This window comes from Ranitomeya imitator, chromosome 2, assembly GCF_032444005.1.
Source record: "Ranitomeya imitator isolate aRanImi1 chromosome 2, aRanImi1.pri, whole genome shotgun sequence".
Lineage (NCBI taxonomy): Eukaryota > Metazoa > Chordata > Amphibia > Anura > Dendrobatidae > Ranitomeya > Ranitomeya imitator.
In genome coordinates this window covers 420,251,137-420,323,225 of record NC_091283.1, presented here as the reverse complement: position 1 = coordinate 420,323,225, position 72,089 = coordinate 420,251,137, and the positions used below count along the sequence as shown (strand labels likewise).

General features: G+C 43.7%; 3 non-coding genes and 7 pseudogenes across 3 annotated transcripts; all 10 read right to left on the bottom strand.

Moving 5' to 3' along the window:
* Positions 1–1,224: 1,224 nt before the first annotated feature.
* LOC138668125 (U2 spliceosomal RNA) lies at positions 1,225–1,441 on the bottom strand (annotated as a pseudogene).
* A 6,327-nt stretch (positions 1,442–7,768) lies between these two features.
* LOC138668038 (U2 spliceosomal RNA) lies at positions 7,769–7,969 on the bottom strand (annotated as a pseudogene).
* Positions 7,970–20,496: 12,527 nt separating this feature from the next.
* On the bottom strand, positions 20,497–20,669 carry LOC138668075 (U2 spliceosomal RNA; annotated as a pseudogene).
* A 6,706-nt stretch (positions 20,670–27,375) lies between these two features.
* LOC138668128 (U2 spliceosomal RNA) lies at positions 27,376–27,556 on the bottom strand (annotated as a pseudogene).
* Positions 27,557–38,357: 10,801 nt separating this feature from the next.
* LOC138668058 (U2 spliceosomal RNA) lies at positions 38,358–38,547 on the bottom strand. The gene has a single exon (XR_011319059.1). It is a non-coding gene; the product is annotated as a U2 spliceosomal RNA (small nuclear RNA).
* Positions 38,548–45,149: 6,602 nt separating this feature from the next.
* On the bottom strand, positions 45,150–45,346 carry LOC138668146 (U2 spliceosomal RNA). The gene has a single exon (XR_011319101.1). It is a non-coding gene; the product is annotated as a U2 spliceosomal RNA (small nuclear RNA).
* Positions 45,347–51,922: 6,576 nt separating this feature from the next.
* LOC138668083 (U2 spliceosomal RNA) lies at positions 51,923–52,131 on the bottom strand (annotated as a pseudogene).
* A 6,271-nt stretch (positions 52,132–58,402) lies between these two features.
* LOC138668057 (U2 spliceosomal RNA) lies at positions 58,403–58,592 on the bottom strand. Its single transcript, XR_011319058.1, has one exon. It is a non-coding gene; the product is annotated as a U2 spliceosomal RNA (small nuclear RNA).
* A 6,617-nt stretch (positions 58,593–65,209) lies between these two features.
* Positions 65,210–65,422, bottom strand: LOC138668122 (U2 spliceosomal RNA; annotated as a pseudogene).
* A 6,129-nt stretch (positions 65,423–71,551) lies between these two features.
* Positions 71,552–71,752, bottom strand: LOC138668037 (U2 spliceosomal RNA; annotated as a pseudogene).
* Between the last annotated feature and the right edge of the window lie 337 nt (positions 71,753–72,089).

Genomic DNA, 72,089 nt, shown 5'->3' with positions numbered 1-72,089 from the left:
ACCCTGGGCACCTTAGGCCAGACCAAGTACAGCAACAATTAAGCCACTGCACTTGATCTTAGCCAAAAGGCCGAGAAGCGATAGCCTGAAATGGTTTGCCACTCCGGACGCCCCATGGCCTACAACCAGGACCCACTGTGGAGAGAGCCCAAAAGATGATTGCCCAGGGGAAGACATTTTTTTTCTAAACTCTGGATGCCTTCTCAAATGGCAGTTCTGGTGTGTGTGGGGGTGTGTGGGGGTGTGTGGGGGTGTGTTCAAGTTGGACCCAACGCGTTTTAAAAAAATCTGCCTAACTCCGCCTAATCTGCATAACTCCGCCTGATCTGCATAACTCCGCCCATCTGAACACACCCTCCATCCCTTTGGCGCTCCAGAGTGCAACTATTAGTGCAAGTCTGCAAATTGCCCCTTTAAAAAAAAAAAGACAATCCCCCTACCATGTGGTCTGCTACTGTTCCAGCAGCAGACTGAAGACGGCGCCATTTTTCTCTGCCTTAGATAAGTCCAGAGCCCATTGTGACACGTGAGAGTTCCGGAGTCAATGGCTGAAGGCCCCATTGTGACAGCAGCAGGTGAAGGTTCCGTGCACAGATTCTATCTACTGCAGGCAGGCAGCAGCAGCGCACCCAGTTGGTCAAAAGCATTAGAATACTACTCACACAGTACAAGACAAAATAGACAAGACTAGCACATTCAAGATCATCACAGACACCATTTTTCCTTCTTTATTGAAATACATATCATACACCACATAATTAAAAGTCAGTGGTCCACAAGAGGGAGCCAATGTTTTACAAAGGAATTTGTGCATGCGGTCACAAATGTAGTATGTATGGCCGAACTACTCGTAGGATACTTCAATTTAAACACTTCATGCTGACAGACAGCAGGCAGGGGCCTAATTTTGTAGATGGCACAATATATTAGCAACACTGTTACAAAGGCCTCATTCGGGCCTACATCTTAACACACCTGTTGCAACCAGCAAAGATTGCTTGATTGATTGATTGATTGCATATTGGATGCAATCCAATGCTGAACATGCACAGGTGAAAGCAAGGCACAGGAAATGTTGCAAACGGTCCAGTGAAATTGAGCAAATTGCTACATTTGCCACCTGAAACGTGCTTCTTTGACCCTGAAAAGAATTCTCACAAAGTGTTAAATGACAACTTGCTGGGCTGATTTCAATTCAATCTGTTTTTGGAAACCGGATCAGAGAAGGGGTGCACTGTTCCCGGAGATACTGCAATAACGGGTCAATGCGTGGAGTGGACAGAGCAAGCTCCATTTCCAGCTCCCTGTTCTAAAAATCCATTTAATATATGGTCCCCAAATAGGGGACGTATCAGATATTAAACTGATAAGAACAGATTTTTTTTTTTTTTTTTTTCTCCCTCAGATGGGGAATTTCACGGTCTAGAAATCCAAAACCGAAGAAACATACCCAAACAGCTGTGTCAAAATTGAAACACAAAAAGCCGTTCCCATCATCATCGGAAAAATCTTTCTTTTTTCAAAATACATATTTACATAACAAAAGAACAAATCAAGAAGTATTAACAAAATATCTCCACTTTTTAACCTTCCAAATTCCTTCCGCATCCACCTCCCCCTTCCTTTTCTTATCCCACAAAAAACAAACATATATCTTCCCCAAAATCACCTTCACGGTATTTCTAACCTCAATATTCTTCCTCTTGAACACATGCACATTTCTCACATCCCATAACACTTCCTTTATACATGCAAGCATTAACCACAACACTCTCTCCTTCACTCCATCACACAACCCTAAACCAAACATGAACAACTCAAAGGATAAAAAATTCACACCACACAGTTCTTTGCACAAAGGACCCATTCTTCCAATCACATCTCTAGCGTACTGACAATTCCAAAACACATGTATTACACTTTCACACCCACCACAACCTTCTCTCGGACACCTCTCACTCCTCACTAAACCCCTATTTCTCTGAAACTCTCTTACTGGTAACACTCCATGCAATGACTGCCACACAATCTCACTCTGTCTGTTTGTCATACCATCCATCCGTACTTTCTTCCACACCTTTTGTACATCAGCTCCTCTAACCATATTGATATCACACTCTATCTCTCTACACTCAATCATTCTATACACAGCCTTCTTCTTTTCCACTAGTCTTACATCCACATCACACAACTCATACTTCACCAAAAACTTATAAACCCACACATACCATACAGGAACCTCAAAAGCAACCGGACACCTCAAATCCCTTTCTCTCCATTTCAACTTAAACAGATACGCTCCAAATAAATACCTACACATAGATGAAAATTTCCCATCCGCCCTTATCACTTTCAGCACATACACAACAATATTCACACCAAAAAAAACTTCCAAATTTGGAAAACCCAACCCACCTTTCTCCAATCTCTTCACCAAAATTTCTCTCCTAGCCCTCTCCATCTTTGAATTCCATAAAAACACAAACAGAATCCTATTCAAACTCCTCACACACATATACCCTGGTGGAAACACTACTGCTACATACAAAAAAATCGGCAACACCACACTCTTTATAACTAAGATCTTTCCAAAAAACGTAAGGTTTCTCAACCTCCAAAAACACAGCTTCCGCTCAACCTTCTCTTTCGCATCATTCCAACTTTCCTTCCCATCCAACTTCTCTGAAAACTTCACACCCAATATTTTAATAGGCCCATTAACCACATTCACTCCAACATCCCTACTTAAAACACCATTTCCAAATACCTTACACTCACTCTTTTCCCAATTAACCTTAAATGCAGACGCACCACAAAAAAAGGACACTAATAACTTCACCCGCCTCACCGAACATTCTGAATCGCACAATACACACACATCATCCATATAACCACTAACTTTCCACTCTCTACCCCCTCCTCCTGGCACTTGCACGCCCCTAACCACCTTATCTTTCCTCAGCATACACAACAAAGGCTCAATTGCACAAATAAAGGCCACAGGTGACAAAGGACACCCTTGACGAACCCCTGAAAAGACATTCACTCTCCTTCCCACATAACCATTCATCAAAACACAACTGTAAATATCCTTATATAAACTCCTCACTCTCCCAACAAAATCAGCTGGAAAACCCATTCTTAGCAACACACTAAACAAAAACCCATGCGATAATCTATCATACGCCTTCTCAAAATCTAAACTCAACAAAAACGCACTCTTCTTTCGCCCCATACAGTCCCATAGACAATCTCTTAGCATACACACACAATCATGTATACGCCTCCCAGGTACCGCACAACACTGTTCATCCCCAATCACACTCTCTATCACATCACGCATCCTATTCGCCATTAATTTTGCATAGATTTTATAATCACAGTTTAATAACGTTATCGGCCTCCAATTCCTCAAACTCTTCAAATCCCCCTTTTTAGGTATCAACACAACCATTCCCGCACGCATACTCTCAGCCACCTCCATATTTAACCACATATACTTACACACCTCCACAAAGTCATTACCAATCACATCCCACATCACTCGATAAAACTCTACTGGGAGACCATCCTCCCCTGGCGTCTTATTTAGCGCCATACTATTCATCACCTTCCACACCTCATCACTAGTCACCTCACACATCACACTCTCCCTTTCCGTCTCAGACAACTTACTTTCTAACATATTTAACACATCACTCTCCAAACCCTCATCCCTCCACTTCACTGCATACAACTCCTCATAGAACTTAGCCACCTCTTCACACATATCCTCACCACTCACTTCTCTTCCATCCTCCCCATTCAGCACACTCATACTCTGTTTCTTCCCAAACACCTTTTTAAAGAAAAAACGTGAACATTTCTCATCATGTTCCATTTTGTCAATTTTTGCTCTAAAAACTATACTCCTCCCTTTCTCTAACAAAAAGTCATTAATTTCCTTTTTCACCTGTAATATCTCTTCTTCCACTTCCATTCCTCCTTCCCTCAACTTATACAATACACTCAAACGTGCATTCAATTTAACAAAATTCTCTCTTTTAATAGCTGCACACTTATACCCTAAACTTTTAAAGAATATTTTTGTTTGTCTCTTCACCCAATCCCACCAAACACAAACATTCCCAAAACCATTTTTACGCTTACACCACCCTTCATACCGTCTTGCATACTCCTTTCTCACATCTTCACTCTCTAACAACTTCACATTTAACTTCCACAACCCTTTCCCAAACACTCCACCAACCTTTATATCCACCTCACACTTCATACACACATGATCAGAAAACAAAACATTTTCTTGCTTATAATCAACAGCAGTTATATTTTTTGAAATAAAGCAATAATCCAACCTAGATTGCACCCTTCCACTCTCAGAAAAAAAAGTATTCAACACAGGACTCACACTACACACACGCTGCATATCACCCAGATCAAAATCACTCACTAACTCCAACAAAGCCTTCCCTGACACATCCACATTCACTTTCCCCACATCACAATTCATATCCCCCACAACCACTACAGGCATCCTCCCTGGAACAAAAAGCTTAACTTTTTCAAATAAAGCTTTACGCTCATTCTTATCAACCGGCGCATAAATATTAATAACACAAAACTTTACATTCCTATACTCAAAATTAGCCAAAATACACCTCCCTACCTCAATCACCAGATAATCATTCAAAACCACCTCTCTCCCTTTAACCAATATTCCCACCCCATCATTCTTATTACATGCACTCCCTGACCACACAGACGCACCATAAGACCATTCATCCCCTTTCACACCATCCACTACCCCACACTCTTGTAAACAAAAAATAGATGCATTTTGCATAGCTAAAAACTCAAAAATTGCAGCTCTCCTAACTTTACTTTTAAAGACTCTAACATTTTGTGAAATTATGGTAAACCCCATATTTACAAAATCCACACTTCAACTAACTACACAGAAAATAAAAGCCTTTGGCCTAAGCCAAAGCTCACAAGAGAAAAAAAACAACACATTTAGTGCAGTATATGGTAACACTATCCAGCATCACCACTATCCTCCTCCACCATCTGAATTGAACAACAAGTGTCTGACCCACTGATCTCACCACCCTCAGTCCTCCTTCTTGCAGGGCCAATCTTTCTCTGAGGAGTACTACTCTCCACCTCCTCATCATCTCCATCATCCTCCCGCCGGCTCTTTTTTGCAGCTCTATCGTCATCTGACTCAAACTCCTCAATATGTTCAGGATTAGACAAATGCTCAGGGCTATCCACCTCCGAAATTTGCGCATCGCTCTCCGCGGCGTCCATTGCCTCACTAAAGGTCATTATTTCAGGCAACTGCCCCTGCACTTCCATTTCAGGAAGATGCGTCTCCACCTCTGCAGCTGCCCTCCAAAACTCCTTCTCTTCCCTCCTCCACTCTTTTTCCTTCTTTTTCTTCTTCTTTTCCTCCTTTTTCTCCTCTTTCTCTGCCCTAGAACATGGCCTCAGACTCACACTCTCTGAATCTGGAGGGGGCATGGCTCTACTCGCACTCCGCCTCCTTCTCTCTTCCTCCTCCCTCTCAAACCTTGCAACTTCTTTTACAACTTTTGCCCTTTCCCTCCTGGCCAACTCTTCCTCCATTTGCTCCTTGTCGGACCGTCTGGGTGCACTCATGGGACAGTCCTTGTACATATGCGTACTACTCCCACAGACATCACAGGTCTTAGGCAAAGGACATTGGTTAGCGGTATGCCCCTCTTTCCTGCAGTTTCGACAGCACTGTCCTTTAGTACACTCTGCCTGTACATGTCCAAAACAAAAGCATCTCCTACAAAAACGAGGCTGTCCTGGGTAGGTCAAAAAACCTCTGTGACCTGCCACAGAGAAATTTGCAGGGGGGTGCCTGAAACCACCCACACAGTCAGGGTCCCTCTTCAACTTCACACGATAAACATATTTACAGTTAAAGATTCCTAAAATGTTCACCTGCCGTTCTCCTACTTTCACATAGTCACAATACTGTGAGAGAAAACTCTGCAACAAAGCAGGATCTGTGAAGGGGTTATACACAGTTACAGTCACCTCTTTTTCCTGCAGACCAAACAACGGTATCCAGCCAACTCCTTCCAGAAGAGGATCCTCAGCATTGCCTCGAAGCCACTCGAACACATTCAGGCAAACATTTTGGTCCACAAAAGTCACATCGTAGTTACCTTGTCGAGGAAACTCGTTACAGCTGAAAATCTCCTCACGCTTTGCTCCAGCCTTTTCCTCAATAAGATCCCGGATCATGAAAACGACGTTGTTCTTGGTTCCATTGCTCGGGTCCATGGTCAACCGGATGGTGTTCTTCACGAAATTCATGATGCAGAACTGTCGGTATATCCTACCACAGGAAATAGAAGAAGTACTCCCACAAGGGAAGTCACAGGGAAACGGCCTATAGCCGGGGGATCGCAACCGGATGCAAGAGGACTAAGCCGACTCCCCAATAGCAGCAGGGGGGTGAAGTCCCACCAGAGGTGAGACGATCCCCCCAGGCCAAGGAGCCGGGTACCCCAAGCACCTCTCAGCCAAGACCAGGGCAATAAACCCTGATCTTAGCCAAAAGGCCGAGAAGCGATAGCCTGAAATGGTTTGCCACTCCGGACGCCCCATGGCCTACAACCAGGACCCACTGTGGAGAGAGCCCAAAAGATGATTGCCCAGGGGAAGACATTTTTTTTCTAAACTCTGGATGCCTTCTCAAATGGCAGTTCTGGTGTGTGTGGGGGTGTGTGGGGGGTGTGTGGGGGTGTGTGGGGGTGTGTTCAAGTTGGGCCCAACGCGTTTTTAAAAAATCTGCCTAACTCCGCCTAATCTGCATAACTCCGCCTGATCTGCATAACTCCGCCCATCTGAACACACCCTCCATCCCTTTGGCGCTCCAGAGTGCAACTATTAGTGCAAGTCTGCAAATTGCCCCTTTAAAAAAAAGACAATCCCCCTACCATGTGGTCTGCTGCTGTTCCAGCAGCAGACTGAAGACGGCGCCATTTTTCTCTGCCTTAGATAGGTCCAGAGCCCATTGTGACACGTGAGAGTTCCGGAGTCAATGGCTGAAGGCCCCATTGTGACAGCAGCAGCAGGTGAAGGTTCCGTGCACAGATTCTATCTACTGCAGGCAGGCAGCAGCAGCGCACCCAGTTGGTCAAAAGCATTAGAATACTACTCACACAGTACAAGACAAAATAGACAAGACTAGCACATTCAAGATCATCACAGACACCATTTTTCCTTCTTTATTGAAATACATATCATACACCACATAATTAAAAGTCAGTGGTCCACAAGAGGGAGCCAATGTTTTACAAAGGAATTTGTGCATGCGGTCACAAATGTAGTATGTATGGCCGAACTACTCGTAGGATACTTCAATTTAAACACTTCATGCTGACAGACAGCAGGCAGGGGCCTAATTTTGTAGATGGCACAATATATTAGCAACACTGTTACAAAGGCCTCATTCGGGCCTACATCTTAACACACCTGTTGCAACCAGCAAAGATTGCTTGATTGATTGATTGATTGATTGCATATTGGATGCAATCCAATGCTGAACATGCACAGGTGAAAGCAAGGCACAGGAAATGTTGCAAACGGTCCAGTGAAATTGAGCAAATTGCTACATTTGCCACCTGAAACGTGCTTCTTTGACCCTGAAAAGAATTCTCAGAAAGTGTTAAATGACAACTTGCTGGGCTGATTTCAATTCAATCTGTTTTTGGAAACCGGATCAGAGAAGGGGTGCACTGTTCCCGGAGATACTGCAATAACGGGTCAATGCGTGGAGTGGACAGAGCAAGCTCCATTTCCAGCTCCCTGTTCTAAAAATCCATTTAATATATGGTCCCCAAATAGGGGACGTATCAGATATTAAACTGATAAGAACAGATAAGGTTTCAACAAAATTTTATTTAGTCATAAGACATAGAACAACAAGAAAAAAATGAAACCTTTTGTGCAAAAGAAACATAAACAATTACAATAATAAAATACAACAATATGAAACAACTTAATATAAAACAGTATTCCACATATAAAAACACCATCTACGATTCGCTTCCTTCTTCCCCACATCTTTAACATCCTTTAAGAAATAAATAAACATTTCACTAAAAGCCAATTTAATACAATCATTTACAGAGATAAAATCACGGTTAAAAAGTAAAATGTTTCTCGCTTTCCAGATTGCATTTTTGGCACAGTTTATTATACACCAGCATACTTTGAACTGGTGTGTAGTGGGGCAATTAAAAAGTCCATATAAAACATACTCATAGCTTAAATCTTTAAGACCACAAACCCATTTTAAAAGTATCCCCAATCTCCCCCAAAGTTCTTGTGCAAAACAGCAGTTCCAGAAAAGGTGCAAAACAGTCTCATCCTCTCGGCAAGAGTCTCTTGGGCACTTTGCCCGCGCCACCAGGCCTCTCCTGTGCTGGAAGTCTCTGGTTGGGAGGCACTGGTGGGCAGCCATCCATGCGATGTCTTTGTGAATGTTGGCCAAGAATTTCCCAAAAACGTTCCTCCACACACGCTTGGATCTACTCCAGGAGAAGTTGCTCACAGGGGACACTCCTTCTTCTCTTCTCAGATAAACCATCAATTTTTTTCTGTCCAGAAGGAGATCGGCATCCAAGTCCTTTAATTTATGAGTCCTTATCACCTTTTCTAAAACAATAAAATGCTTGGGCGGGCATAATAAAATGGGTGCTGATAAACATGGCCTGAACCATTTTTTAAAGATAAAACCACAAGTATATTTTAAAAACAGACTAAAAGTAGAATTAGTATTAAAAACTTTAAAACAAAAACAAAAGAAATTTACATACAAATACAAATGCAAGTCAGGGACATCTTTTCCTCCATTTTGTTGTTTTTTGTACATTTCCGTTCGCCTCAGCTTTTCCATTTTTGATCCCCAAATGAACATAAAAATACATCGAGTTAGTTTTTTTAGTATCAACTCAGAAGGAGGATATACCATGGCAACATAAAGCATCATAGGCAATAAAACAGATTTAATAATTAAAATTTTCCCTTCAATCGACAAGCATCTCAAATTCCAGAAGGAGAGCTTTTTCACCATTTTATGCTGTACCTCCTCCCAGCTCACGTGTCCATCATTTTTAGCATCAAATACTATACCCAAAATTTTTACCTCGTCGTGCCTCAATTTTACTGCTGGTAGGTCATTTGTATCCCAGGAACCCAAAATCAAACATTCAGTTTTATTAAAATTCATTTTAAAACCTGAAGCCTGACTAAAAAAATTGGTGCACATTACCACTCTCCGGAGTGAAGCAGGATCTGTACAGATGGCAGTAACATCATCCATGTAGGCAAATACTTTGACTTGGGCCCCTCCTCCACCCGGAATAGGAACCCCTCGGACCACTTTATCTCTCCGGATCATACACAGCAGGGGTTCCATAGCACAAATAAAAAGAATTGGGGATAATGGACACCCCTGCTTCACTCCGGATTCCAACGGGATAAAATCTGTTAAAAAACCATTGACAGAAATTTGAGAAAACACATTATTATATAAAATCATAATACGAGATAAAAACATGTCGGGGATCGCCATTTGTTTTAAAACTTTAAAAAGATACTCATGCGAGACCCTGTCAAACGCCTTTTCAAAGTCCAGCGCCAACAGGGCCAGGCTCTGACTTCTATCCCTAGAGTACCATATTGCATCTCTAATAACATTTAAAATCTCAGCAATATTCCTCCCTGGTACTCCACATACTTGTTCGGGTTGTATCAATTTATTAATCACAGTTTTAAAACGACAAGCAATAATTTTAGCTAAAACTTTATAGTCCATGTTGAGGAGGGTGATAGGCCTCCAATTCCTGAGGTCATCACGAGCGCCCTTTTTCTTATAAATTAAGGACACTATCCCCCTCCTCCATGACTTAGGCAGCTCTGAACTCATAAAAACCTCTTTAAAAAGTGCTAAAAGATCCTCCTTTAAAACATCCCAAAAAGTCAAATAAAATTCAACAGGTAGACCATCTGCTCCTGGGGCTTTCCCTTTTGATAAACTTTTAAAAACACTAAAAAGTTCTTCCATGCTAAGATCTTCTATTAAAAACCCCTGGTCTACAGAACTTAACTTAAAATCCAGGATATTAAGAGCATCTTGTAAAAAAACATTATTTACACTTTTTTTACTAAAAAGGTCTCTATAAAAATTAAAAGCCACCTTCTTCATACCTTCCACAGTTGTTTCTCCATCAAGACAGGTGATCGTCTCCTTTTTCTCCATCACTTTTTTAAAAAAGAAACGTGTACACTTCTCACCTTCTTCTAAATGTTTCACTTTGGAATTAAAAATTATTTCTTTACCTTTTTGATCAAGGCACAATTGTATTTCAGTTTTTAGGCTTGCAATATCATCTTCCACCTCTAGTCCTATCTCTTTAAATTTATGGAGAGTTTGCAGTCTCATATTTAAATTTACATAAATCTGCTTTTTCCGCCGCGCCTTCCTCTTTCCAGCCCTGATAAAAAAAAACCTTATTTTATCTTTGATCACTTTCCACCAGGATAGTATTTTAATATATGGAGGCCTTAACTGTCTCCATTCCTGGTAGGCATTACAGAAGTCTGACCTCACCTGAGGGTCTTCCAGCAAATGGACCCCCAGACGCCACAAACCTCTATTTATCCTCAGCTCTCCTTGATACTCTATCTTTACGCTTAACATTTTATGATCAGAGAATAAATTAGGCATTAAAACAAATTGTACAGGGCTAAAATCCTCAGATAAAAACATAAAATCGATCCTGGAAGCCACTCCCCGACCGGACCATGTAAATCCTGGGTCCGTCGGCGAAAGCGACCTCCAGGCATCGCATAACTTAAAATCAGTCTGCAAGCTATTTAGTAAAAAACACGACTTATCTAACTTACGGATTGGGTCACCCCCTCCTCGGCGCTCATTCACATTCAGGCAATTAAAGTCCCCAGCTACCAAGAGAGGAGATGACCCTACACAGAATACCGGTAGAATTTCAAACAAACGTATACGCTCCTGTTTATCTGGTGGAGCGTACACATTAATGACACGGAAATTAAAATTATTAAAACACAAATGCACTAGGATAGCTCTGCCGGGTACAATCTCAGTAACAGAGGAGATGATGATGTTATTACCTCGGCAGAGCAGACCCACACCAGCAGACTTGTTTTCGTTCGAGCCCGACCATACAGAGGGCCCTAGTTTCCAGTCCTTTTTTATCTCGTTATACCGGATTCCATGCTGCAGACCACACTCCTGTAAAAAACATATATCAAAGTCTAATGTTTCAAAAAAATCAAAAAGAGCAGCCCTGCGGACAGGGCTCTTTAGAGATCTCACATTAAGTGAGAGACACCTCATGGATGGCATTTATGTCATGAGGGAGGAGAGATATCCTCAATGACTTCCATAAACTCCTCAATCACATCTGGCAGTGTGGAAAAAGAGTCAATGTTCTGGGGATCCGAGGAACCCGGTAATGGATACCCAGAAGAGTCCGTGTTCAGCCACATGTCTCCGCTGGGAAAACACACATCCGGAGACTCTGGATTGGCCTCCAGAAGAGTATCCCCTCGCAGCTTCTTTCCAGAAGGCTCAGGCAGCTCACTCGTACAGTCGTCCTCTGTGATAGCTACATGGCCTCTTACTTCCTGGGGGGCCTCCGGATCTGGCACAATGACCTCATCCACACCATCACCTGTAGGAGAAAAAACTGCGGTCTGCTGGCTCGAGTCCCTGGGAATGACTGGGGTCTTCGCCACAGTGCCCCCCACCGCCAACATAGTGGGGGCGCTCTGCTCCAACACACCAGCCTCATTCGAGACCTTCGACACAAGGGTTACCCCCCCAACGGGAGAGTCCCCCTGCTCCAGTCTCTGGGTGGTCCGCCCTCCGCCCTTTTTCCGGGACTTCGACACAGGAGGGCCTCCCTGAGGGCCACCACACTCCTGCTCCGTCCCCACCTTCTCCTCTGCGCCCTTGGCCTTCTCAGCCGCCTCCCCTGCTGTAGGAACAGTGGGACTTGGCTCAGGCCTTACTCCGGTCTCCGGGATACTCAGCTCAGCATGGACCGGGACAATAGCTGGTTCCTGCCTTGGCACGGGTCTCTCAGCCGCCTCTGCATACGTACGGACTTTAGTCCTATGTGGGCATCCTCGGAACATATGTCCAACCTCCCCGCATAGGTTACAAGCCTTCTTTTGAGGGCAATCCTTCATGAAGTGTCCGAATTGACCACAATTGCTGCAGCGGAATGCCCTTCTTTCCACACAATTCCCTTGGGTATGCCCCATCTTGCCACAGTTCCTGCAATACATAGGCATACCTGTGTAGAATAAGTAGCCACGGCTCTTCCCAATGGTGATGGTAGAGGGGGGATGTTCTGTTCCTCCAAAGCCCTCCGGATTTTTCTTCAGCCGCACCAGGAATTTCCGCTTGCCACACCAGAAACCAACGGCGTTTTTAACATTCCCTTGAAAGGTTACTTCATCGCAATAGCGACGCAAACAGGTTAAAATGTCCAGTACTTCCACAAAAGGATTTGGAAAGAAAACAATCATTTGTACCTCCTCTTGGACGAAAAGCAGGGAGAAGACCAGGCCCTCCAGTTCATCAGCAAAGATGTTGTCATTCACCTTTTGGACCAACTGCTGACAACAACCATGGCTCCTAAAGGTAATAGTATAAGTACCTTTCTGCTCATTGTCCTGAAAACGGAAGATGTCCTCTCTGCCGAACTCCAGGATCCCAAGAAGGACGGTGTTGCAAACGTAGCGGATTTCTTTCTCCTTCCGGAATCTCTCCAAGACCTCGATACGGACCGTGTTCCTCATCCGGGGTTCACCCGATGCAAAGGTAAGTGCAGCCGGCATCCTTCCGAGAAAGAACTCCAGCTGTAAACACAAAAAAAGGCTAGCGCCCTTTTAAGGCGATCGCAACTCGTTGCTCCGGACTAATCCTCTCTCCCTATAGCAGCAGGGGGTGAAGCCCCTCCGAAGAGGAGCGATCCCCCCAGGCCGAGAGAGAGGGTACCGAAAGCACCCGACCTGACTACAATCTCACAGTTAAACTGATCGATCACAGCCAAAAGGCCGAGAAGCGATAGCCTGAAATGGTTTGCCACTCCGGACGCCCCATGGCCTACAACCAGGACCCACTGTGGAGAGAGCCCAAAAGATGATTGCCCAGGGGAAGACATTTTTTTTCTAAACTCTGGATGCCTTCTCAAATGGCAGTTCTGGTGTGTGTGGGGGTGTGTGGGGGGTGTGTGGGGGTGTGTGGGGGTGTGTTCAAGTTGGGCCCAACGCGTTTTTTAAAAATCTGCCTAACTCCGCCTAATCTGCATAACTCCGCCTGATCTGCATAACTCCGCCCATCTGAACACACCCTCCATCCCTTTGGCGCTCCAGAGTGCAACTATTAGTGCAAGTCTGCAAATTGCCCCTTTAAAAAAAAGACAATCCCCCTACCATGTGGTCTGCTGCTGTTCCAGCAGCAGACTGAAGACGGCGCCATTTTTCTCTGCCTTAGATAGGTCCAGAGCCCATTGTGACACGTGAGAGTTCCGGAGTCAATGGCTGAAGGCCCCATTGTGACAGCAGCAGCAGGTGAAGGTTCCGTGCACAGATTCTATCTACTGCAGGCAGGCAGGCAGGCAGGCAGGCAGCAGCGCACCTAGTTGGTCAAAAGCATTAGAATACTACTCACACAGTACAAGACAAAATAGACAAGACTAGCTGTTAGGGGTCGAGTTCCCGCTTCTGCACTGGGGGAATCTCGAGCCACTTCCGCTGCGGTCTCCCATTCTTGTCCAGCCGCAGTGGAGCCTGCTCAGCAAGGACGTCGGTCCCAGCGTCTTGCTCATTCTCACTCTGTTCAGAGAGTTAGTGCTGCTTCTCCAGTCTCTGCCATTAAAGTCAGTACTGGTCAGCAGCGAGCGGACTTCTCTGGGACTAAGTCCTTGTCTGCATGTACTGAGCATGCCCAGCGTAAGGTCTCCCGTTGGAGATCGAGGGTCATGTGCTCAGGCTCTGCAGCACATTCCATTGGTCCTCTTGGCAGGTCCTAGAAGGGCAAAAGTGCTGTGGCCACTTCCTGTGCTGCTCCTATATAAACTGCGCATGACCGCACGGCCATGCGCTAGTATTGTCTAACAATTGTTGATGTGTGTATGTTGTGAGTGCAAGTCGTCCTTTGAAATCCCTTCCCTATTGAATGTCTGTTCGCGGAAGGTGTATGGCTGCTACCTAGCGCCCGACTTAGCCTACAGCACTAGACACACATCTCAGCGTCCTGTAGCTGTGCCTGCCAGTACGGCGCCGTGCGCCTGCCTTGCGCTTTCCATACCCGAGTCTGGGTGGTTAGTGGCGTCCGTTAGTGCGGCATCGCTCGCACTCTTGTGCACTTATACTTCTTAAAGTTCTCTACACACCCAGTTGCGGTGTTACGCCAGCAAGGGTCTAATCGGGCTCCAATCCCTTCTGGGGTTAAGTCCGCTGACCACTTGCTCGCGCACTAGTGCGGTACTGCGGTCCTGTGGATTAACAGGATCGCTTTCTTCACGCTGGGTGAGGTTTAACCCACGCGTGTATCCTTTAGTGTACCGCCATATTGTCCGTCTTGCTAGCTGCAGGGTCTTTTACCTGCACGGTGGACCTCGGACTGCGAACGCACCTAGTTTCGTACCATCTATACATGGTGCGTTCCGCCAGTCCTTAACATAATACTAGCGCCAAGGTCTGGCTAGTATGGCGGACATTCAGCAATCTTTGCGGTATATCCAGCACTTGGAGGGTAGGTTGAAGGTTCTCGAGAACTCAACCTCAGCTGTGGATGTTACCGCAGTTGCTGTAAAGGCTGCTGGCGTGGCGGCAGCAACCTTGTCCACTGCCACCCCTGTTCCGACATTATCCCGCCTCCCGTTGCCAGAAAAATTTTCTGGAGATTGCAAAACTTGTAGGGGATTCGTGAGTCAGTGCTCTATCCACCTCGAGCTCCTGGCTGCACGTTTTCCTACAGAGCGGGCTAAGGTGGGATTTATTGTCTCGCTGTTGTCGGACAGGGCGTTGGAGTGGGCTACGCCGCTGTGGGAGCGTGATGATCATGTGGTGCAGAGTGCTCCGTTGTTTCTGGGCACGCTGAAAAAGGTCTTTCTAGGACCTCAACTCACCCATGATACAGCGCTCCAACTACTGGCATTAACTCAGGGTGAGTCCTTGGTCAGCCATTTTTCCGTCCGATTCCGTACGTTAGCTTCCGAGCTGGAGTGGTCGGATAAAGCCCTTATCCCCATATTCTGGAGGGGCCTGGCTGACCATGTTAAGGACGCTCTGGCCACTAGGGAGATTCCTGCCACACTGGAGGAGTTAATTTCTATTTCTACTCGTATAGACCTCCGTTTTAACGAGCGGAGGTTGGAACGAGCCCAGTGTAGGCAGAGGTTTCGGCTGGCTCCTACCTTCGCCAAACCTTTGAAATCTCCAGTCCAGACATCTGAGTCACATGAGACCTTGGAGGTGACACGAGCGGGATCCAAGTCTCAGTCCGCTCGTGCACATAAGGTTCGTCATGTTCGCCAGCAGTCAGGACGTCTTGCCTCCAAGAGTCCTCAGCGGTCGGGGAAACGTCAGCGTCTAGTGGCAGTTGGAGGAGGTACACTAGACACGGCGACGTTTGCCTCAAAGTTGTCCTTCAAGGGGACAATTACCATAGGCCCATCCACTCTCACGGTCGAGCTATGCTTGGACTCTGGGGCAGAGGGTAACTTTATGTCCTCCGCCTTTGCCCAGCGTCACGCAATACCCTTGGTGATGCTCGCCCAGCCAGTGACCGTTCGAGTGGTAAATGGGTCAACACTACCTTCACAGATTACTCACCAAACCATTCCTTTCACCCTATCTGTGTCTCCATCACATCAGGAGATAATCTCCCTATTAGTCATTCCTGAGGGAATTGATGAGGTCCTGTTGGGGATGCCATGGCTTCGCTACCATTCTCCTCATATTGAGTGGTCCTCTGGGAGAATTTTGGGATGGAGTAAATCCTGTGAGGGTAGATGTCAGAGGGAGTGCGTTCAGGTTGCTTCTACACAGGTACCCGCAGATCTTTCCTCTCTCCCCAAGCACTATTGGTCCCATGCAGACGTGTTCTCCAAAAGAGCTGCGGAGACCCTTCCGCCTCACCGCCCCTATGACTGTCCTATTGACCTCTTGCCTGGTGCTGAGCCTCCCCGGGGTCGAGTCTACCCGTTATCTCTCCCGGAGACGGAGGCAATGTCCCAGTATATTCAGGAGAATCTGGCAAGAGGATTCATTAGGAAGTCAGTGTCACCGGCAGGGGCTGGGTTCTTCTTCGTACAGAAGAAGACTGGAGACTTACGTCCATGCATAGACTACAGGGGTCTTAACGCAATTACCGTTAAGAACAAGTACCCATTACCCCTGATATCTGAGCTCTTTGATAGGCTACGGGGAGCAAAGGTATTTACAAAGTTAGATCTGCGGGGTGCTTACAACCTGATTCGCATCCGTGAGGGGGATGAATGGAAGACGGCTTTTAACACCAGGGATGGGCACTATGAATATCTAGTGATGCCCTTTGGGCTCTGTAATGCCCCAGCCGTTTTCCAAGACTTTGTGAACGACATCTTTCGGGATATGCTCACCACCTCGGTCGTAGTCTATCTGGATGACATTCTCATCTACTCTCCAGATATAGACTCCCATCGGAGAGATGTTCGCAAAGTCTTCGACCTCTTACGGGCAAACTCCCTCTACGCTAAGTTGGAGAAGTGTGTGTTTGAGCAGGAGTCCTTGCCTTTCCTTGGATATATCATTTCTGCCCAGGGTTTGGCTATGGATCCTGCCAAGCTACAGGCTGTAATGGACTGGCAGGAACCCCATTCTCTTAAAGCGGTGCAGCGCTTTATGGGGTTCATTAATTATTATCGCCAGTTCATTCCACACTTCTCAACTTTGGTAGCTCCCTTGGTCGCCCTCACCAAGAAGGGAGCAAATCCCAAGTTGTGGTCAGAGGAGGTCTCCAAGGCCTTTCTCTCGATTAAGTCACACTTCGCTAGCGCTCCCATCCTACATCGCCCCGATGTAGATAAACCATTCATCTTGGAGGTGGATGCCTCATCCGTTGGTGCTGGAGCAGTCCTTTTCCAAAAGGATGCTCAAGGTCGGAAGCATCCTTGCTTCTTCTTCTCCAAGACCTTCACACCAGCGGAGAGGAATTATTCCATCGGGGACAGGGAGTTGCTAGCTATGAAGTTGGCTTTTTCAGAGTGGAGACACCTCTTGGAGGGAGCTCGCTTTCCCTTCCAAGTCTTCACTGACCACAAGAACTTGGTGTATATACAGACGGCCCAGCGGCTGAATTCTCGCCAGGCTAGATGGTCCCTGTTCTTCTCCCGGTTCCATTTTACTCTCCATTTTCTCTCCGGGGAGAAGAACGTTCGTGCCGACGCTCTCTCCCGCTCCGTAGTGTCATCTGAGGAGGAGGAGGAGGAGCCTCGGCTTATTGTCCCTTCTGAGAGCCTGAGAACTGTAGCTCCGGTTTCGCTAGAGTCTGTGCCCCCGGGCAAGACTTTCGTGCCAGCTAACTTGCGACCGGAGGTTCTCTCTTGGGCTCACTCCTCCAGAGTGGGGGGGCATTTTGGGACAAAGAGGACATCAGAGCTTTTGGCGAGAACATACTGGTGGCCGCATATGGCCCGAGATGTCAGGGACTACATTCAGGCGTGCGTTTCTTGCGCCCAGAATCGGTCTCCTCGGCAACGGCCTGCTGGGTTGCTTTACCCTCTACCGGTGGCAGACAGGCCCTGGGAGATGGTCGGAATGGACTTTGTGGTGGGTCTACCCAAGTCGCGTGGCTGCTCCATTATTTGGGTTGTCACTGACCATTTCTCTAAGATGGTGCATTTGGTGCCGCTTCCTCGGTTACCCTCAGCACGGGCCTTGGCGGTGTTGTTCGTTAAACACATTTTCCGTTTGCATGGTATGCCTGATAAGATTGTCAGCGATCGGGGTCCCCAGTTCGCATCTCGGTTTTGGAGAGAGCTCTGCCGTTTACTCAGCATAGAGTTAAACCTCTCCTCTGCTTACCATCCCGAGACGAATGGGTTGGTGGAGAGAACCAACCAGACTCTGGTGACATATTTGCGACATTTCGTCTCTGCTAGGCAGGATGACTGGGCATCTTTGCTACCTTGGGCGGAATTTGCCCTGAACAACGCCGTAGCCGATTCCACTGGTCAAACTCCTTTTCTCCTTAATTACGGCCAGCATCCGCGTGTCCCTGTGCCCATGCCCGTGTCCTCCACCGATTCTAGGGTGGCAGACTGGGCGGTGGAGGCACGTGACATCTGGGACCGCACACAGGATGCTATCCGGGCCTCCAAGGAGAGAATGAGGGTTTCGGCTGATACACACCGGCGCCCCGCTCCGGTCTTTGCTCCCGGCGACTTAGTGTGGCTCTCCGCCCGTAACATCAGGCTGCGAGTTGAGTCCACTAAGTTTGCTCCTCGCTACATTGGCCCGTTTAAAGTTCTGGAACAGGTCAACCCTGTGGTTTACCGTTTGGCCATTCCTCCACGCCTTGGTATCACCGATACCTTTCACGTTTCCCTCTTAAAGCCCGTTCGCTTGTCTCGGTTTTCTGAGTCTTCTGCTGGGACATCGGGTTCATCCACGGATGAATTTGAGGTGAATGCTATTGTGGGAAGCAAGGTGGTACGTGGCAAAAAATTTTATTTGGTGGATTGGAAGGGTCATGGTCCAGAGGATAGAACCTGGGAGCCTGTGGAGCACATTCGGGCTCCGCAGCTCATTGCTGCCTTTGAACGTAGCGAGGCCCAAGGAGGGGGGGGCCCTAGGAGGGGGGGTAATGTTAGGGGTCGAGTTCCCGCTTCTGCACTGGGGGAATCTCGAGCCACTTCCGCTGCGGTCTCCCATTCTTGTCCAGCCGCAGTGGAGCCTGCTCAGCAAGGACGTCGGTCCCAGCGTCTTGCTCATTCTCACTCTGTTCAGAGAGTTAGTGCTGCTTCTCCAGTCTCTGCCATTAAAGTCAGTACTGGTCAGCAGCGAGCGGACTTCTCTGGGACTAAGTCCTTGTCTGCATGTACTGAGCATGCCCAGCGTAAGGTCTCCCGTTGGAGATCGAGGGTCATGTGCTCAGGCTCTGCAGCACATTCCATTGGTCCTCTTGGCAGGTCCTAGAAGGGCAAAAGTGCTGTGGCCACTTCCTGTGCTGCTCCTATATAAACTGCGCATGACCGCACGGCCATGCGCTAGTATTGTCTAACAATTGTTGATGTGTGTATGTTGTGAGTGCAAGTCGTCCTTTGAAATCCCTTCCCTATTGAATGTCTGTTCGCGGAAGGTGTATGGCTGCTACCTAGCGCCCGACTTAGCCTACAGCACTAGACACACATCTCAGCGTCCTGTAGCTGTGCCTGCCAGTACGGCGCCGTGCGCCTGCCTTGCGCTTTCCATACCCGAGTCTGGGTGGTTAGTGGCGTCCGTTAGTGCGGCATCGCTCGCACTCTTGTGCACTTATACTTCTTAAAGTTCTCTACACACCCAGTTGCGGTGTTACGCCAGCAAGGGTCTAATCGGGCTCCAATCCCTTCTGGGGTTAAGTCCGCTGACCACTTGCTCGCGCACTAGTGCGGTACTGCGGTCCTGTGGATTAACAGGATCGCTTTCTTCACGCTGGGTGAGGTTTAACCCACGCGTGTATCCTTTAGTGTACCGCCATATTGTCCGTCTTGCTAGCTGCAGGGTCTTTTACCTGCACGGTGGACCTCGGACTGCGAACGCACCTAGTTTCGTACCATCTATACATGGTGCGTTCCGCCAGTCCTTAACACTAGCACATTCAAGATCATCCATCACAGACACCATTTTTCCTTCTTTATTGAAATACATATCATACACCACAGAATTAAAAGTCAGTAATGGTCCACAAGAGGGAGCCAATGTTTTACAAAGGAATTTGTGCATGCGGTCACAAATGTAGTATGTATGGCCGAACTACTCGTAGGATACTTCAATTTAAACACTTCATGCTGACAGACAGCAGGCAGGGGCCTAATTTTGTAGATGGCACAATATATTAGCAACACTGTTACAAAGGCCTCATTCGGGCCTACATCTTAACACACCTGTTGCAACCAGCAAAGATTGCTTGATTGCTTGATTGATTGCTTGATTGATTGATTGATTGCATATTGGATGCAATCCAATGCTGAACATGCACAGGTGAAAGCAAGGCACAGGAAATGTTGCAAACGGTCCAGTGAAATGAGCAAATTGCTACATTTGCCACCTGAAACGTGCTTCTTTGACCCTGAAAAGAATTCTCACAAAGTGTTAAATGACAACTTGCTGGGCTGATTTCAATTCAATCTGTTTTTGGAAACCGGATCAGAGAAGGGGTGCACTGTTCCCGGAGATACTGCAATAACGGGTCAATGCGTGGAGTGGACAGAGCAAGCTCCATTTCCAGCTCCCTGTTCTAAAAATCCATTTAATATATGGTCCCCAAATAGGGGACGTATCAGATATTAAACTGATAAGAACAGATCACTTTTCAAATTAGCTTTATTTAAATCAGACATACATCATAAATTTCAAACAAATCAAAGACTTGAATAAAATATGACATAAAAACAAATACAAATCTGATTTTAAAACGGTAAAAAAACATATAAAACAGTACAATACATATGCATATAAAACTGTGTTCTTTTCTTTTGCTGAGACACATTTACAATTCTTTCAGATTTTTAAAACCATTGTTGTTAAAATAATCCAAGTACAATAAAAATTCACACTTGAATAAAACATGGCTTAAAACAAAATCTGATTAAAAATACAATTAAGAACACGAATTAAAACAATTAATATGCATATAATTTACATATGTAAATACATGTTCCAAATTTGTAAACACCATAACTTTTTTGCTTCTTTAACTCCCATTTTTTTACAATCTCGCAGGTAGTATGTATACATCTCACATAGTGCCAACCCAATGCAGTCATTTACAGAAATAAAATCACGCTTAAACAGGAATATATTTCGTACTTTCCATAGGGATTCTTTAAAACAATTGATCATTAGCCATGCCACTCGTGCTTGTTTCATGGTAGGGCAGTTAATGATACCATAAATAACTGTGTCGCAGGTTAGGGATTGTATCCCACATATCCATTTTAATAGGGTGCCCACTGTTTGCCAGAGCTCCTGAGCATAGGAACATTCCCAAAATAAGTGGAAGACTGACTCGTCTGGCGCACACCTGTCTCTAGGGCATCTGGCACTGGCAACCAAACCCCTATGGTGCTGGAAGGCCCTTGTTGGGAGGCATTGATGGACTACCTGCCAAGCCAGATCCTTTTGGGAATTACTAAGGGCTGGACAGGCAACATTATTCCATACTATCCTGCTTTTGGAAATGGAAAAATTGGACACGTCCTGCATCTCTTCATGACCCTTGCAAATAATTGTCAGTTTCCGCTGGTCAAGAAGAAACTGACGGTCAACGTTAACTAAATCATACTCAGAAATTGTGCTTTCCAGGACTCTGTATTGTTCGGGAGGTGATAGGAGAAAAGGAGAGTTAGCGTTCATGCTGAAATCTAGCTTCCTGAAAGTGAATCCTGTTGCATACCTCAGGAAACACGAGAAAGCCCCAACATTGTACAAATTTTTATAACAAAATACAAAAAACTTTATAAAAATGAACAGTTTTAGGTTGGGAAACGCCTTACCACCATTCTTTTTATTTTTACAAACCACCTCCCTCCTTAATTTTTCCATATTGGACCCCCAAAGAAAGTAAAACATGGGTTTCATAAGCTTTTTTAGGTAAAAGGAGTTTGGAGGGAAGACCATGGCGGCATACAAAATGATGGGAAGCAATATCATCTTGATCACCAGGATCTTACCCTCCATTGACATTTTGCGGATTTGCCACAGGGAAATCTTTTGGTGCAATTTATTAAGTACCAGGTCCCAGTTTTCCTTACCATCATTTGCCTGATTGAACAAGATGCCTAGAATCTTAATTCCAACTGATTGTGTTGGGACCCGGGGGAGGTCTGATTCCCATTGGCCCATTATAAAACAGTCACATTTATTTATGTTTAGCTTAAAACCAGAACCCGCACTAAAAATTCCCGTGATTAAAATTGCTCTATTAATGGATGCAGAGCTGGTGCCATACACTGATACATCATCCATATAACCCAGAGCCTTAACTTGCTGCCCACCCCCACCTGGAATAAAAATCCCTCTGATCACTTTGTCCTGACGCAGCAGGCACAACAGTGGCTCAATAGAACAGACGAATAAAAGTGGGGACATGGGACAGCCTTGTTTTACTCCAGAATGGAGTGCCACCTCTTTAGTTAAAAACCCATTAATTAAAACCTGTGCAAATGACTGTTTGTATAAAAGCGATATTTTCTGGATAAAAGACATAGGGAACCCCATCCTTTCTAAAACTTTAAAAAGATAAAAGTGGGAGACCCTATCAAAGGCCTTCATAAAATCCAAGGATAAAATCGCTAATGGTTGTATTCTCTCCTTCTGGTACCAGATCAGATCCCGAATTAAATTAAGGTGCTCCCAGATTGATCTCCCGGGGACCCCACATACCTGATCAGGATGGATCACATTTTTTATAACAACCTTTAGACGACCAGAAATAATTTTTGCAAGGATTTTATAATCAGTATTTAATAGTGAAATGGGCCTCCAATTTTCCAGTTTTGTTCTATCGCCTTTTTTAAAAATGAGGGTGATCATGCTTTTACGCCATGAGTACGGTAAAGAGTCGGCCATAAAAGCTTCACTAACCACTTGTAAAAAATCAGTTTTAATAGTATCCCAAAAACAAATATAAAATTCAATAGGGAGGCCGTCTGATCCAGGAGCCTTGCCATTAGCAAAACTCTTTAGGGCCGCTTCAACTTCAGTTGTTAAAACATTGTTTTCTAAAAACTCCTGGTCCTCCTTATTTAAAAACTGGGATAAAACATTAAGATTTCCTAAAAGCATGGTCTCATCAATATTTTTAATGCTAAAAAGATCATTATAAAAATTAAAAGTTTTCTCTAAAATGCACCCAATGGAGGTCTCTCCTTCCAATTCCACAATCATTTGTTTTTTGTCATTCACTTTTTTAAAGAAAAACCTCGAGCATGACTCACCCTCTTCCAAGTATTTTACACGGGCACTAAAGATGACCTCTTTACCTTTTTGGTCCAGGAATTTGTGGATTTCAGTCTGGATTTTGGCCATCTCGCCATCCACACCAGGCACTCCCCATTCCTTAAGCCTATGGAGAGTTTGCAACCTGACATTAAAATCTCTAAAACATTTTCTTTTTTCCCGTGCCTTTCTTTTGCCAACTTTGATAAAAAACTCTTTAATACGGGTTTTAACACACTCCCACCATCCCAGCATACTCTGTTTTGGGTGTTTCCGCCCCCTCCAAGATTTATATTTGGCTATAAAGTCTGCCCTTACCAACTCGTCTTCTAAAAGGAGAGTATTAAGTTTCCACATACCTTTCCCTACATTTGCATCCCCAGGAACCTGCAGGTTGGTATGTAGCAATGCATGATCAGAAAAGATGTTTTCCATTAGCCCTGCGTTACTGGATTTAAAAACATCATTAGAACAAAAAATAAAATCAATGCGAGAAGACAGCCCTCTACCCTTCCACGTATATCCTGGGTCAGAAGGGTGGGACTTCCTCCATGTATCTAGTAATTTAAGATCTGTCACTAGGTGTTTTAACAGACTAGATGTTTTGTCTGTTCTACCAGCCCCATCACCACCACTCCGCCCCTCTCCCAGCATGACACAATTAAAATCCCCTCCCACTATTATTGGAGATGGACCTGTTAAAAACAAAGATATGTCATTAAAAAGGGAGGCACGTTCATTTTTCTCGGGGGATGCATAAATATTCATAAGACGACAGGTAAAACCATTTAAAACAACGTGGGCTAATAAGGCACGGCCTGGAATAATTTCAGTGACAGATAAGATATTTACATTTTGGCCTTTGAATAAAATCCCAACCCCAGCAGCTTTATTTTCATTTGACCCTGACCAGACAGAGGGTCCTGCTGTCCAGTCTTTAATTAGGTTGGAATATGAAAGTCCATGATCAATACCGCATTCCTGCAGGAAAAAGACCTCAAAACTCAAAGTCATTATCCATGTAAACAAAGCAGCCCTCCTAGTGGGGCTCTTTAAACTTCTCACATTCAGTGAGGCAATGTGGATGTCTGCCATGTTAAGTCTTTTTATGATGATTCTTGGCTCTCAGCATCAGACTCGATAATCTGTGATACGGCAGGTGATAAAGATGCCACAGTCACTAAACTGGCAGTATCCTCGGAGTCCGTGTATTCCTCTATTACATTAGTCCTTTCTGGGCTGAGGAGAGGTGGAGCAACAGCCAGAAAGATTTTACGAGATGACTCAGGTGGGCCTCCCTCCTCCCGAGTCTCCTCACGGCTCCTCTTACCACAGATGCTGAGATCCATCTGGTCCGCAGGGTTCTTTCCAGGCTCTGGAGCTGGTGGAATGTCCATAACCCCGTCAGGGCCTCCGACAGATGTATCCCCAAGAACAGGGTGACGAGCAGGTCCGGCACCAGGATCACCAGTTGACTCATGGCCTCCATCCTTTGGACAAACATCAGGACATCCCTCTGGATTGGCATCTGGTTGGGCCTCTGGACAGGTTTCAGGACAGACATCCGATCCACCGTCAGCATGGTCATCAGCAGGGACCTCCGGATGGACATCAGGAATGGCACCAACCGCTCTGGATACACGCCTCTTTTTTTGATCTTTCTCAGATCTCCTCTGAGGAAGTGCCCCCTCTCCGCCAGGCGGAACCTGGACACCTGCAGAAGTAGGCACGGGTACCGCTACGGCTGTGAGAGCCGAGTCATTAGACTTGGGTACCGTCCGAGCTTCAACTGAGTCAGACCGCTTTAGACCCGCAGTGATGTCCGCAAAGCTCACACCGGTGACCACTGAGCCTGCCCTGCTTGCATCAGCTGGGGCCCCTGTGGAACTAGCCGCAGACGCCCCATAGCCACCACGAGACCTTGTCCGCATAGGACAATTGCTGAACAGGTGATCAGCCCGTCCGCAACTACTGCAGGTCTTTTCGTTTGTGCAGTCCTTTGAGGCATGACCCCATTTACCACAGTTGTGGCACTGACTCATCCGCTCATTTTTACAGTCACTTTGCAAGTGACCAAGGTCGCCACACTTTCGGCATCTGAGCGGCTGTCCGTTGTAAAACAGATAGACGTGGTCTCTCCCCAGCACCACTGTGGAGGGGGGGTGCATAAGGCCTTCTACACCCCCAGGGTCAGCTCTAAAGCGTACCATAAAGCGCCGTTTCCCGTTCCAGAAACCGCTTCTCCCTTTGACGTTCCCCGTGTACCTTACAGACGTGCAGTATCTGTTCAGGTAGAGCTCAATATCCTCTCGGGACACATGAGGGTTGAACATATGTACTACGAGGGGTACGTCAAGCTCGCCATACAGAGCCATGAAGACCACTCCATCCAACAGCTTGCTGAAACGCTCGCCCTTAACTCGCTCATAGAAGTTTTGGCAAACAATCTTAGTTGCCAGCGTTAGGACATACGAGTTCTGCCCCTTCTCCTGCAGGCAGTAAACGTCACTCTCCTTCACGCCCAGTAGATTCCTTAGAACCTGTAAGTAGAACTCTCGGGGGTTGTCGTACCCGACATGGTTTTCTGGAACCTCGATTTTAATCGAGTTCCTTATCTGGCCGGCGCCAGACAAGAATTGCCATTCGCATGGCATCGCAGCAGTTTTGGCTAAGGCTTGCCGTGAAGACGGGCTCGGCCTTTCGCCGGGGGATCGCAACTCGTTGCCTGGGGACTAATCCAGCTCCCTAATAGCAGCAGGGGGGTGAAGTCCCACCATAAGTGAGACAATCCCCCCAGGCCAAGGAGCCGGGTACCCCAGGCACCTTCCAGTCAAGACCAAGGCAGCAACTATATGGTCACTACACTTGATCTTAGCCAAAAGGCCGAGAAGCGATAGCCTGAAATGGTTTGCCACTCCGGACGCCCCATGGCCTACAACCAGGACCCACTGTGGAGAGAGCCCAAAAGATGATTGCCCAGGGGAAGACATTTTTTTTCTAAACTCTGGATGCCTTCTCAAATGGCAGTTCTGGTGTGTGTGGGGGTGTGTGGGGGGTGAGTGGGGGTGTGTGGGGGTGTGTTCAAGTTGGGCCCAACGCGTTTTTAAAAAATCTGCCTAACTCCGCCTAATCTGCATAACTCCGCCTGATCTGCATAACTCCGCCCATCTGAACACACCCTCCATCCCTTTGGCGCTCCAGAGTGCAACTATTAGTGCAAGTCTGCAAATTGCCCCTTTAAAAAAAAGACAATCCCCCTACCATGTGGTCTGCTGCTGTTCCAGCAGCAGACTGAAGACGGCGCCATTTTTCTCTGCCTTAGATAGGTCCAGAGCCCATTGTGACACGTGAGAGTTCCGGAGTCAATGGCTGAAGGCCCCATTGTGACAGCAGCAGCAGGTGAAGGTTCCGTGCACAGATTCTATCTACTGCAGGCAGGCAGGCAGGCAGGCAGGCAGGCAGGCAGCAGCGCACCTAGTTGGTCAAAAGCATTAGAATACTACTCACACAGTACAAGACAAAATAGACAAGACTAGCACATTCAAGATCATCCATCACAGACACCATTTTTCCTTCTTTATTGAAATACATATCATACACCACAGAATTAAAAGTCAGTAGTGGTCCACAAGAGGGAGCCAATGTTTTACAAAGGAATTTGTGCATGCGGTCACAAATGTAGTATGTATGGCCGAACTACTCGTAGGATACTTCAATTTAAACACTTCATGCTGACAGACAGCAGGCAGGGGCCTAATTTTGTAGATGGCACAATATATTAGCAACACTGTTACAAAGGCCTCATTCGGGCCTACATCTTAACACACCTGTTGCAACCAGCAAAGATTGCTTGATTGCTTGATTGATTGCTTGATTGATTGATTGCATATTGGATGCAATCCAATGCTGAACATGCACAGGTGAAAGCAAGGCACAGGAAATGTTGCAAACGGTCCAGTGAAATTGAGCAAATTGCTACATTTGCCACCTGAAACGTGCTTCTTTGACCCTGAAAAGAATTCTCAGAAAGTGTTAAATGACAACTTGCTGGGCTGATTTCAATTCAATCTGTTTTTGGAAACCGGATCAGAGAAGGGGTGCACTGTTCCCGGAGATACTGCAATAACGGGTCAATGCGTGGAGTGGACAGAGCAAGCTCCATTTCCAGCTCCCTGTTCTAAAAATCCATTTAATATATGGTCCCCAAATAGGGGACGTATCAGATATTAAACTGATAAGAACAGATTTTTTTCTTTTTCATTTGTTCTATTATTTCAGTTTTTATTCTTTCTTATATTTCTCTTGCTTATCATCTGTTCATGTTACAAGGTTCCACAAATGAAAGTTCCATAGACTCTTTGCCCTCTTTTTTCCAATTCTCTTCAGGTCTAACAGGTAATAAATATATATCTCACTTAGTGCTAATTTTATACACTCATTTTCACTTATATGATCTTTTTTGAAAAGCAATATATTTCGGACTTTCCATAGCGCCATTTTTATTCCATTTATCATTATCCAGATGACTCTTTCTTTTTCTTTGGACTGACATGTAAAATTTCCATATAAAACTACTTCATGATTTAAAAACTTAAGACCAGTAACAAACTTTAAAAGACTTCCAACTTCTCTCCATACAATTTGGGCATAAAAACAGTTCCAAAAGGTGTGTAAAACAGTCTCTTCATGAGCACAGCTTGCCCTAGGACATTTTGCAGTATTGCACAATCCCCTTCTGTGTTGAAAAAACCTAACAGGAACACATTCTTGCACTATTGCCCAAGCCAAGTCTTTGAATTCATTTGTTAAATAAGGTGCATAAGTCATTCTCCAAATTCTTCCACTTTTATTGTAAGTAAAATTTGCCACTGCAGTCATTGTTTCTCTTCTCCTTGTTTCTAGAGCCAGTCTTCTTGAATTTGACAGCATCTCTATGTCAATTTCAGGTAAGTTGAAAAGTCTAATTATTTTCTCTAACAGAACATATTGTTTAGGTGGTGTAATTAAGACTGGAGAATTTTGTGACAAAGTTATCCACTTTCTCTTCCTGAAGATATCTCCAGCTGCATATTTTAAATAAAAAGACCAATGAGTCCTTATGTTGATCATTTTAAAGCAAAAACTGAAGAATTTTAAGTATAAAAATTTTTTAATATTTGGGATATTCTTTCCACCATACTTGTGTTGTTTGTACATTATTTCTCTTCGGACTTTCTCCATTTTAGACCCCCACAGAAAAAGAAAAATTTGTCTCTGCAAAAACTTCACTGTATTCTCATTCGGGGGGTACACCATATTTAAAAACAACATTATCGGTAACAATAAAGACTTAATTATTAAATTTTTACCTTCCATAGATAATTTTCTTAGTTTCCATAAACTTATCTTCTTCTGTTCACCGACTGCCAACTTTCTTCTCCATCATTTTTTTTAGTAAACACTACGCCAAGGATTTTAATTTGGTCATTTCTGATTTTCAGTTGAGGAATCTGCGCATCTGACCAGTCACCAAAGCCCAGACATTCACTCTTCTCTAGGTTCAGTTTGAAGGCCGATGCTAAACAAAAGAAGTCAGTCATTCTTACCGCTCTTCTAAGTGACTGTTCTGAGTCACACAGGATTGTGATATCATCCATGTAGCCTAAAGATTTTGTACTCAGGCCATCTCCTCCTGGTATAGGTACTCCTTTCACCATTTTCTCCTTCCTCAGCATCGCCAATAAGGGCTCAATTGCGCAGATAAAAAGCAAAGGTGAGAGAGGGCATCCTTGTTTAACGCCAGACTGTAAAAAAACTTCTGCAGATAAAAAGCCATTAATTAAAATCTTGCTAAAACTTCCTTCATACAAAAGTGCAATGTGCTTAATAAAAACAGCTGGGAATTTCATTTTCTTTAAAACAGAACACAAGTACTTATGGGAGACTCTGTCATATGCTTTTTGAAAGTCTAAGGACAGAAGCGCCAGTTTTTGCTTCCGTTCTTGCTGGTACCATATTGCGTCCCGTATTATATTTAAATTTTCAGCAATTGTACGACCAGGCACACCACATACCTGGTCTGGATGCACGACCTTTCCGATGACGTTCTTCATTCTATTAACAATAATTTTTGCCATAATTTTGTAGTCCACATTGAGCAATGTAATTGGTCTCCAGTTTTCAAGATTCGTCTTGTCACCTTTTTTAAAAAGTAAAGTGACCACACCACTTCTCCAAGACTCTGGCAATTTATCACATCGAAAAGCAGCTTTAAAAATTTCAAACAGGTCATCCTTTAAAATCTCCCAAAAAGTTAAGTAAAATTCAATTTGTAAACCGTCAGCACCCGGCGTCTTTCCTCTAGAAAAGCTTTTAATTGCACTTACTATTTCAGCTTCACAGATATCTTCAACTAACAAGACTTGATCTTCCTTCTCAAGATGACTCTGCAAAGAATTTAAAACATCAGGTAAAAAGTCATTATCAATTTTCTTTTCACTAAAAAGGTTATGATAAAATTGTTGCGCTTTGTCTAACAGTCCATCCTTTGTTGTTTCACCATCAAGTTCCTTAATCAATTCTCTATGTTCAAAAGATTTTCTAAAAAAGAACCTGGAACATGTTTCGTTTTTTTCCATATGTTCTACCTTGGCATTAAAAATTATTTCTTTGCCTTTCCGTTCTATTGCTTTTCTGATATCTTCTTTAACTTGTAAAATAACATCATCCATATCTATTCCAGCATTCCTGAGTTTGTAACCTGTTTGCAGTTTTGTGTTCAGGTCTTTAAACCATTTTTGATTCTGTCTGGCTTTTTTCCTACCAGCCAAGAGAAAAAAAAATTTAATTCGAGTCTTCACAAACTCCCACCATTCTAAAATTGTTTTGTAGTTATATTTTTTTCCTTGCAATTTTTTGTAAAATCTCAAAAATTCCACTTTTATGCTTTCATCTTCTAGCAGCAGGGTGTTCAACTTCCAGACTCCTCGCCCTTTCTCCAGAGTGGGCAATTGCAGATGAGTTATGAAAGTTTTGTGGTCAGAAAAGATGTTACCTGCTAGACCCACATTATTAACTTTGAGACTCCGTGATGTCAGCACAAAGTCAATTCTTGATTTTATAAGATTGTTCTCCCAAGTGTATCCTGGATCTGAAGTATTCTTCTCTCTCCAAACATCTTTCAGGTGAGTATCCTCAATAAGGTTTTTTAACTGCATCTCTGTTTTATCTTTTCTTTTAGTACCTGATGTCCTATTTTCATTGGCCAGAATACAATTGAAGTCACCGCCAACCACAGTTGGTGTAGGCCCAGGTATAAAAAGTTTTATAGTGTCAAACAGACAAGATCTTTCTTCCTTCATCGGAGATGCATAAACATTAAGAAGTTTAAATTCAGACCCGCAGTAGTTCACATTCACCACTAGTGCACGTCCAGGTTCAACTTCAGTAAACGACACAACTTTAAAGTCATTGTTTTTAAACAGGATTCCAACTCCAGTAGCACGTGATCCATTTTCACCGGACCAGATGGAAGGTCCGTTCGCCCAATCATTCCTTAGCTTGTTATAATTGGGGTCATGGTCAATACCGCATTCTTGTAGCAGAAAAATGTCAGCATCTAAAGTTCTCAAGTAAGAAAATAAAGCAGCTCTCTTGACAGAGCCCTTCAAGCTCCTCACATTCAGTGAGGCAATTTTAAGCAATGCCATAGATCATTTAGGCAGAGCTTGAGTCCGTATCTGACATGAATCCAACCGGGGTAGGAGGACCCTCAGAGACTTCAGAATCCGAGAACCCCTTGATATTTACTGGATCAGAAGGATTAACAGGTTGAGGAACAGGATCCAACGGTCTTGGTGAGTACTTAGGGAGGGTTATTTTAGGGCGCCCCATAGGTTTTTTTTTTGGCGCTCTCCCCTTTTTGCACACTTGATTCTTGCTCTTTTTTCCTTTTCCTCAGAGCCTCCATGTCCATATCCTCCTCTTTATCCTCATCACCAGCCTCCTTGGACTCCATTTCAAACACAGTCTCAGCTGGCTTCTCCTCCACCACCTGACCAACTGGACTGCCTGACAAATCACTGGGAACCTTACTCTCCACAGGGGGATCCCCTGGAGGGTTCCCGGGAGGATCCTTAGAAGAGTCTTTGGGCTTGTCCTTTTGCTCATCAGAGTTAGTCCGCTTCGTAAAGAATTCCCCCCGAGCGGCATCTGCGTAACTGAAGGTCTTCCTTAACGGACAATCCCTGAAAGAATGTCCAGAAACACGACACATATTGCAGATCATCTGATTTGGACAGTTTAGAGTGGCATGTCCCTTCTGATAGCATTTCTTGCAAAGAGCATTTTCCTCCTTGCAGCTCTCGAAAGAGTGCCCAAAGTCCATACACTTCCTGCAGAAGATAGGCATCCCAGGATAGAAGAGTCTTCCTCTCTCTCTGCCGATTAGGAAGTTCTGAGGTGGATGACTCAGTCCACCAATTCCCAGACCTTCTCTTAATTTCACAGTGAACTTATATTTTCCAGTCCACAATTTCTCAGCATTCATGATCTTGTGAGAGAAACGAACCTCAGAGCAATAGATCCACAGAAAGGCTGCCACATCTCCTTGAGAGACATGGGGATTGTTCATATGAACCACGACAGATTTCTCTTCTGCCAGGCAGAGGGTCACAACAGATAAGGTTTCAACAAAATTTTATTTAGTCATAAGACATAGAACAACAAGAAAAAATGAAACCTTTTGTGCAAAAGAAACATAAACAATTACAATAATAAAATACAACAACATGAAACAACTTAATATAAAACAGTATTCCACATATAAAAACACCATCTACGATTCGCTTCCTTCTTCCCCACATCTTTAACATCCTTTAAGAAATAAATAAACATTTCACTAAAAGCCAATTTAATACAATCATTTACAGAGATAAAATCACGGTTAAAAAGTAAAATGTTTCTCGCTTTCCAGATTGCATTTTTGGCACAGTTTATTATACACCAGCATACTTTGAACTGGTGTGTAGTGGGGCAATTAAAAAGTCCATATAAAACATACTCATAGCTAAAATCTTTAAGACCACAAACCCATTTTAAAAGTATCCCCAATCTCCCCCAAAGTTCTTGTGCAAAACAGCAGTTCCAGAAAAGGTGCAAAACAGTCTCATCCTCTCGGCAAGAGTCTCTTGGGCACTTTGCCCGCGCCACCAGGCCTCTCCTGTGCTGGAAGTCTCTGGTTGGGAGGCACTGGTGGGCAGCCATCCATGCGATGTCTTTGTGAATGTTGGCCAAGAATTTCCCAAAAACGTTCCTCCACACACGCTTGGATCTACTCCAGGAGAAGTTGCTCACAGGGGACACTCCTTCTTCTCTTCTCAGATGAACCATCAATTTTTTTCTGTCCAGAAGGAGATCGGCATCCAAGTCCTTTAATTTATGAGTCCTTATCACCTTTTCTAAAACAATAAAATGCTTGGGCGGGCATAATAAAATGGGTGCTGATAAACATGGCCTGAACCATTTTTTAAAGATAAAACCGCAAGTATATTTTAAAAACAGACTAAAAGTAGAATTAGTGTTAAAAACTTTAAAACAAAAACAAAAGAAATTTACATATAAATACAAATGCAAGTCAGGGACATCTTTTCCTCCATTTTGTTGTTTCTTGTACATTTCCGTTCGCCTCAGCTTTTCCATTTTTGATCCCCAAATGAACATAAAAATACATCGAGTTAGTTTTTTTAGTATCAACTCAGAAGGAGGATATACCATGGCAACATAAAGCATCATAGGCAATAAAACAGATTTAATAATTAAAATTTTCCCTTCAATCGACAAGCATCTCAAATTCCAGAAGGAGAGCTTTTTCACCATTTTATGCTGTACCTCCTCCCAGCTCACGTGTCCATCATTTTTAGCATCAAATACTATACCCAAAATTTTTACCTCGTCGTGCCTCAATTTTACTGCTGGTAGGTCATTTGTATCCCAGGAACCCAAAATCAAACATTCAGTTTTATTAAAATTCATTTTAAAACCTGAAGCCTGACTAAAAAAATTGGTGCACATTACCACTCTCCGGAGTGAAGCAGGATCTGTACAGATGGCAGTAACATCATCCATGTAGGCAAATACTTTGACTTGGGCCCCTCCTCCACCCGGAATAGGAACCCCTCGGACCACTTTATCTCTCCGGATCATACACAGCAGGGGTTCCATAGCACAAATAAAAAGAATTGGGGATAATGGACACCCCTGCTTCACTCCGGATTCCAACGGGATAAAATCTGTTAAAAAACCATTGACAGAAATTTGAGAAAACACATTATTATATAAAATCATAATACGAGATAAAAACATGTCGGGGATCGCCATTTGTTTTAAAACTTTAAAAAGATACTCATGCGAGACCCTGTCAAACGCCTTTTCAAAGTCCAGCGCCAACAGGGCCAGGCTCTGACTTCTATCCCTAGAGTACCATATTGCATCTCTAATAACATTTAAAATCTCAGCAATATTCCTCCCTGGTACTCCACATACTTGTTCGGGTTGTATCAATTTATTAATCACAGTTTTAAAACGACAAGCAATAATTTTAGCTAAAACTTTATAGTCCATGTTGAGGAGGGTGATAGGCCTCCAATTCCTGAGGTCATCACGAGCGCCCTTTTTCTTATAAATTAAGGACACTATCCCCCTCCTCCATGACTTAGGCAGCTCTGAACACATAAAAACCTCTTTAAAAAGTGCTAAAAGATCCTCCTTTAAAACATCCCAAAAAGTCAAATAAAATTCAACAGGTAGACCATCTGCTCCTGGGGCTTTCCCTTTTGAAAAACTTTTAAAAACACTAAAAAGTTCTTCCATGCTAAGATCTTCTATTAAAAACCCCTGGTCTACAGAACTTAACTTAAAATCCAGGATATTAAGAGCATCTTGTAAAAAAACATTATTTACACTTTTTTTACTAAAAAGGTCTCTATAAAAATTAAAAGCCACCTTCTTCATACCTTCCACAGTTGTTTCTCCATCAAGACAGGTGATCGTCTCCTTTTTCTCCATCACTTTTTTAAAAAAGAAACGTGTACACTTCTCACCTTCTTCTAAATGTTTCACTTTGGAATTAAAAATTATTTCTTTACCTTTTTGATCAAGGCACAATTGTATTTCAGTTTTTAGGCTTGCAATATCATCTTCCACCTCTAGTCCTATCTCTTTAAATTTATGGAGAGTTTGCAGTCTCATATTTAAATTTACATAAATCTGCTTTTTCCGCCGCGCCTTCCTCTTTCCAGCCCTGATAAAAAAAAACCTTATTTTATCTTTGATCACTTCCCACCAGGATAGGATTTTAATATATGGAGGCCTTAACTGTCTCCATTCCTGGTAGGCATTACAGAAGTCTGACCTCACCTGAGGGTCTTCCAGCAAATGGACCCCCAGACGCCACAAACCTCTATTTATCCTCAGCTCTCCTTGATACTCTATCTTTACGCTTAACATTTTATGATCAGAGAATAAATTAGGCATTAAAACAAATTGTACAGGGCTAAAATCCTCAGATAAAAACATAAAATCGATCCTGGAAGCCACTCCCCGACCGGACCATGTAAATCCTGGGTCCGTCGGCGAAAGCGACCTCCAGGCATCGCATAACTTAAAATCAGTCTGCAAGCTATTTAGTAAAAAACACGACTTATCTAACTTACGGATTGGGTCACCCCCTCCTCGGCGCTCATTCACATTCAGGCAATTAAAGTCCCCAGCTACCAAGAGAGGAGATGACCCTACACAGAATACCGGTAGAATTTCAAACAAACGTATACGCTCCTGTTTATCTGGTGGAGCGTACACATTAATGACACGGAAATTAAAATTATTAAAACACAAATGCACTAGGATAGCTCTGCCGGGTACAATCTCAGTAACAGAGGAGATGATGATGTTATTACCTCGGCAGAGCAGACCCACACCAGCAGACTTGTTTTCGTTCGAGCCCGACCATACAGAGGGCCCTAGTTTCCAGTCCTTTTTTATCTCGTTATACCGGATTCCATGCTGCAGACCACACTCCTGTAAAAAACATATATCAAAGTCTAATGTTTCAAAAAAATCAAAAAGAGCAGCCCTGCGGACAGGGCTCTTTAGAGATCTCACATTAAGTGAGAGACACCTCATGGATGGCATTTATGTCATGAGGGAGGAGAGATATCCTCAATGACTTCCATAAACTCCTCAATCACATCTGGCAGTGTGGAAAAAGAGTCAATGTTCTGGGGATCCGAGGAACCCGGTAATGGATACCCAGAAGAGTCCGTGTTCAGCCACATGTCTCCGCTGGGAAAACACACATCCGGAGACTCTGGATTGGCCTCCAGAAGAGTATCCCCTCGCAGCTTCTTTCCAGAAGGCTCAGGCAGCTCACTCGTACAGTCGTCCTCTGTGATAGCTACATGGCCTCTTACTTCCTGGGGGGCCTCCGGATCTGGCACAATGACCTCATCCACACCATCACCTGTAGGAGAAAAAACTGCGGTCTGCTGGCTCGAGTCCCTGGGAATGACTGGGGTCTTCGTCACAGTGCCCCCCACCGCCAACATAGTGGGGGCGCTCTGCTCCAACACACCAGCCTCATTCGAGACCTTCGACACAAGGGTTACCCCCCCAACGGGAGAGTCCCCCTGCTCCAGTCTCTGGGTGGTCCGCCCTCCGCCCTTTTTCCGGGACTTCGACACAGGAGGGCCTCCCTGAGGGCCACCACACTCCTGCTCCGTCCCCACCTTCTCCTCTGCGCCCTTGGCCTTCTCAGCCGCCTCCCCTGCTGTAGGAACAGTGGGACTTGGCTCAGGCCTTACTCCGGTCTCCGGGATACTCAGCTCAGCATGGACCGGGACAATAGCTGGTTCCTGCCTTGGCACGGGTCTCTCAGCCGCCTCTGCATACGTACGGACTTTAGTCCTATGTGGGCATCCTCGGAACATATGTCCAACCTCCCCGCATAGGTTACAAGCCTTCTTTTGAGGGCAATCCTTCATGAAGTGTCCGAATTGACCACAATTGCTGCAGCGGAATGCCCTTCTTTCCACACAATTCCCTTGGGTATGCCCCATCTTGCCACAGTTCCTGCAATACATAGGCATACCTGTGTAGAATAAGTAGCCACGGCTCTTCCCAATGGTGATGGTAGAGGGGGGATGTTCTGTTCCTCCAAAGCCCTCCGGATTTTCCTTCAGCCGCACCAGGAATTTCCGCTTGCCACACCAGAAACCAACGGCGTTTTTAACATTCCCTTGAAAGGTTACTTCATCGCAACAGCGACGCAAACAGGTTAAAATGTCCAGTACTTCCACAAAAGGATTTGGAAAGAAAACAATCATTTGTACCTCCTCTTGGACGAAAAGCAGGGAGAAGACCAGGCCCTCCAGTTCATCAGCAAAGATGTTGTCATTCACCTTTTGGACCAACTGCTGACAACAACCATGGCTCCTAAAGGTAATAGTATAAGTACCTTTCTGCTCATTGTCCTGAAAACAGAAGATGTACTCTCTGCCGAACTCCAGGATCCCAAGAAGGACGGTGTTGCAAACGTAGCGGATTTCTTTCTCCTTCCGGAATCTCTCCAAGACCTCGATACGGACCGTGTTCCTCATCCGGGGTTCACCCGATGCAAAGGTAAGTGCAGCCGGCATCCTTCCGAGAAAGAACTCCAGCTGTAAACACAAAAAAAGGCTAGCGCCCTTTTAAGGCGATCGCAACTCGTTGCTCCGGACTAATCCTCTCTCCCTATAGCAGCAGGGGGGTGAAGCCCCTCCGAAGAGGAGCGATCCCCCCAGGCCGAGAGAGAGGGTACAGAAAGCACCCGACCTGACTACAATCTCACAGTTAAACTGATCGATCGCAGCCAAAAGGCCGAGAAGCGATAGCCTGAAATGGTTTGCCACTCCGGACGCCCCATGGCCTACAACCAGGACCCACTGTGGAGAGAGCCCAAAAGATGATTGCCCAGGGGAAGACATTTTTTTTCTAAACTCTGGATGCCTTCTCAAATGGCAGTTCTGGTGTGTGGGGGGGTGTGTGGGGGGTGTGTGGGGGTGTGTGGGGGTGTGTTCAAGTTGGGCCCAACGCGTTTTTAAAAAATCTGCCTAACTCCGCCTAATCTGCATAACTCCGCCTGATCTGCATAACTCCGCCCATCTGAACACACCCTCCATCCCTTTGGCGCTCCAGAGTGCAACTATTAGTGCAAGTCTGCAAATTGCCCCTTTAAAAAAAGACAATCCCCCAACCATGTGGTCTGCTGCTGTTCCAGCAGCAGACTGAAGACGGCGCCATTTTTCTCTGCCTTAGATAAGTCCAGAGCCCATTGTGACACGTGAGAGTTCCGGAGTCAATGGCTGAAGGCCCCATTGTGACAGCAGCAGGTGAAGGTTCCGTGCACAGATTCTATCTACTGCAGGCAGGCGGCAGCAGCGCACCCAGTTGGTCAAAAGCATTAGAATACTACTCACACAGTACAAGACAAAATAGACAAGACTAGCACATTCAAGATCATCACAGACACCATTTTTCCTTCTTTATTGAAATACATATCATACGCCACAGAATTAAAAGTCAGTAGTGGTCCACAAGAGGGAGCCAATGTTTTACAAAGGAATTTGTGCATGCGGTCACAAATGTAGTATGTATGGCCGAACTACTCGTAGGATACTTCAATTTAAACACTTCATGCTGACAGACAGCAGGCAGGGGCCTAATTTTGTAGATGGCACAATATATTAGCAACACTGTTACAAAGGCCTCATTCGGGCCTACATCTTAACACACCAGTTGCAACCAGCAAAGATTGCTTGATTGCTTGATTGATTGCTTGATTGATTGATTGATTGCATATTGGATGCAATCCAATGCTGAACATGCACAGGTGAAAGCAAGGCACAGGAAATGTTGCAAACGGTCCAGTGAAATTGAGCAAATTGCTACATTTGCCACCTGAAACGTGCTTCTTTGACCCTGAAAAGAATTCTCAGAAAGTGTTAAATGACAACTTGCTGGGCTGATTTCAATTCAATCTGTTTTTGGAAACCGGATCAGAGAAGGGGTGCACTGTTCCCGGAGATACTGCAATAACGGGTCAATGCGTGGAGTGGACAGAGCAAGCTCCATTTCCAGCTCCCTGTTCTAAAAATCCATTTAATATATGGTCCCCAAATAGGGGACGTATCAGATATTAAACTGATAAGAACAGATAAGGTTTCAACATAATTTTATTGTTCAGAAAAATAACACATTACAAAAATAAAAAGGAACATTTGAAACATTATAATGGATAATACACCTAAAATACAGCAAAAAACAAAACAAAACACAAATATAAAAACACAAATATAAAAACAATCAAACAATTGTGTTCCATAATTGTATACACCACATTGAAGCAGCTTCTTTTGCACCATACAGTTTTTTATCTCTAAGATAATAGATATACATTTCACTTAGAGCAATTTTTATACAATTAGCTGAATCAATAAAATCACGTTTAAAAAGTAAAATATTTCTGACTTTCCACATGGCATTTTTAAAACAATTAATAATTATCCAGGCCACTCTGAATTGTTTAAGATTTGGGCACTTAAAAAGACCGTACAAGACATAAATATGGTTAAAATCTCTCAGGCCACATGCCCATTTTAATAGTGGCCCTACCTTTCTCCATACCTCCTGTGCAAATGGACAGTTCCACATGAGATGCAGTACAGACTCGTTCTCGCAGCATGTTACTCTTGGACATTTGGCCCTTGCCACCAGCCCTCGCCTATGTTGGAACTCACGAGTAGGGAGGCACTGGTGGACAATTGCCCAGGCAAGGTCCTTGTGCACATTTGCTAGGAATTTCCCGTACACATTTCGCCACACCGTCTTGGACCTTGCCTGTGAAAAATTGGAGACAGGAATTGTATCCTCCGAATGCCTACAAGCCATTGATACTTTCCTCTGATCTCCCAATATGTCAGGTTCCAACTCCTGGAGACCTAACTGCCTGACCGTTTTCTCAAGTATCACATACTGTTTAGGAGGACATAGGAGCACAGGAGAATCCAAAGGTAAACGGAACCATCTTTTAAAAATCATTCCTGCTGCATATTTTAAAAAATAACTAAAAATGCCATCAGATTTAAAAACTTTAAAACAGAAACAGAAATATTTTATATAAAAGAAAGTAAAAAAATTGGGAACATCTTTACCCCCATTAATTTTGTCTTTATACATCAAAACTCTTTTTAATTTTTCCATTTTGGAACCCCATAAAAACATAAAAACAATTCTAGTTACTTTTTTAATCTGTAGATTGGAAGGGGGAAAAACCATTGCAACATACAACATAATGGGAATTAAAACAGCCTTGATAATTAAAATTTTCCCTTCCATACTGAGGTTCCTTAATTTCCAGAGAGAGATCTTTTTTTCTAATTTGTCTATAGCAGAGTCCCAATTAGGGGTACCTTCATTGGCATGGTTAAAAACAATACCTAAAATTTTTATCTGATTCGTTTGAATCACTATCCCAGGGGTCAAAGAAGAGTCCCATCTACCCACATTAAAACAATCACTTTTGTCTACATTTAGTTTAAAACCAGAGGCTTCACAGAAGAATTGAGTATTTCTCAATACCCTTCTGAGGAATGTGGAATCTGGGCATAATATGGTGACATCATCCATGTAACTTAGGACTTTAACCTGCATACCCCTTCCTCCAGGAATAGGTACCCCTTTAATTACTTTATCTTTTCTTAATAAAGTTAGCAGTGGTTCCATCGCACAGATAAAGAGTAGTGGAGACAGAGGACACCCCTGTTTTACCCCAGACAGCAGAGGAACTCCCTTTGTTAAAAACCCATTTATAGAGATTTGACTAAAACAGGAATTGTATAAAAGCATGATGCGGGTTAAAATTTTCTCTGGAAACGCCATTTTTTTAAGAACCATAAAAAGGAAATCGTGTGATACCCTGTCAAAGGCTTTTTCGAAGTCCAAAGATAAAATGGCAAGACCTTGACCTCTCTCTTTAAAATACCATATAGTATCTCTAATTATATTAAGTGGCTCAGCTATCGTTCTACCGGGGACTCCACACACTTGGTTAGGGTGAATTAATTTTGAAATAAAAGGTTTTAAACGGAGTGCAATGAGTTTGGCTAAAATTTTATAATCAATATTTAAAAGTGTAATAGGCCGCCAATTTTTAAGTTGGCTCCTGTCTCCTTTTTTGTATATTAGAGACACCAAACCTCTCCTCCAAGAAGGGGGTAATTCCTTGGTATTAAAAGCTTCTTTGAACAATAAAAACAAATCCTCCTTTAAAATCCCCCAAAAAATCAGATAAAACTCAATTGGTAAACCATCCTCACCGGGAGCTTTCCCATTGGAGAAGCTTTTGAAGCCCCGTAAAAGTTCCTCCCTGGTGAGATCACTGGATAAAATACTTTGGTCTAAAAAATCCAACTTAAAATCAAGGGAATTAATAGCATAATCTAAAAAGGAAGGATCTATCACTTTGGTATTAAAAAGATGTTGATAAAAATAAAAAGCTTTATCTAACATTCTCACAGTATTAGTTTCACCCTCCAGATTTAAAATTGCGTCCCTCCTCCCCATTACCTTTTTGAAGAAGAAACGGGAACATTTTTCTCCTTCCTCCAGATGCTGTACATGGGAGTTAAAAATTATTTGTTTTCCTTTCTCATCCAGGGTACTTTTTATTTCAGACTTCAAATTTGCAATATCATCATCTACATCAACTCCAACATCTTTTAGTTTAAAAAGTACCTGTAATCTCATATTTAAAACATAGAACCACTGCTTTTTCTGTTTAGCTTTATTTTTTCCTTCCTTAATAAAGAAAAATTTAATATAAGGTTTTATCCTCTCCCACCACCCTAGCATAGAGGCTCTGGGGTCTCTTTTGGATTGCCAGTGTTGGTACACGTGTACAAACCTTTCCTGAATCTCAGGGTCTTCTAGGAGAGTTGTATTTAATCTCCATGATCCCTTTGAGATTTTTTGTTCCCCCTCCAGCTCCAGCTCCACAGATAAAACCTTATGATCTGAAAATAAATTAGATAAAAGAGAGCATTTATGGGCCTTAAAACCAATTGAAGCAAATATAAAATCAATCCTAGAAGAAACTCTACCATTGGACCATGTAACCCCCGGGTCCGCCGGCATGAGCACCTTCCAACAATCTTGCAACTTAAAATCATCAATCAGACTTTTTAATAGATAGGTGGTACGGTCCTTACGGTTCACATCACCACCCTGTCGACATTCCCCCTCCCGCGTGCAATTGAAGTCTCCTCCAACCAACAGGGGGGTTGACCCAACACAAAATAAAGGCAAGATATCAAATAATTCAGCTCTCTCTTGCTTTCCAGGAGGGGCATATACATTCAATATACGCAAAGGAAGTCCTTTGAAATTAAGATGGACTAAGATAGCTCTACCCGGCATAATCTCAGTCACGGACTGAATGATGATAGAATGTCCACGGCAGAGGAGTCCAATTCCGGCAGCTCGGCAGTCATTGGCACCAGACCACACAGAAGTGCCCAGTGTCCAATCTTCTTTTATGTCCTTGTAATTTAGACTGCACTGTATGCCACATTCTTGTAAGAAAAATAGATCAAAGTCAAGTGTCTCTAAATAAGAGAATAAAGCAGCCCTGCGTATAGGGCTCTTTAGGGACCTCACATTTAGTGAGGCAATCTTTATAGGAGCAGACATTTAAGAGGAATCAGAGCTTAGTGTAGGAAAAAAACCGATTTCCGGCCTCTCCTCCATCTCTCCAGGGGTCAGGATTTGTTGAATGTTACTTGGATCTGAGGCAGGAAGAAAGGCGACATCCTCTCTTGGCTCCTCCCCAGTACTTCGACATCCAAATTTCCTCTGAACCTTAGGCTGTTTCACCTCATCTCTCTGTCTTTTCAGATGCTGTGTGGAGTCCATATCCTCTGGTTCATTTACACCTGCTGTCATCATGGAGGTCTGGTCTGCTGTCGTCATGGAGGTCTGGTCTATGATGTCATCCCTCTGGTCATCCTCTGCTCTCGATCTGGTCAAGGAGTTACTGCGACTCCTGGTACATGGCTTACGACCCGATGAGGTCTTATCAGGATCTTTTTTATTTCGCGCCCTAGAGGTTCCCCTCCGGTTTTCCACACTGACTGATCGTTTAGGATTTGTACCCTGCTTGCCTTTACCCGAGCTTCCCGATAACGGTAGGGTGAAACTGGGATTTTCCTTTTCCATCGGGGTACTAAAGGACTCCTCGGCTCCGCACAATGCCGGGGGTGCATTCATGCTGAACGAGGGCCTTATCTCCTTTTGACTCTGGGCGACTGTGACATCTAGAGCCACTACATCGATCAATTCTATATTTAGGGAATCCCCAGGAGGATTTAAGGAGCCCCTACGACCATCCCTCCGAGAATCCACCGGCAAATTTTCCGGCGGGACTACAGAAGGGCCTGGTCCTGGCCCGTCAGCGTGCGCCAACCCAGGTCCAGGGGCAGGTATCGCCATACTCCCTTCGGTGACATTTTTGATAGTCAGTTGGCCTGACTTAGACGGACCATCAGCTCTTGTCCTTTTGCTCGGACAATTTCTGAAGGCGTGACCGGCCTTCCCACAGAGATTGCATACGATATCAGAGTCACACATGGCGGAGGTGTGCCCACTCTTACCGCATTTATTACAGAGGACTACATGAGCGTTTGCGCAACTTTCTCGAGTATGCCCATATTCTTGGCAATTTCGGCAGCGCAAGGGCATTCCTGGGTAGCGTAGGAAGCCCCTGACACTACCAATTGCGAAATTGGCAGGCGGATGGCATAAGCCCCCAATGTTACCACGTTCCGTATGGAATTTCACAAGATATTTCCTCTTCCCATTCCAGAAGCGTTGGGAGTTGAGGATCTCATGTGAGAAGCGCACTGACTTGCAGTAACGCCTCAAAAAGGTTTCGATATCGCCCTCGGAGACAAATGGACTGTACATGAAGAGCACCAATGGTACTTCTTCTTCGCCATACAGAAAGTCGAACCTTAGTCCATTCAGAATGTTACTGTCCTTGTCCGCAACCAACAATGCTGCATGGATGTTATCACAGCATGATTTGGCCGTAAACGAGATGGTATATCGGCCACGGAACTCCTGGTCGTACAGACACAGGATTTTATTTCTCTCTAGGAGGAAGAACCCGAAAAGAACCTCATTCACAATATAGTGCAGGTTCTTTTCATGACGCTGGCATTCATCCACCTCGATTCTAATGGATTGTCGCAGAGGAGTCTCCCCCACCGCAAATCCAAAAGAGAATGGCATTTTCGGCCCTCAGGGACTAAGCCCCTTCCCTATAGTAACAAGGGGCAGAATCCCACCAAAGGCAAGACCCGTCCCAAGACCGAGAAGGGGGTACCCCAAGAACGTACTCTGCCCACTAAGCGATTTAACGCTCAGCAAAAGGAACACCCTTATTATTCAGGTCGCCCTGAAAACAAGACGCGATCACTCCTCGTTGTCTGGGGGCTAAGCCGGACGCCTATAGCAGCAAGGGGGTGAAGTCCCCACCGTTAAGTGAGGACGATCCCCCAAGGCCGACGAACCGGGTACCCCAGACACCTTAGACCAGACCAAGTACAGCAACAATTAAGCCACTGCACTTGATCTTAGCCAAAAGGCCGAGAAGCGATAGCCTGAAATGGTTTGCCACTCCGGACGCCCCATGGCCTACAACCAGGACCCACTGTGGAGAGAGCCCAAAAGATGATTGCCCAGGGGAAGACATTTTTTTTCTAAACTCTGGATGCCTTCTCAAATGGCAGTTCTGGTGTGTGTGGGGGTGTGTGGGGGGTGTGTGGGGGTGTGTGGGGGTGTGTTCAAGTTGGGCCCAACGCGTTTTTAAAAAATCTGCCTAACTCCGCCTAATCTGCCTAACTCCGCCTGATCTGCATAACTCCGCCCATCTGAACACACCCTCCATCCCTTTGGCGCTCCAGAGTGCAACTATTAGTGCAAGTCTGCAAATTGCCCCTTTAAAAAAAGACAATCCCCCAACCATGTGGTCTGCTGCTGTTCCAGCAGCAGACTGAAGACGGCGCCATTGTGACACGTGAGAGTTCCGGAGTCAATGGCTGAAGGCCCCATTGTGACAGCAGCAGGTGAAGGTTCCGTGCACAGATTCTATCTACTGCAGGCAGGCAGCAGCAGCGCACCCAGTTGGTCAAAAGCATTAGAATACTACTCACACAGTACAAGACAAAATAGACAAGACTAGCACATTCAAGATCATCACAGACACCATTTTTCCTTCTTTATTGAAATACATATCATACGCCACAGAATTAAAAGTCAGTAGTGGTCCACAAGAGGGAGCCAATGTTTTACAAAGGAATTTGTGCATGCGGTCACAAATGTAGTATGTATGGCCGAACTACTCGTAGGATACTTCAATTTAAACACTTCATGCTGACAGACAGCAGGCAGGGGCCTAATTTTGTAGATGGCACAATATATTAGCAACACTGTTACAAAGGCCTCATTCGGGCCTACATCTTAACACACCTGTTGCAACCAGCAAAGATTGCTTGATTGCTTGATTGATTGCTTGATTGATTGATTGATTGCATATTGGATGCAATCCAATGCTGAACATGCACAGGTGAAAGCAAGGCACAGGAAATGTTGCAAACGGTCCAGTGAAATTGAGCAAATTGCTACATTTGCCACCTGAAACGTGCTTCTTTGACCCTGAAAAGAATTCTCAGAAAGTGTTAAATGACAACTTGCTGGGCTGATTTCAATTCAATCTGTTTTTGGAAACCGGATCAGAGAAGGGGTGCACTGTTCCCAGAGATACTGCAATAACGGGTCAATGCGTGGAGTGGACAGAGCAAGCTCCATTTCCAGCTCCCTGTTCTAAAAATCCATTTAATATATGGTCCCCAAATAGGGGACGTATCAGATATTAAACTGATAAGAACAGATTTTTTTTTTTTTTTTTTTTTTTTTTACCATTCAGTAAAGTTTTATAGCAACAAACACAAGTATAAAACTCAAAATTCGTTGCCAAAAACTCTCATCATCATGGTATTTCATTTATTCCATCTTCTGTAACTTAAAGCAATTACAAAACATATTACATCCTTTACAACCTTATGAACATTCTTTTTTACATAATAACATAACAGTTCAGAAAGCACAAAACAATGACTTACTGGAACTTTACCAGTGACCTCCATTTTTTAACTTTCCAAAAACCTTCTGAATCGGAGCCACCACCACCACGGCTGTCCCATAAATAAACTACGTATAACCTAGAGAGAACCATCCTAATACAATTATTAACTGAAATCACTTTCCTCTTGAATACGCACAAATTCCTAACATCCCACAGACTTTCTATTACACATGCCATTATCAACCACATCAATCTCTCCTTCACCCGACTACTTGCACCCATCCCAAACATTGTCCAATAGTAGAGAAAACACACATCCGCACTGCTCAAAGGTCCAACTCAGTGACCGTATTATAATATCGGTCTAGCACCACAGAAAGTGATACTGGCTGTATGAATCCTTTACACCTGAATCAACGGGGTGCTGCTGCCAGGAAAAATGTGTGCAGAATCCAAATGGCAAAAAAGAAAAAGTAGGCGCGCACTTACCCTGTTGCGGTGAATATCACTTTATTAGGACATATAAACAAACGGATAGCAGGGAGGGATAGGGTCAGCCACGGACCGTGGCTGACCCTATCCCTCCCTGCTATCCGTTTGTTTATATGTCCTAATAAAGTGATATTCACCGCAACAGGGTAAGTGCGCGCCTACTTTTTCTTTTTTGCCATTTGGATTCTTCCCATCCCAAACATTACCACTCTCCAATTTATGAAATTCACATCCGCCAGTCCCTTGCATAAACCACCCACTCCCTTCCAAACACTCTGAGCATAATCACAATTCCATACCAAATGCATAACAGATTCGCTCCCTGCACATCCATCCCTTGGACACACTTCACTCCTAATCAGGTCCCTCCTCTTTTGCACTGCTCTCACAGGTAAAATCTCATGCAGACACATCCATACAATATCACGCTGTCTATTAGATATCCCTTTTATACTCATCTTCCTCCATACATATGACACTTCGCTCGATCTCAAACCACTAATATTACATTCGAACTCTCTCACACGCATCTTTCTCTTTACATTCCTTATCACCTTAAATTCGCTCATAGGAACATCTAACAAATCATGCTTAATAATAAACTTTTCCACAAACTCATACCATACTGGACATTTAAACGACACCGGCACTCTCGCATCCCTTCTCATCCACTTCAAACCAAATAACATCCATCCAGCCATATATCTAACCATAAATGCCGTTTTATTATCCCTTCCTAACAAAACAACCACAGTCTTAATATAATTCAAACCAAGACATAACTCAAAATTAGGGAAATCCATTCCCCCATTCTCCCGTAATCTACACAAAAATTCCCTTTTCAGTTTCTCCATTTTACTCCCCCAATAAAAAGTAAAAATTAACTTTTCAATCCTCCTAAAACCCCTATAAGGGGCTGGAAAAACAACTGATACAAAAAGTAACATAGGAAGAATAACAGATTTTATAATAAGGACTTTGCCTGACAATGTCAGGTCCCTCAACCTCCAAAAATTTAATTTTTGTTCTATCCGCTTCCCACATTCATCCCAACTCTCATTCCCTTTTAAATCTTTATTAAAACATACACCCAACACCTTAATCGCACCTTCCTCACATATCACGCCATCCATCCTAACACTCGCATCCCCAAAACACTTAAAGCTACACTTCCCCCAATTTACCTTAAAACCAGACGCCCCACAAAAGAAATCTAGTAACAACCTTGCGCGATTCATTGTAGCCATACTATCACCCACCACCACCACGTCATCCATATACCCTAATACCTTTACATTCTTACCACTACTCCCTGGAATCAAGAGACCATTCATCACCTTCTCTCTCCGAATCATACACAAAAGGGGTTCTATCACACTTATAAACAGAACAGGGGACAAAGGGCACCCCTGCCTGACCCCTGAATTAATAGGCACCTTCTTGCTCAAACATCCATTCACTAACACCTCACTCACCACACCATCATACAAACATTTCACTGCATTCACAAAATTCCCAGGATATCCCATCCTTTGTAATACCTCAAACATAAATACATGCGACACTCGATCCAAAGCTTTCTCAAAATCCACACTAAACACCATACATTTCCTTTTCCTAAACATACAATCCCCTATTACATCTCGCAGCAACAAAAGATTATCAGACATACATCTACCCGGTACCGCACACACTTGGTCTTCGCCAACCACACTGCCAATTACTACACGCATCCGATTAGCAAGAATCTTGCTAAAAACTTTATAATCTGTGTTGAGTAATGTAATTGGCCTCCAATTACGCAAACACTTCTTATCACCCTTCTTATATAGTAAAACAACCACTCCTTCCTTCATGGAATCACATAGTACACCATTCCTCCACATATACTGACACACATCAACAAAATCACTTCCAATCAGATCCCATACTTTCACATAAAACTCAACAGGCAAACCATCTTTTCCAGGCGTTTTATTCTTTTTCGCACCATCCACTGCTTTTTTAACCTCATCCAAAATAACATCCTCACTCAAACACTCACGTTCATCTGAATCGAGTTGATTCTCCAACATTCCTAACACATGTTCCTTCAAACTTCCATCCACCCATTTTGACCCAAAAAGACTACAATAAAAACTATGCACTTCATCCAACACATCCTTTCCGCTCACAGTCATACCATTGTCATTTACCACCTCATCCATATCATCTCTCTTACTACACATTTTCTTAAAAAAATATCTTGTACACTTTTCATCCATATCCAAATGCTCAACTCTTGTCCTAAAAATAATTTCTTTCCCACGCTTAACCAAGACACGCTTCATTTCTTCTCTCGCATCTCTAAGTAGGTCACCTACATCAATTCCTTTCATACTCATTTTCTGTAGCCACTCAATCCTCATATTTAAATCCTTAAATCTACTTCTCTCAATGGCAGCTTTCTTATAGCCCCACCTCTTAAAAAATTTCTTAATTTCCACTTTTACCCAATCCCACCATACAATCACACTCACAAAATTATTTTTCTGAGTCCTCCACCATTCATATTTACATTCAAAATCTCTCATAACTCTAGCATCCTCTAACAGCCTAACATTTAGTTTCCATACACCACCACCATACACCATTTTTTTATCACCTTCAAACATACCCCACAAACCCTCATGATCTGTAAAAGAAAATACATATTGTGAAAAAGACTTACACTCCAAACCTCTACTTGTGAACAGCATATGATCAATCCTAGTTGCAATTCCACCCCTGTCAGCCCTATATGTGGCCGGTGGTGGCTTACCCAAAAGTTCAGCAGCATCTGAAAAGGAAAAATCAGAAACAATTTGATTAAGGACATTACCCGAGGCATCAATGTCCCCTTCGGTAGTACAGTTAAAGTCCCCAACTAAAATTACTGGAATTCTTCCAGGCAAAAAGAGACGTATTTTCTCTAACAAGCCTAACCTGTCCCCTTTATTAGTAGAACAATATACATTTAGAATTTTCACCCTCCACCCCCTCCCCTTAACCACTGCCACAATACACCGCCCTGGTTCCACCACAGTGTAACTTTCAAAACTTAAATCCCTATTACCTAACAAAATCCCCACCCCATCATTTTTATTTGTCACTGAACCAGACCATATACTTTGTCCATATACCCAATCCTTTTCAGAAAGCGACTCTTCAATCCCACATTCCTGCAAACAATAAACATTAGCTCCAAGATTCTTTAATTCTTCTAATATGGCTAATCTTCTTGGCTTAGATTTTAACAATCTCACATTAAGAGACAATATAGTACATCTCACATTGGAGCCCATTTTTAGCCATATTAGTTAGGTAAGAGCATACTCCCCATTTAAGTTTCAACCATTCTCATGTAGAACTTCCATCCCTGATGTTAAACAAGGATAGTTGACATCTTCTTCCAGAAAAGGACACACAGGAGAGGAGCTATATCCCTCTGGAAAAACTCTGTCACTACAAGGGCTAGCGCTCTCAACACCAACAGGTGAAGAATCAGGCCGAAACTTCTTTGCAGAAGATACCTCACAGTCATCGTCAGGGGTCCTCACCACTCCATCCGTGAAGTCACCCTGACCCCCGTCACCTTCACCTTTTACCTCCGGACTTTGCAAAACCAACACTGGCGTTTTGGAGAGTGAACCGCTCACTTCTCCCTCACCACGCACATCCAGGAGGGATGGAGGATCGGCACACTCCATCTCCGCACCCTCACCACTGGCAACATCAACTGGCTCTTCCAGAACCTCCATAAGGTCCCTTACTGCCTCAATCTCTTCACCAAGGGTGGCGGCAGCAGCACTTGGACCTGGTGACACAGCCTCTGCATAAGACCTGGTACGGAAGGGACAGTTCTTGAAAGCGTGCCCCTCCCCTCCACACACATTGCAGACCATGGAGTTGGTGCACTCCTTTGCAAGATGGCCCACAGTATTGCATTTCCCGCAAAACTTCTCCACCTTACAGTCCTCCTGGAAATGTCCAAAGGACTTGCACTTACGGCAAAACCGTGGAGCACCGGGAAAATACATAAACCCTTTATCCTTCCCGATGGCAAAACTAAGGGGAGGATAACGGACACCACCAGGTCCCTGAGGGTCTTCATGGAACCGTACAAAAAACTTATGTTTACCGGTCCACAAACCTACCTCGTTCCGCACCCTATGTGAATAAACCACATGGCTGCAGTGACGGAGCAGGAAATTTTCAATGTCCTCAATACTCACAAAAGGGTTATGCATAAAAACCACGACTGGCACCTCCCCTCTTGAATACAGAACTGTAAATGTGAGTCCATCCAAGGCCGAGTTCTGCAAAGCCTCTTGCTGCTTCAGGCTGCTAAATAGATTCTGGCAAGCAGCCACATAATCAAGCACTAAAACATACCGGCCATTCCTTGGAAACTCCTGAAGACAGATGATAGACTCACGAGCCACTCCCAGGATCTTGAAGATGACTTCTTCCACCAAAAAACGAAGACTGAAATGGTTCCTCCTCGATTCCTCGATATCAATGCGGAAAGCATTCTTGACCCGAACATCGTCGGTCCCAGCATAGCGTATCCTCACGCCCATCGTTCCTCGTTTCCTTCGGACCCCCCCCAAAAGCAGCAGGCAGCTTAAGCCACCTAAGTGGCGATGCTGCAAGGCCGAAGGGGAGACACTACAGGAACCTCTTTGGCAAGACACAAGATCTTAGCCAAAAGGCCGAGAAGCGATAGCCTGAAATGGTTTGCCACTCCGGACGCCCCATGGCCTACAACCAGGACCCACTGTGGAGAGAGCCCAAAAGATGATTGCCCAGGGGAAGACATTTTCTTTCTAAACTCTGGATGCCTTCTCAAATGGCAGTTCTGGTGTGTGTGGGGGTGTGTGGGGGGTGTGTGGGGGTGTGTGGGGGTGTGTTCAAGTTGGGCCCAACGCGTTTTTAAAAAATCTGCCTAACTCCGCCTAATCTGCATAACTCCGCCTGATCTGCATAACTCCGCCCATCTGAACACACCCTCCATCCCTTTGGCGCTCCAGAGTGCAACTATTAGTGCAAGTCTGCAAATTGCCCCTTTAAAAAAAAGACAATCCCCCTACCATGTGGTCTGCTGCTGTTCCAGCAGCAGACTGAAGACGGCGCCATTTTTCTCTGCCTTAGATAGGTCCAGAGCCCATTGTGACACGTGAGAGTTCCGGAGTCAATGGCTGAAGGCCCCATTGTGACAGCAGCAGCAGCAGGTGAAGGTTCCGTGCACAGATTCTATCTACTGCAGGCAGGCAGGCAGGCAGGCAGGCAGCAGCGCACCTAGTTGGTCAAAAGCATTAGAATACTACTCACACAGTACAAGACAAAATAGACAAGAGTAGCACATTCAAGATCATCCATCACAGACACCATTTTTCCTTCTTTATTGAAATACATATCATACACCACAGAATTAAAAGTCAGTGGTCCACAAGAGGGAGCCAATGTTTTACAAAGGAATTTGTGCATGCGGTCACAAATGTAGTATGTATGGCCGAACTACTCGTAGGATACTTCAATTTAAACACTTCATGCTGACAGACAGCAGGCAGGGGCCTAATTTTGTAGATGGCACAATATATTAGCAACACTGTTACAAAGGCCTCATTCGGGCCTACATCTTAACACACCTGTTGCAACCAGCAAAGATTGCTTGATTGCTTGATTGATTGCTTGATTGATTGATTGCATATTGGATGCAATCCAATGCTGAACATGCACAGGTGAAAGCAAGGCACAGGAAATGTTGCAAACGGTCCAGTGAAATTGAGCAAATTGCTACATTTGCCACCTGAAACGTGCTTCTTTGACCCTGAAAAGAATTCTCAGAAAGTGTTAAATGACAACTTGCTGGGCTGATTTCAATTCAATCTGTTTTTGGAAACCGGATCAGAGAAGGGGTGCACTGTTCCCGGAGATACTGCAATAACGGGTCAATGCGTGGAGTGGACAGAGCAAGCTCCATTTCCAGCTCCCTGTTCTAAAAATCCATTTAATATATGGTCCCCAAATAGGGGACGTATCAGATATTAAACTGATAAGAACAGATTTTTTTTTTTTTTTTTTCCCTTTTTTTTTTTTTCTCCTTTCCTCAGATAAAAGATCCTTATATACAAGCGTAATACTTAATCATTTCACGTATTGTGACTCACAAGGATCAATTAATCATCATGCGGAAAAACCTCAAAAACAAAACCAAAACCTAATAAAACAAGTGAGGGTACTTACATCAGCTGTTGCCATCTTGAAAAAACCAAAAACGTTCAGCATCTTCTTCTCCCAACCGATCCTTATCCCACAGATAACACAAAAAAACTCTGGATAAAAAAATCTTTTTAGCTTCTTCAGGAGTAATAATAACAGTCTTAAAAATAAGTAAGTTCCTCACATCCCATAAAACTTCTTTAAAAACCGCACACAGTATCCAAGTTATTCGCTCATTAGAGGGTCCATTAAAATTTCGTCCCAAAAAAGCTTGCTCAAAATCAAAGCCATTAAACCCGCACAGTGTAGAAAAAAAACGCTTTAAACGCATAAAAATTTCTTTTGCAAAAAAACATTCCCAAAAAACATGGCAAATATTTTCATTTCCTCCACATCCTTCTCTTGGGCACCGCTCCGTCACTTTAATCCCCCTTCCACACAAAAAAGACTTTGTAGGTAAAACACGATGCAATGAGAGCCACACAATGTCCTTTTGCCTATTAGTAACTCCAGGTACACAAAAAAATTCCCATACTTCCAGCGACTGCGCAGATGTGCAATATGGCACATCACTTAAAACTTCTTTGTCTCTCAAATGCTGCATAATCCTCTTTTTATCAGGCTTGCCTAAAGGGCCCAAATTATTCTGATCATAAAAAGACCTCAAAAACACATAAAATGAAGGTAATATCTGTGACACTGGTCTCCTCAGGTCTTTTTCACACCAGCCCCATTTGACAAACATCCAACCTGCAAAATATCTGCACATGTCAGCTGTCCGGTTATTACACTGTAAAATCTTAAAAACTGTTAAAAAATACTGTAAACGAATAAAAGTCTCAATATTGGGGAAGTCATATCCTCCAAGGCCTTTTTTACTCATGACAACCGTCCTCCTTATCTTCTCCATCTTGGATCCCCAAAAGAAAACAAAAAGCTTCCTTGTCATCCTCCTAATCCACAAAACTCCAGGGGGAAAAATCACTGTGGTGTATAGTAGCAATGGAAGTACAACGGACTTGATTATTAAAATTTTCCCTTTTAAAGACAGTCTCCTCAGCTTCCAAAAATTCAACTTTGTCTCCACTCTTTCATCCAATTTTTTGTAGCTCGCCTTTCCTCTCAGATCCTTCTCAAAAATCATCCCCAATATTTCCACACATTCTGTTTCCCGGATTCCATCCACCACCACATCTTCTTGTCTTCCAAAATTGCATAGCTGGCACTTGTTCCAGTTTATACTCATCCCTGATATACTACAAAAAATTCTAAGGTGCAAGTTATTCCTTCTCAAATCCACTTGAGAACTACAGACAAAGGCCACGTCGTCCATGTAGCCTAAGGACTTCACATTCTTCCCATTTCCACCAGGCACAAAGGCTCCACTCACATGTTTGTCCTTCTGTACATACTTCAGCAGAGGCTCAATCATACAAATAAAAATCAATGGGGAGAGAGGACAACCCTGCCTAACCCCCGAATGGATACCAAACCCAGGGCTCACATGACCATTCACCAGAATCTGACTACTTGCCCCAGTGTACAGTCCTTTAATTACTCTCAATATTTTCTTAGGAACCCCCAGCCTCTCAAGTACTAAAAACATGTAACGATGCGAGATCTTGTCATAGGCCTTCTCAAAGTCCACTGACTCTACAAACAATGCCTGCTTATTTAGATTAGCATAAAAAATCAGATCTCTCAACAAAATTAAATTATCTGAGATTTTACGTCCAGGAACTGCACAGACCTGATAGTCACCCACCATAAAACCAATTACTTCACTCAACCGTTTAGCAACTATTTTTGCAATTATTTTGTAATCAACATTCAACAAAGAAATCGGCCGCCAATTCTTAATATCTCGTCTATCCCCCTTCTTGTGTATCAGAGTTACCACCCCTTTACACATAGAGGGAGACATGATCCCAGTATCAAAAACATATTGCACAACCCGAAAAAATTCTTTACATAGAATGTGCCAATACACCATGTAAAACTCGACAGGCAGCCCATCTCCCCCTGGAGTTTTCCCTTTTGCCATACCATCCATCGCACATTTGACTTCCTCCACCTTAACATCATCAGATAAAAAACCAGCATTGCATTCAGGAATGTCATTACTTAGAACCCTGCAATAATCCACCATCTCTTCTTGTGTGGCTCTACTATCATTATTGAAAAGATTTTTATAAAACTCACAGATCTGTTCCATCATTTCAGTACCCTCCACCTCACTCCCATCAGGCGTTAAAACAGATTTAAAAAAACCTTTTGAAGAAAAAACTTTTTTAAAAAAATACCGTGTGCATTTTTCATCTTCCTCCATATGCTTAATTTTAGCATTATACACAATAGCTCTGCCCTTCTCCAATAATGACTTCCTATGTTCCTCTTTCAGCCTACATATTTCCTCCTCCACCTCCATCCCTGCTTTCTTAAATTTATACAATACATTCAACCTACTCAACATCTTGGCTTCTCTTTCCTTCCTTTCACGCACTTTCTGATAGCAAATATGCTTAAAAAAAACAGCAAACCTTTCCTTTGCCCAGTCCCACCACTCCAGAATATTCTTAAAGCCATTTTGTTTTGCCACACAATCTCCAAACAATTTTTTAAAGCCCTCAGTCACTTCCTCATCCTCCAGTAAGCTTATATTTAGCTTCCATACTCCTCTACCAAAACTCACTGAATCCGTGACGCTCACCTCTGTTATGACCATCTTATGATCAGAGAAACTCCTCCTCACATGTTCACACTGGACCACCTTCATTCCCTCGGACACAAAAACATAATCCAAACGGGACTGCCACCGCCCACTATCCGCTACATATGTGAAACGTTCATCAGCGTTCACCATAAGTCCCGCGTCAGTAAAATGCAAATCCTTCACAATCTCATTTATCATATTGGAAGTAACATCCAACTTGACGTCTGAAGAGCTCTCACGATCCTTGACATTCCTAATACAGTTAAAATCCCCGGCCACCACTGTAAAATCTCGCCCCGGCATTAAAAACTTAAGAGTTTCTAAAAAGGTTACACGTGCCCGCCTCTCACTTGGAGCATACACATTAAAAACTCTTATCCTGTGTCCCAGGAACTCCAGGACTAAAACCATGCATCTGCCAGGAACTAAAACTTTACACTCTATGACATTAAAATAACTATTTTTAAGTAAAATTCCAATCCCCTCATTCTTATTATCAGCGCAAACAGACCAAAAAGCTTTTCCCACTGCCCACTCCTCCTCACAAGGTGCTGACTTTATTGCACATTCCTGCAAACAAATGACATCAGCCTTCACAGACCTCAGCTCATCCAATACTGCTGCTCTTCTTACTACTGACCCAATTCCTCTCACATTACATGATGCAACTATTACACTCATCAGCACAAAAAGGTGCAGTACACTTAGACACGCCATCATAATAACCTATGATTGTCCTTGACTACCCAGCACCTTTCTCTGCAATACCAAACCAACGTCAGGCGACTGCACCAGAATCCCTGTTAACATGCAAATCAGCAGGTGTCCCAGAATTCCCCAGGGCACCTACATCTCCCTCTTCCCATTTGCATTTTTTACTGGAGGAAGACTCCACATCATCCCACTCAGACACTTCTTCCATATCTGAACACTCCTCACTAGAATCTCCTCTTTGTCCAGGTGTAATTGTGTGGTCATCATCTGAATCTTCCTCCCCCTGGCATTCCATCTCATCTGCATTAGAAACAGGGTCAGGACAATCACCCCCATCATTGAAGCTATTCAAAACTTCCCCAAATATTGTCTCAGTCACACTATCACTCCCAACCTTCTGAGAAGCCACCGAAGACCCTTTTTGTGCTCCACCCTGACTCCTTCTTGACTTTTTATTCCCCACCACCTGCCAGTCTTCCTCTTTAGCCTTACTACCACTCCCATCCTCCTCCAAACCTTTCACCACATTCTCAACAATCACACTGGGAGTCAGAGTCTGAGTTTTAACCCCCTCAGCTTTGTTAACCTCACTCCCGCCTGGTTTCCCCTCAGACTTATTCATACTGCCCCTATAAACCCCTTTTGCACGTGTAAACTCCCGACCAACTCCCACCACATCAGCAAAGGATCTGTCCGTCTTCCAGAGCACACATTTCTTGGCAAAGTGGCCCTCCCTTCCACATAAATCACAAACCTTCTTTGCAGCACATTCATTCACTTTATGTCCTGTCCTACCACAATTTTTACACACCTCCCCCTCCTGAGGACAACAACTCCGCTCATGTCCATACTTGTTACAGTTCCTGCAAAATTCAAGCTGCCCCTCATAAAAACAAAAACCTCTCTCCCCACCAATTGAGAAAAAAGCAGGAATTGACTTTACTCCTTCCGCCATATTGCTTCCAATCTTAAAACGCACCAAAAATTTTCTCTTTCCATTTAGATATCCATACTTGTTAACCATTCTGTACAAAAATCTTACTTCTTCACAGTATCTGTCCAGAAAAGTACGCACCGTACTATCCGACACTTTGGGGTTATACATGTGTACAATAACCACTTTAAAATTTCTCATAAACAGTGGGTCCACCTCAATCTTCTCCAAAATCGGCTTACTCTTCTCTCTTTTCCATTCTTCCAAAGTCATATAAAACTCCTGGCACAGACCCTCAGAAGAAAAGGTAACATCATAAATTCCCTTCCTTGGAAACTCTTGTAGCGCTAATACATTTTTTACCTGTGCACAAGGTAGAGGCTTCAGTAACTCCATCACGATGTCATCCAATCCAATCTTCTCCAGAAACTCCTTCTTCACGACCAACCGAACCATGTCCTCGACACCACGAGACACTGATGAATCCATGGTAGCAGGTTCTCCAATAACGGCCAACCCACGATCGCAACCCAAATCACGACCCGGGGCCCCCTTACAGGGACCCCGATCACAACCCCCTCAACCAGACCAGCAAAGGTTTCCCAAAGCTGATCTTAGCCAAAAGGCCGAGAAGCGATAGCCTGAAATGGTTTGCCACTCCGGACGCCCCATGGCCTACAACCAGGACCCACTGTGGAGAGAGCCCAAAAGATGATTGCCCAGGGGAAGACATTTTCTTTCTAAACTCTGGATGCCTTCTCAAATGGCAGTTCTGGTGTGTGTGGGGGTGTGTGGGGGGTGTGTGGGGGTGTGTGGGGGTGTGTTCAAGTTGGGCCCAACGCGTTTTTAAAAAATCTGCCTAACTCCGCCTAATCTGCATAACTCCGCCTGATCTGCATAACTCCGCCCATCTGAACACACCCTCCATCCCTTTGGCGCTCCAGAGTGCAACTATTAGTGCAAGTCTGCAAATTGCCCCTTTAAAAAAAGACAATCCCCCAACCATGTGGTCTGCTGCTGTTCCAGCAGCAGACTGAAGACGGCGCCATTTTTCTCTGCCTTAGATAAGTCCAGAGCCCATTGTGACACGTGAGAGTTCCGGAGTCAATGGCTGAAGGCCCCATTGTGACAGCAGCAGGTGAAGGTTCCGTGCACAGATTCTATCTACTGCAGGCAGGCAGCAGCAGCGCACCCAGTTGGTCAAAAGCATTAGAATACTACTCACACAGTACAAGACAAAATAGACAAGACTAGCACATTCAAGATCATCACAGACACCATTTTTCCTTCTTTATTGAAATACATATCATACGCCACAGAATTAAAAGTCAGTAGTGGTCCACAAGAGGGAGCCAATGTTTTACAAAGGAATTTGTGCATGCGGTCACAAATGTAGTATGTATGGCCGAACTACTCGTAGGATACTTCAATTTAAACACTTCATGCTGACAGACAGCAGGCAGGGGCCTAATTTTGTAGATGGCACAATATATTAGCAACACTGTTACAAAGGCCTCATTCGGGCCTACATCTTAACACACCTGTTGCAACCAGCAAAGATTGCTTGATTGCTTGATTGATTGATTGATTGATTGATTGATTGCATATTGGATGCAATCCAATGCTGAACATGCACAGGTGAAAGCAAGGCACAGGAAATGTTGCAAACGGTCCAGTGAAATTGAGCAAATTGCTACATTTGCCACCTGAAACGTGCTTCTTTGACCCTGAAAAGAATTCTCAGAAAGTGTTAAATGACAACTTGCTGGGCTGATTTCAATTCAATCTGTTTTTGGAAACCGGATCAGAGAAGGGGTGCACTGTTCCCGGAGATACTGCAATAACGGGTCAATGCGTGGAGTGGACAGAGCAAGCTCCATTTCCAGCTCCCTGTTCTAAAAATCCATTTAATATATGGTCCCCAAATAGGGGACGTATCAGATATTAAACTGATAAGAACAGATAAGGTTTCAACATAATTTTATTGTTCAGAAAAATAACACATTACAAAAATAAAAAGGAACATTTGAAACATTATAATGGATAATACACCTAAAATACAGCAAAAAACAAAACAAAACACAAATATAAAAACACAAATATAAAAACAATCAAACAATTGTGTTCCATAATTGTATACACCACATTGAAGCAGCTTCTTTTGCACCATATAGTTTTTTATCTCTAAGATAATAGATATACATTTCACTTAGAGCAATTTTTATACAATTAGCTGAATCAATAAAATCACGTTTAAAAAGTAAAATATTTCTGACTTTCCACATGGCATTTTTAAAACAATTAATAATTATCCAGGCCACTCTGAATTGTTTAAGATTTGGGCACTTAAAAAGACCGTACAAGACATAAATATGGTTAAAATCTCTCAGGCCACATGCCCATTTTAATAGTGGCCCTACCTTTCTCCATACCTCCTGTGCAAATGGACAGTTCCACATGAGATGCAGTACAGACTCGTTCTCGCAGCATGTTACTCTTGGACATTTGGCCCTTGCCACCAGCCCTCGCCTATGTTGGAACTCACGAGTAGGGAGGCACTGGTGGACAATTGCCCAGGCAAGGTCCTTGTGCACATTTGCTAGGAATTTCCCGTACACATTTCGCCACACCGTCTTGGACCTTGCCTGTGAAAAATTGGAGACAGGAATTGTATCCTCCGAATGCCTACAAGCCATTGATACTTTCCTCTGATCTCCCAATATGTCAGGTTCCAACTCCTGGAGACCTAACTGCCTGACCGTTTTCTCAAGTATCACATACTGTTTAGGAGGACATAGGAGCACAGGAGAATCCAAAGGTAAACGGAACCATCTTTTAAAAATCATTCCTGCTGCATATTTTAAAAAATAACTAAAAATGCCATCAGATTTAAAAACTTTAAAACAGAAACAGAAATATTTTATATAAAAGAAAGTAAAAAAATTGGGAACATCTTTACCCCCATTAATTTTGTCTTCATACATCAAAACTCTTTTTAATTTTTCCATTTTGGAACCCCATAAAAACATAAAAACAATTCTAGTTACTTTTTTAATCTGTAGATTGGAAGGGGGAAAAACCATTGCAACATACAACATAATGGGAATTAAAACAGCCTTGATAATTAAAATTTCCCTTCCATACTGAGGTTCCTTAATTTCCAGAGAGAGATCTTTTTTTCTAATTTGTCTATAGCAGAGTCCCAATTAGGGGTACCTTCATTGGCATGGTTAAAAACAATACCTAAAATTTTTATCTGATTCGTTTGAATCACTATCCCAGGGGTCAAAGAAGAGTCCCATCTACCCACATTAAAACAATCACTTTTGTCTACATTTAGTTTAAAACCAGAGGCTTCACAGAAGAATTGAGTATTTCTCAATACCCTTCTGAGGGATGTGGAATCTGGGCATAATATGGTGACATCATCCATGTAACTTAGGACTTTAACCTGCATACCCCTTCCTCCAGGAATAGGTACCCCTTTAATTACTTTATCTTTTCTTAATAAAGTTAGCAGTGGTTCCATCGCACAGATAAAGAGTAGTGGAGACAGAGGACACCCCTGTTTTACCCCAGACAGCAGAGGAACTCCCTTTGTTAAAAACCCATTTATAGAGATTTGACTAAAACAGGAATTGTATAAAAGCATGATGCGGGTTAAAATTTTCTCTGGAAACGCCATTTTTTTAAGAACCATAAAAAGGAAATCGTGTGATACCCTGTCAAAGGCTTTTTCGAAGTCCAAAGATAAAATGGCAAGACCTTGACCTCTCTCTTTAAAATACCATATAGTATCTCTAATTATATTAAGTGGCTCAGCTATCGTTCTACCGGGGACTCCACACACTTGGTTAGGGTGAATTAATTTTGAAATAAAAGGTTTTAAACGGAGTGCAATGAGTTTGGCTAAAATTTTATAATCAATATTTAAAAGTGTAATAGGCCGCCAATTTTTAAGTTGGCTCCTGTCTCCTTTTTTGTATATTAGAGACACCAAACCTCTCCTCCAAGAAGGGGGTAATTCCTTGGTATTAAAAGCTTCTTTGAACAATAAAAACAAATCCTCCTTTAAAATCCCCCAAAAATTCAGATAAAACTCAATTGGTAAACCATCCTCACCGGGAGCTTTCCCATTGGAGAAGCTTTTGAAGCCCCGTAAAAGTTCCTCCCTGGTGAGATCACTGGATAAAATACTTTGGTCTAAAAAATCCAACTTAAAATCAAGGGAATTAATAGCATAATCTAAAAAGGAAGGATCTATCACTTTGGTATTAAAAAGATGTTGATAAAAATAAAAAGCTTTATCTAACATTCTCACAGTATTAGTTTCACCCTCCAGATTTAAAATTGCGTCCCTCCTCCCCATTACCTTTTTGAAGAAGAAACGGGAACATTTTTCTCCTTCCTCCAGATGCTGTACATGGGAGTTAAAAATTATTTGTTTTCCTTTCTCATCCAGGGTACTTTTTATTTCAGACTTCAAATTTGCAATATCATCATCTACATCAACTCCAACATCTTTTAGTTTAAAAAGTACCTGTAATCTCATATTTAAAACATAGAACCACTGCTTTTTCTGTTTAGCTTTATTTTTTCCTTCCTTAATAAAGAAAAATTTAATTTTAGGTTTTATCCTCTCCCACCACCCTAGCATAGAGGCTCTGGGGTCTCTTTTGGATTGCCAGTGTTGGTACACGTGTAAAAACCTTTCCTGAATCTCAGGGTCTTCTAGGAGAGTTGTATTTAATCTCCATGATCCCTTTGAGATTTTTTGTTCCCCCTCCAGCTCCAGCTCCACAGATAAAACCTTATGATCTGAAAATAAATTAGATAAAAGAGAGCATTTATGGGCCTTAAAACCAATTGAAGCAAATATAAAATCAATCCTAGAAGAAACTCTACCATTGGACCATGTAACCCCCGGGTCCGCCGGCATGAGCACCTTCCAACAATCTTGCAACTTAAAATCATCAATCAGACTTTTTAATAGATAGGTGGTACGGTCCTTACGGTTCACATCACCACCCTGTCGACATTCCCCCTCCCGCGTGCAATTGAAGTCTCCTCCAACCAACAGGGGGGTTGACCCAACACAAAATAAAGGCAAGATATCAAATAATTCAGCTCTCTCTTGCTTTCCAGGAGGGGCATATACATTCAATATACGCAAAGGAAGTCCTTTGAAATTAAGATGGACTAAGATAGCTCTACCCGGCATAATCTCAGTCACGGACTGAATGATGATAGAATGTCCACGGCAGAGGAGTCCAATTCCGGCAGCTCGGCAGTCATTGGCACCAGACCACACAGAAGTGCCCAGTGTCCAATCTTCTTTTATGTCCTTGTAATTTAGACTGCACTGTATGCCACATTCTTGTAAGAAAAATAGATCAAAGTCAAGTGTCTCTAAATAAGAGAATAAAGCAGCCCTGCGTATAGGGCTCTTTAGGGACCTCACATTTAGTGAGGCAATCTTTATAGGAGCAGACATTTAAGAGGAATCAGAGCTTAGTGTAGGAAAAAAACCGATTTCCGGCCTCTCCTCCATCTCTCCAGGGGTCAGGATTTGTTGAATGTTACTTGGATCTGAGGCAGGAAGAAAGGCGACATCCTCTCTTGGCTCCTCCCCAGTACTTCGACATCCAAATTTCCTCTGAACCTTAGGCTGTTTCACCTCATCTCTCTGTCTTTTCAGATGCTGTGTGGAGTCCATATCCTCTGGTTCATTTACACCTGCTGTCATCATGGAGGTCTGGTCTGCTGTCGTCATGGAGGTCTGGTCTATGATGTCATCCCTCTGGTCATCCTCTGCTCTCGATCTGGTCAAGGAGTTACTGCGACTCCTGGTACATGGCTTACGACCCGATGAGGTCTTATCAGGATCTTTTTTATTTCGCGCCCTAGAGGTTCCCCTCCGGTTTTCCACACTGACTGATCGTTTAGGATTTGTACCCTGCTTGCCTTTACCCGAGCTTCCCGATAACGGTAGGGTGAAACTGGGATTTTCCTTTTCCATCGGGGTACTAAAGGACTCCTCGGCTCCGCACAATGCCGGGGGTGCATTCATGCTGAACGAGGGCCTTATCTCCTTTTGACTCTGGGCGACTGTGACATCTAGAGCCACTACATCGATCAATTCTATATTTAGGGAATCCCCAGGAGGATTTAAGGAGCCCCTACGACCATCCCTCCGAGAATCCACCGGCAAATTTTCCGGCGGGACTACAGAAGGGCCTGGTCCGGGCCCGTCAGCGTGCGCCAACCCAGGTCCAGGGGCAGGTATCGCCATACTCCCTTCGGTGACATTTTTGATAGTCAGTTGGCCTGACTTAGATGGACCATCAGCTCTTGTCCTTTTGCTCGGACAATTTCTGAAGGCGTGACCGGCCTTCCCACAGAGATTGCATACGATATCAGAGTCACACATGGCGGAGGTGTGCCCACTCTTACCGCATTTATTACAGAGGACTACATGAGCGTTTGCGCAACTTTCTCGAGTATGCCCATATTCTTGGCAATTTCGGCAGCGCAAGGGCATTCCTGGGTAGCGTAGGAAGCCCCTGACACTACCAATTGCGAAATTGGCAGGCGGATGGCATAAGCCCCCAATGTTACCACGTTCCGTATGGAATTTCACAAGATATTTCCTCTTCCCATTCCAGAAGCGTTGGGAGTTGAGGATCTCATGTGAGAAGCGCACTGACTTGCAGTAACGCCTCAAAAAGGTTTCGATATCGCCCTCGGAGACAAATGGACTGTACATGAAGAGCACCAATGGTACTTCTTCTTCGCCATACAGAAAGTCGAACCTTAGTCCATTCAGAATGTTACTGTCCTTGTCCGCAACCAACAATGCTGCATGGATGTTATCACAGCATGATTTGGCCGTAAACGAGATGGTATATCGGCCACGGAACTCCTGGTCGTACAGACACAGGATTTTATTTCTCTCTAGGAGGAAGAACCCGAAAAGAACCTCATTCACAATATAGTGCAGGTTCTTTTCATGACGCTGGCATTCATCCACCTCGATTCTAATGGATTGTCGCAGAGGAGTCTCCCCCACCGCAAATCCAAAAGAGAATGGCATTTTCGGCCCTCAGGGACTAAGCCCCTTCCCTATAGTAACAAGGGGCAGAATCCCACCAAAGGCAAGACCCGTCCCAAGACCGAGAAGGGGGTACCCCAAGAACGTACTCTGCCCACTAAGCGATTTAATGCTCAGCAAAAGGAACGCCCTTATTATTCAGGTCGCCCTGAAAACAAGACGCGATCACTCCTCGTTGTCTGGGGGCTAAGCCGGACGCCTATAGCAGCAAGGGGGTGAAGTCCCCACCGTTAAGTGAGGACGATCCCCCAAGGCCGACGAACCGGGTACCCCAGACACCTTAGACCAGACCAAGTACAGCAACAATTAAGCCACTGCACTTGATCTTAGCCAAAAGGCCGAGAAGCGATAGCCTGAAATGGTTTGCCACTCCGGACGCCCCATGGCCTACAACCAGGACCCACTGTGGAGAGAGCCCAAAAGATGATTGCCCAGGGGAAGACATTTTTTTTCTAAACTCTGGATGCCTTCTCAAATGGCAGTTCTGGTGTGTGTGGGGGTGTGTGGGGGGTGTGTGGGGGTGTGTGGGGGTGTGTTCAAGTTGGGCCCAACGCGTTTTTAAAAAATCTGCCTAACTCCGCCTAATCTGCATAACTCCGCCTGATCTGCATAACTCCGCCCATCTGAACACACCCTCCATCCCTTTGGCGCTCCAGAGTGCAACTATTAGTGCAAGTCTGCAAATTGCCCCTTTAAAAAAAGACAATCCCCCAACCATGTGGTCTGCTGCTGTTCCAGCAGCAGACTGAAGACGGCGCCATTTTTCTCTGCCTTAGATAAGTCCAGAGCCCATTGTGACACGTGAGAGTTCCGGAGTCAATGGCTGAAGGCCCCATTGTGACAGCAGCAGGTGAAGGTTCCGTGCACAGATTCTATCTACTGCAGGCAGGCAGCAGCAGCGCACCCAGTTGGTCAAAAGCATTAGAATACTACTCACACAGTACAAGACAAAATAGACAAGACTAGCACATTCAAGATCATCACAGACACCATTTTTCCTTCTTTATTGAAATACATATCATACGCCACAGAATTAAAAGTCAGTAGTGGTCCACAAGAGGGAGCCAATGTTTTACAAAGGAATTTGTGCATGCGGTCACAAATGTAGTATGTATGGCCGAACTACTCGTAGGATACTTCAATTTAAACACTTCATGCTGACAGACAGCAGGCAGGGGCCTAATTTTGTAGATGGCACAATATATTAGCAACACTGTTACAAAGGCCTCATTCGGGCCTATATCTTAACACACCTGTTGCAACCAGCAAAGATTGCTTGATTGATTGCTTGATTGATTGCATATTGGATGCAATCCAATGCTGAACATGCACAGGTGAAAGCAAGGCACAGGAAATGTTGCAAACGGTCCAGTGAAATTGAGCAAATTGCTACATTTGCCACCTGAAACGTGCTTCTTTGACCCTGAAAAGAATTCTCAGAAAGTGTTAAATGACAACTTGCTGGGCTGATTTCAATTCAATCTGTTTTTGGAAACCGGATCAGAGAAGGGGTGCACTGTTCCCGGAGATACTGCAATAACGGGTCAATGCGTGGAGTGGACAGAGCAAGCTCCATTTCCAGCTCCCTGTTCTAAAAATCCATTTAATATATGGTCCCCAAATAGGGGACGTATCAGATATTAAACTGATAAGAACAGATTTTTTTTTTTTTTTTTTTTTTTTCCCTCAGATGGGGAATTTCACGGTCTAGAAAACCATAACCGAAGAAACATACCCAAACAGCTGTGTCAAAATTAAAACACAAAAAGCCGTTCCCATCATCATCGGAAAATTCTTTTTTCAAAATACATATTTACATAACAAGAAAACAATCAAGAAGTATTAACAAAATATCTCCACTTCTTTACCTTCCAAATCCCCTCTGCATCAAACTCCCCTCTCCTCTTCACCTCCCACAAATAACAAACATACAATTTCCCCAAAATCACCCTTACACAATCCTTAACTAAAATATTCTTCCTCTTGAAAACATACACATTCCTTACATCCCACAACACTTCCTTTATACATGCAAGCATCAACCACAACACTCTTCCTCTCTCCCCATCACACATTCCCAAACCAAACATAAACACCTCAAAAGATAACAAACTCACACCACCCAATTCTTTACATAAAGGCCCCATTCTTGCAATCACATTCCTAGCATACTTACAATTCCAGAAAACATGTATCACACTCTCACTTCCACCACAACCCTCTCTCGGACATATCTCACTTCTCACCAAACCACGGTTCCTTTGAAATTCTCTAACAGGTAATACTCCATGCAATGACTGCCACACAATCTCACTCTGTCTATTTGTCATACCATCCATTCGTACCTTCTTCCACACTTTCTGCACATCCAACCCTCTAACCATATTGATATCACACTCTGTCTCTCTACACTCAATCATCCTATACACAGCCTTCTTATTACTCAACAACCGAATATCCACATCACACAACTCATACTTCACCAAAAATTTATAAACCCACACATACCATACAGGCACCTCAAACGCCACCGGACACCGCAAATCTCTCTCCCACCACTTTAAACGAAACAAATAAGCCCCAAACAAATACCTACACATACATGAATATTTTCCACCCGCCCTAATCATCCTCAAAACATACAACACACTATTTACACCAAAAAAAACTTCAAGGTTAGGAAAATTCAAACCACCCTTTTCCAAACGCTTTACCACAGTTTCTCTCTTTGCCCTCTCCATTCTAGAATTCCATAAAAAAACAAACAATACCCTATTTAACCCTCTCAGACACATATACCCTGGCGGAAAAACCAACGCAATATACAAAAAAATAGGCAACACTATACTCTTTATAATCAAAATTTTCTCAAAAAAAGTAAGACTTCTCAACCTCCAAAAACACAACTTCCTCTCAACTTTCTCTTTCGCATCATCCCAACTTTCCTTCCCATCCAGCCTCTCAGAAAACTTAACACCTAACACCTTAATAGGCCCCTTTACTTCATTCACACCAACATACTTACTCAAAGATCCTCCCCCAAAACTCTTACATTCACTCTTCTCCCAATTAACTTTAAAAGCAGACGCACCACAAAAAATAGACACTAATAACTTTACCCGTCCCACTGAACATTCCGAATCACATAATACACACACGTCATCCATATAACCACTAACCTTCCATTCCCTACCCCCTCCACCCGGCACTTGTACACCCCGAATCACCTTATCCTTTCTTAACATACAAAGCAACGGTTCAATAGCACAAATAAATGCCACAGGAGACAAAGGACACCCCTGACGCACACCCGAAAAAACATTCACTCTCCTCCCAACATAACCATTCATCAAAACACAGCTATAAATATCCCTATATAGACTTCTCACTCTACCGACAAACTCAGCCGGAAAACCCATTTTTAACAACACTCTAAACAAAAAACTATGCGACAACCTATCATACGCTTTTTCAAAATCCAGACTTAACAAAAACACACCTCTCTTGCGACTCTTACAATCCCACAAACAATCCCTCAACATACACACACACTCATGTATACGCCTTCCAGGCACCGCACAACACTGTTCATCCCCAATCACACTCCCTATCACATCACGCATTCTATTTGCCATTACCTTTGCATAGATCTTATAATCGCAGTTTAATAATGTTATCGGTCTCCAATTCTTAATGTTTCTCAAATCACCTTTCTTTGGTATTAACACAACCATACCCGCACGCATACTCTCAGCCACTTCCATATTTACCCACATATATTTACAAACCTCCACAAAATCCTTACCAATCACCTCCCACATCACCCGATAAAACTCTACCAGAAGACCATCTTCCCCCGGTGTTTTATTTAACGCCATACTATTCATCACCTTCCAAACCTCATCATCTGTCACCTCACTCATCACACTTCCTTTCTCTACCTCACTCAACTTATTCTCTAACATACACAACACTTCATCTTCCAAATTTCCATCCCTCCACTTCACCGCATACAAATCCTCATAAAACTTTGCTACCTCCTCACACATATCCTCCCCACATACTTCTTTCCCATCAGCCCCACACAGCACATTCATACTTTGTTTCTCCCCAAAGACCTTCTTGAAAAAAAACGTGAGCATTTCTCATCATGCTCCAATCTATCAACCTTAGACCTAAACACAATACTCCTTCCCCTCTCCATCAAAAATTCATGAATTCCCTTCTTTACCAACAAAATCTCCTCCTCCACCGCCATTCCTCCTTCCCTCAATTTATATAATAAATTTAAACACGCATTTAGAACTACAAATTTTTCTCTCTTAATTGCAGCAACCCTATAACCTAAATCTTTAAAGAAAATTTTTGTCCGTTTTTTAACCCAATCCCACCACTCACACACATCCCGAAAACCACTCTTACCCTTACACCACTCTTTATACTGTCTTGCATACATCTTTCTCACTTCCACATTCTCCAACAAACTACTATTTAATTTCCATAAGCCCCTACCAAACACCCCATTTACATCTATATCCACCTCACATGACACGCACACATGATCTGAAAACAAAACATTCTCCTGCTTATAACTAATAGAAGCCATATTTTTTGAAACAAAACAATAATCCAACCTAGATTGTATTTTTCCACTCTCAGAAAAAAAAGTATTCAACAAAGGATTTACCTTACACAAACGCTGCATATCTCTCAACCCAAAATCACCAACCAAATCTAATAAAACCTTTCCAGACACATCCATATTCACTTTCCCCACATCACAATTCATATCACCCACAATCACCACAGGCATTCTCCCCGGCACAAAAAACTTAATCTTTTCAAATAAATTTTTCCGCTCATTCTTATCCACCGGCGCATAAACATTAATAACGCAAAATTTTACATTTCTATACACAAAATTTGCTAATATACACCTACCCACCTCAATAACCACATAATCATTCAAAACAACCTCCCGCCCCTTTACCAAAATTCCCACACCATCATTCTTACTACATGCACTCCCAGACCATACTGATGCCCCATAAGGCCATTCATCCCCTTTCACACCATCCACCACCCCACACTCTTGCAAACAAAAAATTGATGCACTTTTCATAGCCAAAAAATCAAAAATTGCAGCCCTTCTGCACCTATTTTTAAACACTCTCACATTTTGAGAGATTATAGTGAAAACCATACTTAAAAAGTCCAAGCACTATACAAAAAACAGAAAGCCTTTGACTTAAGTCAAAGCTCTAAAAAAACAGGGAGAAAAAAAACTATACATAATTCCAGACAATTTTAAACAGTCCCCCCACCATCGTCCTCCACCATCTGCAATGAGTGGCTAGTTTCCGACCCGCTGGCCTCTCCACTCTCACTCCACCTTGACTTCTTGGCACCTGCTTTCCTCCGAGGTGCCACATCTTCATTTTTTTCGTCACTTTTCCCACCACCCTCCCTGTGACACTTTCCACTCCCTCCACCATCATCCGAGAAAAACTCTTCAATAACCTCTGGATCTGAGAGATGTTCGGAGGTTTCCATACATTCCGCACCATCTTCAGCGTCCCGAAACTGCAACATGTCCGGGCGCTCCCGTCCTACCGGCCTTTCAAGATCTCTTTCCACTTTCCTCAATTGCCTTCTAAGCTCCTTCTCCAAAACATTCTTCTTATATCCGGCAGGTGCCAGAAGAACGTCACCAGAAGCCCGAGAGGCAAGATCCTCCCTTTCTCTCTGCCTCCTCTCCTCCCTCTCCATTCTGGCAGTCTCACGCTCCACTTGCTCCACCATCCTCCTCCTTTCCTCCTCCTCCTTTCTTTCTTTATCCGTTTTCCTGGGCATAGCCCTCGGACAATCCTTGAAAATGTGATCTCCGCTACCACACATATCACAGGACTTGGGCTTCGGGCAGTTGCCTGCCACATGTCCCTCCTCTTTACAATTTCGGCAACACTGCCCTTTTTTACATGTAGCCTGCACATGGCCAAAGGAATAGCACTTCCTGCAAAACATGGGTTGCCCTGCATAAGACAGGAAACCCCTGTGCCCCGCCACGGAGAAGTTCGCCGGAGGATGCCTAAAGCCTCCCACACTCCCGGGGTCCTTCATAAGTTTCACACGAAACTTATACTTGCAGTTGAAAATTCCCAGACAGTTCACCTGCCTCTCTCCTTTCCGTACATATTCGCAATACCGCGAAAGGAAGCCCTCCAGTAAAGCTGGCTCCGTAAATGGGTTATACACCGTTACCCACACAGTTTTTTCTTGCAGCCCAAACAAAGGCTCAAACTCTATTCCTTCCAAGAAGGGATCATCAGAATGACTCCGCAGCCATTCAAAGACATTAAGGCAGACATTTTCCTCTACAAAAGTCACATCATAAGTCCCTTGCCTAGGAAACTCATTGACGCTGTAGAAATCCCCTCGCCTTGCCCCAGCTTTACCTTCCAGAAGATCCTGCACGACAAACTTCACAGTATTTCTCTCAGAACTCCTTGGGTCCACTCCAATTCGGATGGTATTCTTGACAAAATTCATGATTTCCAAATAACTGTCGGTATAAACCACAGAAGACGCAAAAAAGGCCTGGATTCCTCCAGAAAACTCGCACCAAATTCAGCTGCAACCAAAATGATCGCAGCCAAAAGGCCGAGAAGCGATAGCCTGAAATGGTTTGCCACTCCGGACGCCCCATGGCCTACAACCAGGACCCACTGTGGAGAGAGCCCAAAAGATGATTGCCCAGGGGAAGACATTTTTTTTCTAAACTCTGGATGCCTTCTCAAATGGCAGTTCTGGTGTGTGTGGGGGTGTGTGGGGGGTGTGTGGGGGTGTGTGGGGGTGTGTTCAAGTTGGGCCCAACGCGTTTTTAAAAAATCTGCCTAACTCCGCCTAATCTGCATAACTCCGCCTGATCTGCATAACTCCGCCCATCTGAACACACCCTCCATCCCTTTGGCGCTCCAGAGTGCAACTATTAGTGCAAGTCTGCAAATTACCCCTTTAAAAAAAGACAATCCCCCAACCATGTGGTCTGCTGCTGTTCCAGCAGCAGACTGAAGACGGCGCCATTTTTCTCTGCCTTAGATAAGTCCAGAGCCCATTGTGACACGTGAGAGTTCCGGAGTCAATGGCTGAAGGCCCCATTGTGACAGCAGCAGGTGAAGGTTCCGTGCACAGATTCTATCTACTGCAGGCAGGCAGCAGCAGCGCACCCAGTTGGTCAAAAGCATTAGAATACTACTCACACAGTACAAGACAAAATAGACAAGACTAGCACATTCAAGATCATCACAGACACCATTTTTCCTTCTTTATTGAAATACATATCATACGCCACAGAATTAAAAGTCAGTAGTGGTCCACAAGAGGGAGCCAATGTTTTACAAAGGAATTTGTGCATGCGGTCACAAATGTAGTATGTATGGCCGAACTACTCGTAGGATACTTCAATTTAAACACTTCATGCTGACAGACAGCAGGCAGGGGCCTAATTTTGTAGATGGCACAATATATTAGCAACACTGTTACAAAGGCCTCATTCGGGCCTACATCTTAACACACCTGTTGCAACCAGCAAAGATTGCTTGATTGCTTGATTGATTGCTTGATTGATTGATTGATTGATTGCATATTGGATGCAATCCAATGCTGAACATGCACAGGTGAAAGCAAGGCACAGGAAATGTTGCAAACGGTCCAGTGAAATTGAGCAAATTGCTACATTTGCCACCTGAAACGTGCTTCTTTGACCCTGAAAAGAATTCTCAGAAAGTGTTAAATGACAACTTGCTGGGCTGATTTCAATTCAATCTGTTTTTGGAAACCGGATCAGAGAAGGGGTGCACTGTTCCCGGAGATACTGCAATAACGGGTCAATGCGTGGAGTGGACAGAGCAAGCTCCATTTCCAGCTCCCTGTTCTAAAAATCCATTTAATATATGGTCCCCAAATAGGGGACGTATCAGATATTAAACTGATAAGAACAGATAAGGTTTCAACAAAATTTTATTTAGTCATAAGACATAGAACAACAAGAAAAAATGAAACCTTTTGTGCAAAAGAAACATAAACAATTACAATAATAAAATACAACAACATGAAACAACTTAATATAAAACAGTATTCCACATATAAAAACACCATCTACGATTCGCTTCCTTCTTCCCCACATCTTTAACATCCTTTAAGAAATAAATAAACATTTCACTAAAAGCCAATTTAATACAATCATTTACAGAGATAAAATCACGGTTAAAAAGTAAAATGTTTCTCGCTTTCCAGATTGCATTTTTGGCACAGTTTATTATACACCAGCATACTTTGAACTGGTGTGTAGTGGGGCAATTAAAAAGTCCATATAAAACATACTCAT